Source organism: Mchenga conophoros, linkage group LG3 (assembly GCF_057382185.1).
Source record: "Mchenga conophoros isolate Kocher_MC1m ecotype Shallow Benthic linkage group LG3, M_conophoros_male_GT1.1, whole genome shotgun sequence".
NCBI classification, from domain to species: Eukaryota; Metazoa; Chordata; class Actinopteri; order Cichliformes; family Cichlidae; genus Mchenga; species Mchenga conophoros.
This window is the reverse complement of record NC_140528.1, coordinates 1,692,917-1,765,005: the sequence shown is the minus strand read 5'-3', so window position 1 is coordinate 1,765,005 and position 72,089 is coordinate 1,692,917. Positions and strand designations below refer to the sequence as shown.

Genomic DNA, 72,089 nt, shown 5'->3' with positions numbered 1-72,089 from the left:
TCACCATTCATATATTTACAATGTTATTATATACTAAGCCAGCATTTTAATCGCAGACATTTATCCACATTTGCAAACAATAGTTATAGAGCTGAATAGCACACAAAACCAAAAGCATAGTCCTCTCATGCGCTCTGCATCAACTGCCTCATTTGCATGCACACACACTCTTCATCTAAGAATAGCAGCAGGCAGTCAGTGCATTGCTGACTCGACCCACAGAGATCTTTTTTATTACAGAGACGTCTTATATTTACAACTGCACAGATTTTAAACCTTTTAACACCTATCGAATTTCGACAAATTTAACATAACCGTTTAACCGATAAACTCCCTGAGTTTTTTGCGATCAATTAACCAGTATCAAGACTTTAACTGTTTCTGGCCTCATTTCTAAAATCCCTAACTCAATTTAAAAGCGTCAACCAACCCAAACTTTTTTGAAGTTTTAGGTTAAAGTTACACGCCCGAAGTCCACTTCTGCTGGCCAACAAAGCGCAGATACCGTTTCAAACGGTAAGGAGACTCTAACTCCTAGCTTAATTCCGGGATGCCCTGTACCCCACAGCTAAACCACACTGAACTAACCCTCTTCGCCGAGAGGTCAATGTCGCGCGTCCACGACAAGGAGGGAGCGTAACCTCCGGGCTCTGCGCTTCCTAGCAGACTCGAACTGCCGTTCTAGAATAATTTATAATATTTTGAAACAACAATCAACACCCGAAACAAGTGTATAACTGAAGCAGGTGCAACCTAGTGGTCAAATGGAGACTCCAACTCACAAAATGACCGCTCAGGTCCACTCTTATGACCAAATTTGGACTCTAACCAACACAATAACCAATTCCCTACCAAACTACTTGAGACTCTAACTCAATTTCTTTGGGACTTCAACCCAATATTTAAACTTTTTCCTGGCAGACTCAAACTGCTTTAGCAGACTTTACTGCTTTCATTTCTTCTTAGCAGAACTCTAACTGCTTCAACTCATGAAATTTTCATCAAAATCAAAACAGACATCCACCAGTAACTTCAGTGAGTAGACTTAAATTTTATCATGTCCAATTTGGCACACTTTGGAAATAATTCAACAGGTAGTGCCTTACCTTTTGGATAAGCCGGCTTATGCCCACTCACTTCGGCCACTGGAATTCATGTCTGCCCGTCTGACCACCTCGGACCACCGCTCACACCTCCACTTTTCTCCCTTACTCAACCACCGGACGAAGCCCCCAAATGTTAAGATTCAAGAATTGAGAAAGGGTACAAGAGGTGATCGAAAAATAACCACACTGGTCCGGCCGGGTGAAGTCAAACGAAGATTTTAATTCACATGTGGGAAGATCACTGAACACAGCAATTGATCTTCGACTTACTAAAGCACAAACAATTATTTTATAACATCAGGGTTTATTTACTGACGCCCCTTCATGCGTCACAGATACATTTTATACATAGATCAGATCAACATCATCATGACTTTTCACCTAGAAAATCATCTTCTATTTTCATGGCTAGCCCTTCCTGTCTACCTTTCAGTTCTTGTCTTGTTCCTCTTTCTTGCCGAGACACCAAGAAACGGTTCCTCTTTTACCAAGACAATTTTGCAGTTACAGCCAAACATAACTAACCTCTCCTCTAAATAAATCTAATTTAAAGTGTGTGTGTGTGTGTGTGTGTGTTGACCTCACATGCTCTTTGTGTCACCTCTTCACCTACTGTCTGTGTCTCGTCCTCAAATGCTCTTTCTCAATTCACCTGTTGCACTTCTGACCTTTTACCAGACCAGAAGCTCACTGAGACTATGTGTATATCTTCTACTAAATAAATGTTTTAACCAAGAACCTCTACTAAAAGCTTAATACAAGAATATGAACATATAAAAGATAATAAAATAAACTGATATACGTGTTTTGTAAGCATGTATTGCAATTCCTTCTATGTTCTAGTTTTCCCTCAGCATGTATCACCTGAACAGTCACGTCAGTGAGGCTTACGACCTTTAAAGAACCTGAACATCAACTCAAATAAGCACAGATATGCAATATGTATAAAATAATTATAACTGCCCCTGAAATACAAAGTTAGCATCATCATAAACATCTTAAGGCCATCTTAAAGCTATCTATTACATTGTTAAAGCAATGATCATACTGCAGATTATATTATGCTGGTAAAATACTTTTTGTTCATCCCCACACCAGTTACAGAAATCATAAAGTCCAAACTAAAGTGCTACTGTTGCTATATGCATTTTATATAAATCATGGATGATGGTCCTGACATGAAGGAAGAGAAAGTTACAGGTTGCATCCTTTGACTTTGTCTCCGTGCCTTTGGGCGATTTTCAGAAGGACAGATGTTTCTGTTCAATTCTTAAATCAATTTTTTCAAACACAAACACTATTTTAAAGCTTCTAGAGAGTAAAATATTAATGATAATTATAATAACAATAATAAAAACAAAAGCTCTCAGCTCCATCAAACCAAGCAGCAGAAAGAACAATAACTGAAGAGAAAACTTTAACCTTGTAGACTTCATTATGTTCCAGCTGCTCTACAGACGCTGTGACCTCGAACTTAAGCAGGTCGTAAAGTATGTGCAGCTCAATAACTTCATAATCAGACCCTGTGGTATTTAGGCAGCAGAACAACTAAGAATAACAACTACAAATAATGTTTTTAGGTTTCTGTTGTACTGCAAGGTTCTGTATAGGAGAACCAAACCAAGAGCAAATATTACGTCTCATTTACACCTGAGCACGAAGAGCCATCAACATTTAGCAAATTGAATCATCTTTGTTTAGATGCAAGAAGAATCATATAGAAATGAAAAAGTAGAAATAGAAATCCAGAGCAAAGATATCCTCTAATTCAGCGTAGCACATGTGCAGCTGCTGCGATTCACGTAAGCATTCGGCTCGTTGCTGTTGCAGATTTTTCTCTCGCTGTTCTGGCTCACAGCGCTGCAAACACAAAAATAAATATCCCCAAAGGTGTGAAAGGGAGCTAATTAGTAAGAGTATTGTTACTCTCCGCAGGAGTAGTCCAGCAGTAGAAATCAGTCCAATAACAAGGTGTGTAACATCTAGCAGGGTGACAGAAAAACCCAGGGTAACTTCTAAGGACCTCAACGTCTCTCTCACATTGTGTTTTTTAAACATGCTTCCATTTGTCACTTCAGTCTTTACTCTGAAATACAGGAAGAGAAATCATGGCTGAAACAATTTCTCATGAAACCAGGGGTGTGGTCCAACAGTCAGTTTGGTGAGGAAGGTTCCTAACTGAGAGAAGTGACCCAGAAGTATCTGTGTAGCAGCCACAATGAATCCAGATCATGAGCTTTATTAACTGATCAAAGTCTCTTCTTTCATCTTCTGTATCATTCAGTTTGCATTGGTAATGCCCATTATTGTAATGCTTTTTTAAGACCAGCAAAACTTTATTTCACTTTGGGTTAGCTGGGATAAGTGATGGATGGAGGGAATTTTACTTCAGCCACAGAAATCCTAAACAGGAAGGAGGAGCAGAGTTACAGTGGATCACTATCCAGCAGGGAAACAAGGTTTATTTCAATTTCTTGGCCATGAGTGAGATTTACTGAGTGGGCAAATTAGGGAGACGACACCATTAGATCCCGAGCCCTCCATGTGTTAATCAAGAGACGGCTGCTGTGCTACATCCATAAATAATGAATAAATTAGGAGCTAAAGCTGAAAGGACAGTTTATTTGTACCATCTTCACGTGAACACATTCAAGAACATCACAGATGAAGAAACATTAAAAACTTCCACACTACATAAAGCAAGAAAAATAGTTTTTCTTTCAGGTGGTTTCAGAAAAACAGAAACATCAAACATCTCCAAGACTCTCTTTGAAAGAACTAAAAACCTTTGTTCTCATGGTCCAATCATGAGTGAACTCCCCGATGAAGCCTTGTGTGCTAAAACATGTCAGAGTTTTAAAGGTTAAACATGAGTTTCCAAAACGTTTTGCTGGAGAACAATGAACTGTTTGACTGAGTTTCAATCATTTACAGACGAGCAAAACCAGGACAGAGAAAAAAGGACAAAAACTGACTCAGTAAAACAACAGAAAAGAAGATCCCATGTAGATCTGTATTATGTAGAAGTTCAGCCCAGCAACCAGTTCAGTTCAACACAAGTTTAAATGATTCTATCTGAACTCTGTGGAGCCTGATCTCAAGCTTTTTGAGTCTGACACAGAAACCAGAGGATCTTTCTGTGTCTTCAGATTCACTGTGATCCAGTGATGGGAGTGATTTCAGCCCTGAGTGATGGCGCTGATGTTTGCACAGAGCAGACAATGAGGTGAATGTTTGGGCACATTGGTAACAGTGAAACAGTTTATTAGTAACGTGGGATCGTTTGTGTGCAGAGTATGAACTGAGATTCCTGAAGCTCTTGTCACACTGGTCACAGCTGTAGTTTCCTTCCATGTGTGCACGTTCATGCCTGTTACGAGTACTTGAATGTGAGAAGCTTCTCTCACAGTGTCTGCACTTGTGTGGTTTCTCTCCTGTGTGGACTCGTTTGTGTGTTTTAAGCTCACCTGCAGTGGTGAAGGATGACCCACACTGATCACAGAAGTGCTTTTTAACCCCACTGTGAATCAGTTCATGTTGTTTTAACTCACTTGGTGTGGTGAAGCTTCTCCCACATTCTTTGCAGTATTTCAGTTTGTCTCTAGTGTGTCTACGTTGATGTACTTTTAGGGTCTTTTGCCGACTGAAAGTTTTTCCACAGAGGTCACAATGAAAGTCTTTCCCACCACCACAGTGATGACAGGGTTGAGAACTGGATCCATCTGTGTCGCTCTGCTTCTAAACAAAGACACAAAGACAGTGTAAGTCAGTCCTTCAACATTTGTATCCTGAACGTCGCCTGAAATAAAGAGCATCTCTGCAGACGTCCAACTACATTTGACTGTTTCAGTTAACACACTCAGTTTACTGGGCTGCAATAACTCCAATACTACCACCATAATACTACAGTAATACTAAAATCATAACTGAAAGGAAAATCTGAATAATCACTCAGAGCTGCTTTTCCATGCAGTAGAATTGCTAACATGCTAACACAGTTTAATGAGCAGAGTTGTTCCAAACATCCATCCATCCATCCATCTTCATCCGCTTTATCCGAGGCCGGGTCGCGGGGGCAGCGGCCTAAGCAAAGAGGCCCAGACCTCCCTCTCCCCAGCCACCTCCTCCAGCTTATCCGGGGGAACACCAAGGCGTTCCCAGGCCAGCCGAGAGATATAATCTCTCCAGCGTGTCCTGGGTCTGCCCCGGGGCCTCCTCCCGGTGGGACATGCCTGGAACACCTGACCCAGGAGGCGCCCAGGGGGCATCCTTGTCAGATGCCCGAACCACCTCAGCTGGCTCCTTTCAATGTGGAGCAGCAGCTGCTCTACTCTGAGCCCCTCCCGGATGGCCGAACTTCTCACCCTATCTCTAAGGGAGAGGCCAGCCACCCTTCGGAGGAAGCTCATTTCTGCCGCTTGTATCCGCGATCTCGTTCTTTCGGTCACTACCCACAGCTCGTGGCCATAGGTGAGGGTAGGGACGTAGATCGACCGGTAAATTGAGAGCTTCGCTTTTACACTCAGCTCCCTCTTCACCACGACGGACCGGTGCAGCGTCCGCATTACTGCAGCCGCAGCCCCAATCCGTCTGTCGATCTCCGGCTCCCTTCTCCCATCACTCGCGAACAAGACCCCGAGATACTTGAACTCCTCCACTTGGGGCAGGAACTCATCCCCGACCCGGAGTGGGCACTCCACCCTTTTCCGGCTGAGAACCATGGCCTCAGATTTGGAGGTGCTGATCCTCATTCCCGCTGCTTCACACTCGGCTGCGAACCGTTCCAGTGCGAGCTGGAGGCCCTCACCCGATGGAGCCAACAGAACCACATCATCTGCAAAAATCAGAGATGAGATTCTGAGGCCACCAAAGCGAAAGCCCTCCGCCACTTGGCTGCGCCTAGAAATCCTGTCCATAAAAATTATGAACAGAACCGGAGACAAAGGGCAGCCCTGGCGGAGCCCATCACCCACCGGGAACGAGTCCGACTGATTGCCGGCAATGCGAACCAAGCTCTTGCAACGGTTGTATAGGGATCGAATGGCCCGTAGCAATGGGCCAGACACCCCATACTCCCGCAACACCTCCCACAGGACACCCCGAGGGACACGGTCGAATGCCTTCTCCAAGTCCACAAAACACATGTAGACTGGTTGGGCAAACTCCCATGCACCCTCAAGTATCCTGGAGAGGATAAAGAGCTGGTCCAGTGTTCCGCGACCAGGACGAAAACCGCATTGTTCCTCCTGTATCCGAGGTTCGACTAGCGGACGAACTCTCCTTTCCAGCACCCTGGCATAGACTTTCCCAGGGAGGCTGAGGAGTGTGATCCCCCTGTAGTTGGAACACACCCTCCGGTCCCCCTTCTTAAAGATGGGGACCACCACCCCGGTCTGCCAGTCCACAGGTACTGCCCCTGATCTCCACGCAACATTGCAGAGGCGTGTCAACCAGGACAGCCCTACAACGTCCAGAGCCTTCAGGAACTCGGGGCGGACCTCATCAACACCAGGGGCTCTGCCACCAAGGAGTTGTTTAACTGCCTCAGTGACCTCGCCCCCGGAAATTGGTGGGTCATTCCCCTCATCCCCAGACTCTGCTTCCTCCTCGGAAGACGTGTCAGTAGGATTAAGGAGGTCCTCGAAGTATTCCTTCCACCGCCCGACAATTTTCTCAGTCGACGTCAGCAGCGCTCCGCCAGCACTATACACAGTGCAGGTAGAGCACCGCTTTCCCCTCCTGAGACGCCTGACGGTTTGCCAGAATCTCTTCGAGGCAGTCCGAAAGTCTTTTTCCATGGCCTCTCCGAACTCCTCCCACACCCGAGTTTTTGCTTCAGCCACTGCCCGAGCCGCATTCCGCTTGGCCTGTCGATACCTGTCGGCTGCCTCCGGAGTCCCACAGGCCAACCAAGCCCGATAGGACTCCTTCTTCAGCCTGGTGGCTCCCTTGACCTCTGGTGTCCACCATTTGGTTCGGGGATTACCACCGCGGCAGGCACCAACCACCTTGCGGCCGCAGCTCAATGCAGCAGCTTCGGCAATGGAGACGCTGAACATGGTCCATTCGGACTCAATGTCCCCAGTCTCCCTCGGAATGCTGTTGAAGCTCTGCCGGAGGTGTGCGTTGAAGATCTCGCGGACTGGGGCCTCTGCTAGACGTTCCCAGCACACCCTCACTACGCGTTTAGGTGCACCAGGTCTGTCCAGCGTCCTCCCCCGCCACCTGATCCAACTCACCACCAGGTGGTGATCAGTTGACAGCTCAGCCCCTCTCTTTACCCGAGTGTCCAGAACATATAGTCACAGGTCTGCTGATACGATTACAAAATCGATCATCGACCTACGGCCTAGAGCGTCCTGGTGCCACGTGCACTTATGGACACTCTTATGTTCGAACAGGGTGTTCGTTATGGCCAAACTGTGATTAGCACAGAAGTCCAATAACAAAGCACCGCTCGGGTTCAGATCAGGGAGGCCGTTCCTCCCAATCACGCCCCTCCAGGTCTCGCTGTCGTTACCCACGTGAGCATTGAAGTCTCCCAGCAGGACAACAGAGTCTCCAGGTTGAGCACCCTCCAGCACCCCCCCCCCCCCCCCCCCAGGGACTCTAAGAAGGCTGGGTACTCTGAACTGCCACTCGGCGCATAAGCGCAGATGACAGTCAGGACCCGTTCCCCGACCCTAAGGCGCAGGGAACAAACCCTCTCGTCCACCGGGAAAAACCCCAACGTACCGGCAGCAAGCCGAGGGGATATTAGAATACCCACCCCAGCCCGCCGCCTCTCACCAGGGGCAACTCCAGACTGAGACAGAGTCCAGCCCCTCTCCAGGAGACTGGTTCCAGAGCCCAAGCCATGTGTAGAGGTGAGCCCGACTATATCTAGCCGGTACCTCTCAACCTCACGCACTAACTCAGGCTCCTTCCCCACCAGAGAGGTGACATTCCATGTCCTTATTGCCAGTCTTGGCAGCCGGGGGTCAGTCCGCCAGGGCCTCCGCTCCTGGCCGCCACCCGGCACACAATGCACCCGACCCCTATGGCGCCTCCTGCGGGTGGTGGGCCTGCGGGAGGATGGGCCCATGTCTCCTCTTCGGGCTGTGCCCGGCCGGGCCCCATGGACTAAGGCCCGGCCACCAGACGCTCGCCCTCGGGCACCCTCCCCGGGCCTGGCTCCAGGGCGGGGCCCCGGTAACCCTATCCCGGGCAGGGTAAACTGTTCATAAGGGTCTTTTGAATCGCTCTTTGTCTGGTCCCTCACCCAGGGCCAATTTGCCATGGGAGACCCTACCAGGGGGCAAAAGCCCCCAGACAACATAGCCCCTGGGATCCCTGGGACACACAAACCCCTCCACCACGATAAGGTAGTGATTCAAGGAGGAGTTGTTCCAAACAGTCAGGCTAAAATGACAAGATAACAATATAAATACATACCTCACAGTAGCTGCACTTGTAGAGTCTCTTTCTGGTGTGGATCTGTTGGTGTTGTCTCAGGTGACGTGGAGATTTAAAAGTCTTCTCACACAGGTCACATTGATAAGGTCTCTCCTCAGTGTGGGTAAACATGTGTCGTTGTAAGTCTGCGTCTGTTGTAAAGTATTTGCCACACTGTTCACAGCAGTACACATCATGTCTGGTGTGAATGCGTAGGTGTGTATTTCGGCTCCCTCTCTGGCTGAAAGTTTTTCCACAGATGTCACAGCTGTATGGCTTAATTCCAGAGTGGGTAACTAGATGCCTCTGTAAGTGGCTACTGTGAGTAAAAGCTCTGCCACACTGATCACAGCTGTATGCCTTAATTCCAGAGTGGATAACTAGATGCTTCTGTAAGTTGCTACTGTGAGTAAAAGCTCTGCCACACTGATCACAGCTGTATGCCTTAATTCCAGAGTGGGTAACTAGATGACTCTGTAAGTGGCTACTGTGAGTAAAAGCTCTGCCACACTGATCACAGCTGTATGCCTTAATTCCAGAGTGGGTAACTAGATGCTTCTGTAAGTTGCTACTGTGAGTAAAAGCTCTGCCACACTGATCACAGCTGTACGCTTTAACTCCACTGTGGACGAGTTGGTGTTGTTTTAGGGAACCCTTCAAGGAAAAAGACTTTCCACACAAGTCACAGCTGAACGGTCTCTCTCCAGTGTGGATGACCTGATGCCGTTTTAGTGAAGCTTTCAGAGTAAACTCCATCCCACACTCGTCACAGCTGTATGGCTTAATTCCAGAGTGGGTAACTAGATGCTTCTGTAAGTTGCTACTGTGAGTAAAAGCTCTGCCACACTGATCACAGCTGTACGCTTTAACTCCACTGTGGATGACCTGATGCTGTTTTAGTGAAGCCCTCACAGTAAAACCCATCCCACACTCGTCACAGCTGTATGGCTTAATTCCAGAGTGGGTAACTAGATGACTCTGTAAGTGGCTACTACGAGTAAAAGCTCTGCCACACTGATCACAGCTGTACGCTTTAACTCCACTGTGGATGAGTTGGTGTCTTTTTAGAGCATCCTTGAAGGAAAAAGACTTTCCACACAAGTCACAGCTGAACGGTCTCTCTCCAGTGTGGATGACCTGATGCCGTTTTAGTTTACCCTTCTCAGTAAAACCCTTCCCACACTCGTCACAGGTGTGTTTTTTCTCTCCCTTTCTTCTGTGAGGTTTGTCGGCCTCCTGAGAGCGCTGACTTCTGGCTCCATGTTGGTCCTGCAGTGACAGAGATACAAACAGAGGCAGTGAGTGAAATGCAGTCGTGGAACAAACTCAACCTTCAAACTCCATTAACACTAGTTTTAAACCTGAAGGTGGAGCGTGGCACCAAACACCTTAAAGGTCTCTTATCCCCACCTGCTGGTAGTTCTAACACATTACATCCAACCTGCTGTTAAAGATAATTCATGACTGTTCAAACACTAAAATCATGCCCATCCCTCCTGATTGTGTACACACACACACACACACACACACACACACACACACACACACACACACACACAATTTTATAATTTTGATTATTTTGTTGTTTCCTATTACATATTTCTATAATTTGTATAGATTTATACATAATTATTCAGTGATAATAAATCCTATGTTTGTTTATTCTAAAGGAACTCGATATATGATCCAATGTTGATCTCCACACAGCTGTTGTCACTAACGGCGCACTCGCTTACGTCACTGTCGTGAGACATTCTCGCAAAGAAATCACGGTTTTAGTAACGCAGCGTTCCTACGGGAAAGTAACGGTAATCTAATTACCGTTTTTGCAATAGTAATCCCTTACTTGGGTTACAAGTAACGCGTTACTGCCCATCTCTGGTCCTGAATCAGTCTTATTAGGTAATGTTCAAATAATGTGATCATCCCAGTGTTTTCAGTGTGGGAGAAAGTACTCAGGGCCTTCAAGTTACACACTATGAAAGGCAGCAACAAGTTTAATGTTCAGAAACCTAAAGTCTGTATCAGCAGCAGGATGGAGCTAAAAATAAATGTTGGTTTCAGTTCTATGAAGCTTTGAGTATTTTGGATCAGTAGCTGCTGTGTTTGTTGCATCATATTGCTGTAACTGTTTATATGCTTTATATATTCTGAGCTAAGTTGATCTATAGTGTTACATCATATTCTATAAGGATGTTATGTGTTTGTAGACTTTCTGCCCAGTTTGACCCATTTAGCAGAAGTCAGCCTGTTTAAGGCTCTGATATCTATTCTGTGTGACTTAAAGCAGTTATGACATGGTCTGATTTTCTCACCCAATAAAGGAATATTTCATATATCAGTCTACTCTTCATTCTATCAGACACAGTTATCACAGCTCCTACATTTGCTTTTTACACATATATGTAAGCACTGAGCCACATTTAGTACCAACATATTAAAGGAACAATATTTGTCTCTTATATATGATACATCTGTATACACACTGTCACAGATACTTGTCTGTGAGTGAAGTGATTAAAATAATAACTATAATATTGGCCATATTATATTTACATTACCACAGTGAGATGACTTTAGTCTCATGAACAACATCAGCTAATTGTTATTTACAGCTAATCTTAAACGACTGTTCAGCACAGAAATGAAGCCCAACAATCATGTTTCACAGTCCTGTGGTCTCAGCCTCAGATACTCATCAAATCACACAGAGCTCATGTAGAAACAAATGAACTAAATATGTTCTCCTTCATTTCTGTCAAACAAAGCTGTATGAAACGTTTCCAGCTGTTAGTATCATGGTTGCTAGGCAACCTGGGCAGCGCGACGGAGGCTAGACGTCCCATTTCACGAGCCTACGAGCCTCGCACTTCGGCCTTAGCGGTCTTTGAGTACCCTTGAGGACTTTAAAGCTGCAGAACCTGAATCGGGATACAGCCATGATGATCTCCAGCCTCGTGCTCGCCAACATTCTCACCTGAGTTAAGAAGACGATCACTGAAATGGTCTCAGCAGGTCCTTTGATGACAGCAATGAAATGCAGTGGTAAGGCTTTTTGGGGATTAAGTTCGTTTTCATGGCAAAGAAGGATGATGCAGTTCATCTGATCACTCCTCATAACATTCTGGAGTGCAGGCAAAATGCTATTATAAAAACTTAAGCAGCAACTTCTCCAGGTTCCAATATTTATGCAATTCTCAAACCTTTTGGCCACGACTGTATAACCTCTTCTGAAGTTTAGTGGATATTATACATGGTTATGCTCAGGATGTGTCGGCCAGTTTCCACTGGAAACGCCTTTTGGTTAAACTGTCAGCGAGGAATTTGCATTTGCACGGTTACATTTTTATATAACTTTAATGCACATAAACAACAGCTGCTTGTTTCAGTGAAAATACATTGATGGGTTTTTAATAAAGTTGTGCAGCTGTAAAGTATTTTGTCTGGTGTCAATTCTATCGTCAGCTACATCGTTATGGCAAATGTTCAAATGTATATGGTGATAAATATCTTTGGTCATATGGTCCTGCTCTGTCTGTCACCTTCTGTGTTGAGCTCATTGTTTCCTCTGTAGTGGCTGAGCTGAGTCCAAGTAGCTGAAAATGTTCCTCTGCTGCTCCGTCAGACTCTCCTCCTCCTGCTGATCAGCTGGGACACAAAACAGATCTTTGTTAGGCTCCACACTGCACTGAAGAGTCAAAGTGTCTCATATGTTCATCTGACAAGTAAAAGAACACATTTTTGTTTCCCGAGGTGGGCAACTTGTTGGAAACAAACACAAAAGGTTTGAGCACTGATACCTGCCATTGCTGGCATTGAAAGATGCAACGCCAGCAATGTGGATTGTCAAGACTCAAACCAATCATCAAGCAAAGACAACAGGGATCATTTGTTTCTGTTTATTTAGCATTCACAGCATTTGTAGTTGCCTTCTGTGCAGGGGAAGTCCACGCACACTGTGTGGTACCGCCATCCACAGAAGGTGCATTCAACCTCTGTAAGAGAAACGAGATTGTCTGAGACTGAAATGATATTCACTAAAGAAGTGGTGATTTGTAAAACTTCAAGTGTATGATAAGGTGAAAACAAATACACAACTGCATGTCATGTAGTTGAAGGTTTTTTTTCCTTTGGAAGACCGGAAAACACTGAAAGTTACAAATTAGTCCTTTATTTATCCAGGTAAAAAAAAATCTCATTGAGATTAAAAATCTCATTTCCAAGAGAGACCTGGCGTCATGGCAACACAAGTCACATACCACACAGGTATATAACATTTAAAACAAACACAATATCCCAACATGTGTAACAAATGTATTGTGCTTGAAACAAATTCAGAATAGGTGATAAAGCAGCTGCACATGTGTGTCACGAGTAAATCTGGCTGTATAACAAACAGAAACAAGTGATCCTGCTGTCTTTGCTCAACGGTTGGTTTGAGTCTTGACAATCCACATTGCTGCCATCTTTCAATATGTTTGAATGCACCAGTGTAAGTGCAGCCACTCAGACTCAATGTGTTCATAGAAACAGGTGCAGATGTGTCACGAGTTCATCCAGCAGTAGCTATGGCACTTGGCCACAGGGGGCAGCAGTGGACTGACCTGCATTCGAGACTGCTCCAGCTGCTCTGTGACAGTCAGTAGATCTGCTACAAATTGCAGATCATATGCAAGTTTTGGAAATGACATTATAAATATTCTTAACTTAGCCACGGCAGCATTGTTGATGTATTACCTATATACTACAAATTATTCCACCTGCTGAAAAGTGGATCTAATGTGGGCGGACTCACACTTAGCAAATAAACCTGTGATGTGAGAATGTAATCAAACTGTTGATCAGAGGCAAAGTAATTTAAAGTTTATGATGCTATCGTCTAATGTTAGCTGACATGATGTTAGCTTGTAAACTTATGTTGTTGTCTGGGTCTCATGTCTGATCTGATGATAATAACTGTGACAACACAGAGATTAAATAAAGGACGTTGGTGGGACTTCTTATGTTAGAACTACAACTTCAGTTAAGGAGTGAGACGTAAGGTGACAAGGAGAATGAAGAGAATGAGAAAGAAGTAACTGGGAAGAGAAAATGAAAACAAAAATTTGAAATGATCAAATTTGTGTTGACAGATGATGGTGATTTCAAAAATTCAAGTAATTTAAAGGTTTTATCCTATTTGTTGTTGTTTTTTTCATATTCTTCTATTTGCAAGAGGTTATTAATAAAACAGGTTCTCTTTCTGGTTTCTCTTTTTGGACGCACTCTCTACAGCTTATCACATCCAAAATGGCGGATGTCAAGTACAAAACCTCGACAGAAACAATCAGCAAGAATTTTAGCATCAGTCCAAAATAAAACTGTCCAACTACAGAGTTTTAAAATCCAACTAAACTATGAACAGAGATCTTTTACAAATAGGCTATTGATGAGATGACAGTGGTAACAAAAACGTACACATCCGCGCACACAGACAAAATGGCGGGAGAGCGTTTAACGGTCGACCTCATGAGTCCGTTACCGTGAACTATGGAGCGGCAGATTTGTGCTGGAACTGAGCTGCACACAGCTGATGTTAGCCAGGAAACATTACACACTGCTAACGTTACCTTCACACGGAGCTCCACACGGAGACGATCAGCGTCAGGCACAAACACCAAGTTCAGAAAAGAGGAACTTTGAGCAGGAAGGAAAGAGTCAGAGCGGCGTTTGAGGACACGTTTACAACCACGAACATCAGAATCTGTCTGTGCTGCATTCAAGTGCAAGTTGGAAACTCACTAATCTCTGTCATGTTGTCCAAAGATGATTTATTTCTGCTGGTTTTCTTGTTTGAAACACAAACATGTGTCAGCACTTTGTTGTTCTTCACCCTGCAGCATTTGAATATTTCAGGAGTAAACTGATCATAAATTCATGAAGTCATGACTGAAAGTGCAGACTGAGAGTGGATCACATGATGTTTGAGGTGTGTCATGTGACATGTTCAGTATTGTCACACATGTCTAGATTGTCCCTGATATCATAGCTGCTCAAACACTGATGATTATATTTGAAGAATTATTCCTGATGGCAGCAAAGTTTGAATGGAGCTCTCTGTCTGTGTTGATTTGTCGCCCTCTGGAGGTCAAAGCACAAACTGCATGATGTCACTGTAACCACCACAGAGACAGGAAGTGTTTTTAAATGATGAAATATGTCAGTGATGCTGATAGTGTGTTCATCACAGACGTTCAGGCTTCATGTTGACATGAATCAAAGTTAATGTCATTATGGACCAAGGACAGTACTCTGGGTCTCCTGCAGAACAACTCGAGCTGTGATACCTGAATGAAGAGCCTCTGCTGCTTTAAAGAAGGAGGCTCGAGGCAGCGGTGAGGTGCAGACCAACCAGCTTTTATTCAGCAACTTTAACAGAAGGATCAGAAAAATAAAACTATACAGCACAGTGATGCTGACTGAAGCCACAGCATTAAACTAAACAAACATCGGATCATCTTTAACAACATCTAATAAATAATGACAACTATTTAATCCTGTATTTCCTACAATAAAGCCTGTTCAGATATTTGTTGCTGATGGAAATGTAAAAGGCTCCCAGGAACCAAAGGACAAAAACAGAGGCAACAGTCACAGCTGCAAAGGATCCCCTAACACATAAACTGGTTCGAAGATATTTTCTAGCTCTGCAGAGGAGCTTGATTGCACGGACAGTAAAAAGTGGATTCAATAACAGCAGCGAGCGCTGAGTGATATAACGGTGCTGCGAGCAGCAGTGCAAAGGCTCACACAGAGACAGCAGCTACACTGTGTGTGGATGTGATCCACAGTCACAGCTGTGGGTTTCAGTCAGTGTGTCTCTAACTTCATGGTCACATTTCAAAGCTTATTGGAGCCAGAAGATGTTCAAGTAAAAGATTTATTGCTGTACTCGTCTACCAGGATAACAGGAGGTTCATAAAGCTGTGTAATACTTCAGCTTTCCATCATGGAGTAGTAGTTGTGTCCCTTTGTGTTTATTAGTGTGTTCACACGTCTACTTTAACTTCACTCTGTAATGAAAGGATTCAAATCCCTGATAAATACATACATGCTGACTCTGAGTCTCAGTGAAGGAGGAAAGGATGGATGAAGGCAGCCTAGTGTGGGTCATGTGTGTCCAGCAGTCATCCAGGGCCTGGATCCATCTGTAACAGGAAGACAAAGTCCAGCCTGTAATCATCCTATCAGGCACAGCGTTTCCATCCAGCATCCTGACGACGCTAACAACCCGTCAAACGTCTCCTCTGGTCCACAGAAGTCACACTTCCTGTGTCATGTTTACCTTTTTAAGTGTGCTATTCAAGCCTGTGTGACCAACTCTGACTCTCCAGATTCCATCCTGGTCTCTGCTGCAGCTTCTTCTACACGACTGTTTTCTGTATAATAATATCTGCCTTTCCCGTCTCTGTCCCAGTGTGCCTGCCACTCGTCCTTCATCTTTACCTTCATTATACTCTTCACCTCACTTTCACTGTATTTTATAGTCAAACCTGCACGACTTCTTCTTGCTGCACCTTTTTAAACTCATCGTCCTGTTCATTGCATCAACACCGATATTCACAGGGAGCCATAAGAAATCCACTTCTATCCCTCTGTGTTTGATTCTATACAGTAAATGAAGTATATCAAAAACAATATGTTGCCTAGAGTCTGAAGACATATCACCTGTGCTCACTAGCACGCTGCTAGAGTCCCAGCAAACCACATACCTCCATATTAGTGCGTCCTCCACCCAGTTCAAGCCAGTAACATCACTACCAGCTCCCAGTATAAACTGCCACATCATCTGTAATTCTTTTACTCATCACCAAACTTATTTGTGGGAGAACAAATGCAGATGAGAACAGCTCCACTGTTACTTTGGTCCAACCAAGTTTCAGTTAAAAACATAAAATCAAGGCTGTGCTCAGTGATTAAATCATTAATTAAAAATGTTTTCCCAGCTAAAGATCTAACGTTTAATAAAGCCAACTTAAGTGTTTTAGAGGCATTACTTGTCCCCTCGTGTTTGGGAGCAGTCTGTGGCACACAAGGTATGTTTACTATGTTTAAAGATCTTTTAGAGTGCAGCTCTCTGTGTTTTGACCAGGCCACATGTCTCCTTCTGTCACCTGAAAGTACAGAGATTTTAAAACCTTCTAGTAAACAGGGTCCCAGCTTCTCCTGGGAAAAGTCACCACTGCCATAATCCTCATAGCCCGGACCCTTCACACATCACACATCAGACTGTGGAGACAGAGCGTGAAGGTGGTAAAGAGGAACTAAGGGGGGCGAGGCTGGGCAATGTGACTTCGATTGCTCTGTTGAGGGTGGGGCTCGATGGCGAACCTTTGGCCGCTCTGGTGGGGGGTTTATGGGGGACAAAAAGGGATTGGGACGGGGGGTAGATCTGAGCCCAGCATTGACCCGCTCCATCATCTCCTCAGTGAATTTCAGGTGTGGGGGGGAGGGAGAAAGGGAGGGGGAGGAGGGTGATGGCCTGTCAGGGGTTTGGGGGACAGGGGAAGGTTGTGGTCCCTTGTCCTGGTCGTTGGTGTTGTTGAGAGAGTTGGAGGCAAATAGGGACCCCTCTTCTTGCCTTTCTGAGGCTCTTCCCGGGTGGGGGCAAATGGAGCTCCTCCTCAAGGTTTCTGCTGGGCTTTGTCTGTTCTTGGAGTACTGTTTGTTCCTCTTTATGAGATAACTCCTCGTTTATCTCAGCCTTGGCACCAAGCACAGATGGATAACGTATGGAATAAAACAAGTTGGAGGTTTAATAAACTTAAACCTACACCATCCTTCCTATTCTGGTATTTTAAAGAGTACTTAGCGTAAATATTAAGCAACCTAACTAATAGGGTTCCAACTCCCAGCAACAACAAAAATAAATAAATAAAAAATAGGTAACCACCCCTCACGCGCCACCCCATGATGCTTAATCGACGTAATCAACCTTAATTTGATGCAGTGTGAAAAAAAAATGCACAGAAATCAATTATTTTTCAAGAAATATTAAATAGATTCAACATCTTTCTTCAACAAAATTGCAGACTGCACAGATGGTACCTTCCCAAAGGAAAAAGTACTATAGCTTACTAGGGTATATATATTAGACTTAATAGTCACTATATACAGTAATGGACTTCTATTCATTTTACATCAAATTAAAACTTTGGGTGTCAGATAAGTATTTATTAAAAGCTGGACATTTTAAATGAGAATAAGAAAGAAAAGTCTGTCTTTGTGCCCCCTTTTCCCTGTTAATGCCCTATCGGCCCCCCTGGCTAAACTTTGCTAGATCCGCCCCTGCACAGTTACCAGCGTCAGCTACGTAGAAAAAGATCCTGGAGTAGAAAGTAATATTAAATAAATTGTAACAACAGCTTATCAAGCTTAAACGTGCTGCTGTTGTTCAGCCGCTGGTTTCCTCTTTCTGGTGCAAAGTGGGCCAAAAACAAACAAGAGAGACGGACTCGCGACAGAAAAGCCGATCAGCTGATCATTAAGCGAGAGGCAGTCGCTTGTTAAGCTTAACGTGGGAATGCTTTACAAACATTCAGAGATGGACTTACACACTTGCTTTACTTCTCTCGGGATAACTTTGTCGGAGATGAAATGCTGGGTTGCTAGCGAAGCTCCAAATGCTATCCAGACTACCGACAGGTCCCGCATGCCACAGCCGCTCTATCACGTGATGCATACTGCTCCGACGTGCTAACGTTCTGAGGCGAGTTACGGCGTGTTGCAAGTTTTGTGAGGTGCTTTCGTGATATTTAATGGATCGGATTACATTTTTTATTTTTCTCCGATATCCGATCCAGTAATTTAGGTCAGTATCGGACCGATACCGATACGTAATATCGGATCGGTCCATCTCTACTACAAATTGCAGATCATATGCAAGTTTTGAAATGACATTATAAATATTCCTAACTTAGCCACGGCAGCCATGTTGATGTATTACCTATATTGGTATCACTGTGGGGTTGTATACTGTTGATCTAAGGTGGAATTACCCTGTGGAAATAGGAATTTTCCATTTTAGAGCATTTTGAAATCACTGAAAGTTAGGTCAATTATGGACAATTTGAAAGGGCTTTTATTTTTGAAAGCAAAATCAGAATGACTTGATACTGATATGGTATCACTGTGGGGCTTTATACTGTTGATCTAAAGTGGAATTACCCTGTGGAAACAAGAATTTTTCATTTTAGAGCATTTTGAATCGTTAGAAGATTAAGTCAAATATCCGCAATTTCAAAGGGCCATTACTATGAAAAGCAAAATCAGAATGACTTGATATTGATATGGAATCACTGTGGGGCTGTATACTGTAAATATAGAGTGAAGCTATCCTGTGGAAACAGGAATTTTCCATTTTAGAGCATTTTGAAATCACTGAAAGTTAGGTCAATTATGGACAATTTGAAAAGGCTTTTATTTTGGAAGGCATAATCAGAATGACTTGATATTGATATGGTATCACTGTGGGGCTGTATACTGTTGATCTAAAGTGGAATTACCCTGTGGAAACAAGAATTTTTCATTTTAGAGCATTTTGAATCGTTAGGAGATTAAGTCAAATATCGGCAATTTCAAAGGGCCATTACTATGAAAAGCAAAATCAGAAAGAATTAATTTTGATATGGTATTACTGTGAAAAAGCCTGCGGTTGAAAAGTGTTGATACAAAGTTCAAATAGTATTTGGAAATACGACTTTTGCTTTTAAGAGCATTATGAATTCATTGAAAGAGTACTTCAAAAATGAAGATTCACAGGGCTTTTACTTTGAAATCCAAAATAAGATGGCCTTGATAGTGACAGGGCACAATTAGGGTACAAGGCTGTGTCATATAGATGTAACATTAGAGTTTGCAAAAAAAAAAAAGCCTAAATTATATGTTATTATGTTCTTAACATATCTGTTTATTCACTCGAAGTTGGCTTTTATTTTGAAATCCGGTTTCCACATCCATTCCCGTAATACTTTGAATACACAGGGAACGTAAAACAAACTGGAGGCTGGCTTGACATCAGTGAATGCCTCTGTTAGCTACACAGAGTTGCTCAGAGTGCTTGTGTTACACTAGCTAATCTACTCAGTCACTTTAACAGAACTATTAACATTCACATCTCACAGAACTGATTTGATTGGAGCATTACAACACGTTTGCACAGAGCATAGGAGCGCACTGACTCTGCTTCACGAGCGCTCCACCTAACGAGCGGGCTCGCGGTGCGGTCGCGCGGGACACTCCTCTGGTTTTCTCCCGTGTTTACATATAAATAACTTTGGCGGACCGCCTTAACTCTCCCATTCACATTAACCTGGGTAACCATGGTGACAATAAACAACATTTTCGGTGCGAGCACCGTGTACCGACCTGTAAAAGCAGGTGAAGAGCAGAGTAAGGAAGACACGATGCGTCTCTGCTTTCCTCCAGAACGTGTCTGAGGAAGCAGCGGAAGGTGGGCTCCACTTACTGCTCCCCGAAACCCCGGAGCAAGCACCAAAGTTCCGCCCTCACTGCTTTCTAACATAAAATGAATCCCTGTTACATGGATTTTCTATCCTCTTAAAGAAACTGAAAATAAATACATATAGCAATGAAAAATGTCCCGTTACATGAGTGTTTTACACAAAATAATATTCATGTGGTCATTCCCTCACAGGGGTGCCACAACTACACTGCTGTTTTGACAGAGACACAGTGTGTTTATCTAACTTGGCTGAAGCCAAAGTTCTCCAGACAAATTCAGTCTGTTTCTGCCAAGTGTGAACTCACTGGATGAGCGCCAGATACACAGAATCAAAAAGGGATAAATTACTTTTCTTATGTCATGTTCCCGTCACAAACTGGCTCAAGCAGAGGGGAAGCAGGAGTCCACAGATGAAATGTTCCTATAAATAAAGTGGAATTTATTCAAACTTTACCAAAACTTCAACACATCAAATACAAGCAGCTCAGCAGGGAGTGGATGTGTGTTGCATGTGCCAGGTGGATGCAGAGAGAGGCCAGGGCCACGTTCAAACCTGAACACGCTGCACAGTGTTTTCTTCCATTTGTTAGGGATGAATGAAATGCTTCCTTGAAAGGATGTGTGCAGTCACCAGTGGGCGTGGAAGCATGTGCGCCCTCATTTGGTGGGTGTGCAAGAAAAGTCATTGTTACGCCCCAGTCTAGGGGTACAGGAACGCAACACAAGTTTGGAAGGATTGCCCCGCCCTGGTCCCCAAAACCATACACAAAGGGAAACCAATTTCTTAGTGAATCGTGATTTATTTTTCTACACTGCAAAAAAAAAGCTCCGGGGTGAACAAAGGCCAAAATAACAAACAAAACAAGCTAAGTCAGGAGAAGGTGTTATCTAAAACCCTATGTGAAATCAAACATCAAACAAAAGACAAGCGCTACACCTAACTCCCTAACTGAAATAAACAGGAGAAAACAGTGCAAGGAAAAACAATAAGGCAGCTCACCCCTTCTGTTGCAGTGCTATTTACAATGAAAACTAATGTACACACTATATACAAAACTCCGAAAAGTCGCAAAAAGTCACAGGCACAAATGTCTCAGGTGTTGGAGGCCAGGGTCAGGTCTGCTGCTGCTGTCAGTGGCTGCCCCAGGACAACTGCTGGTGAGGGATTTGAAGAGGATCACATGGCCAGGGGACCAATCAGCAGCCGTCAGCTCATCCACTGCGGGACCTGCAAAACTTAAAGGCACAGACAACAACAGCCACCAAAACAGATTATGGACAGGGCCATAACAGTCATCCTGTCACACAGCAATGCCTACATAAATCACACCACTCTGCTTAAAATAATAATGTTTAGTGAAGCAGGTGAAGCAAAGGGCTGCTTTTAATAGGCTGGGAGACCCAGGTGTGCTGCTTTAGCTGCTGAGCCTCTTATGACAGAACAGCGGAGAGTGGTAAGAAGGGAGGAGGGGGTCTGGCTGTGTTTGTGAACGATAGATGGTGTAACTCTGGGCATTTCTCTATCAAAGAGACGCTATGCTGTAAGGACATTGAGCTGCTAGCGGTTAGCATGAGACCGTACTATCTACCACGAGAGTTTACACACGTGATTATGATAGCTGTGTATGTCCCGCCCTCTGCTAACGCTGCAGCAGCCTGTGAGGTCCTGCACACTGTAACCAGCAGACTCCAAACACAGCACCCTCAGGCCCTTTTCCTGATCTCTGGGGACTAGTGGGCCTAGTGCAGGGGTCAGCAACCTTTAACACCCAAAGAGCCTTTTGGACCCGGTTTCCACGCAAAGGGTCAGGGTTCGGGAAAACACTGGGAGCCGCAAATACTTTGTGACATCTAAAATGAAGATAACACTGTGTATATTGTTTTTACCTTTATGCTTTGTGTGAACAACTACAGTGTGTTGCTTATGAAATCCATGAAGTGCTACAGAGAAAATTACATTTGATTTATGTAATGAACACATTTTGAGCTCTTAAAGAAATATAACAAAGGAAAGCTGAACTCCAATGATCCATGTAGCAAACACAAACTGTTATATCGCCTTTGGGCTTTTGGAGCCTTGACCTGACTTTTAAAAAATAATTGGAAAAAAGCTCTATGCTGCTACAAAATGAAAAATAGATTTATTTTTTTTGAGAAAAAAAAGTAATAGAATATAAATGTATTTTTATATTCCAATATCACAATAATCTTCCAATGTAGAACTACAAGTTAAAAAAGAAGTAACATAAATCAAATCCACTTCAGCTAAATACTTCTCATTTATTTCCATCTTACATGCTGTGACTGCAGCCATTCCCACATCTCTGTGAATGGGACTCATGGACATGGATCAGTGGTTGTTGATCAATGGTCCTGAGAATCTGCATAATTAAGATGAAGGAACGGAGCTCCCAGCCCATCGTTCCTGCAGCTGCTTTCAGTCTTTATGCAAATGTCCTGTTTGTAAGACTGAAACCTGCAGCTGAGACTGAAGACGTCACCTGATGATGACGACACGTTTCTCCCACAAAACGCTGCGTCCAGATGAACAGAAGCAACAGACTCACTTTCCTGGATGATTGAGATGCATCAAGACTTCATTGTGTGTTACTTCTCATTCAGCACAGACACATTATTCCTGTTAGGTCATGTCAGCTGTCACTCAGTACAAGCACAACTGTGAACAACACAAACTTCTCTTCAATGTGTCACAGAAACACTAAGTGTGAGAGCCTGTATGACACACAGGACAGACTGTAAGCTCTGCTGGCTGCACAGCACTTTGTAGCAGTTTTCCAACATGTCCTCCACCCGTGATGTCAGTGGTGGGACCCCAGTCACAGCACTCAGCACCACCTCCTTTAAATGGATTTTATAGCAGTTCCTCCCGTTACTCGGTGCAACGCTTCTTAAATGTGTTTTTGCAGGATAAAACACAGCAGGTGGTGTAGAGAGGACGTCAGCTGACGGAGCAGAGGGAGGCAGACTGTGGATAAATGACAGAGTGAGAGGAGAGCAACCATGACAGAAGCACAGGTGTGGCAGATAGAAGTGGCTTTATAGACACTTATTGTCAGTCCTCGTGCATGCTGTGGAAATAAGTGTCTGTGTCATGAGGTGACATGTGAGCTTATCTTTGGTCAATAAAGCTGAACGACCAGTTTTCACTTTGCTTGTTACGCTTGTTTAGTGACGTCTGGGTTTCTGTGGAGCCCGAATTTTGATGAGTTCTGGTGAAATCATCTGAGATCATCTGAGCATCGGTGAAGAGTCAGCAGAGAAAGTGTGGGACAGAAGTTTGCTTTGGACACATGGACTGAAATCAAAAAGTAACAAACAGGATTTCCAATGGACAGTATGGAGAAGTGAAAGTACACAAAGGCTGTGCTGGAACACGTGTGTTACACTTTTTGACAGCTGAGAACAAAACACAATATTTTGCATCATCTCTGCAGTGTCTCTTCTTTCCTCTGCTGTTGTGCTTTTAGCTCCAAACTGTTTCAAATGGTTTGTCAGCAAGCTGACCTCTGACCTCTGCAGTACTAACTCCTGACCCGTACAAAGAGCGGGCCTTTCTGACCTTTGACCTGCAGCTGTATGTCTCTCAGTCTCAGTTCTTCTCTCCGTCACTGATGGAGCAGGTGTAGTTGCTGCTGACAGTCAGTCGTTTGTTTTCTCAGAGTGAGGCTGAAGTCTGAACTGTTCAGAGCATCAGGTCTCATCAACGTGCGCTGCTGTAACGCCGCTTTGTCCTCTGAGATCACCAGGTATGAAACCTGAGTGCTGACAGAGCAGCATGTTCCCCCTCATTCACCTCCACCACCACAGCCAAGGCATGCTGGGAAACTGAGGACACACAGACGGAGAACTGAAGTGTCTGCTGTGTGTTCATCTCAGAGTCCTCACAGGTGACACATTAGCTCCAGAACACCAAGCCAGGTGTTTGAAGCCTGACAGGGATTCTTCCCATCCAGAGGGAGGATTTAGCTGCACAACAATGAACATTAGTGTGTAGTTTAGAAACACAGACTGTGCCTGCACTGCATCTAGTGAAGAAAAGTGTTACTGCGAGAGAACCAGGCTCCTTTAAAGCAGCTGATATTAAGGTTGAAAAATCAACAATAAGCTGATGTAATCAACGTTTCACAAAATGGTCAGCAGCTAAAATCTGGAGCCGTTCTTTGGTGGTAATTAACAGTTTGTTCTTGTTAGCTAATTATGTCATTAAAGGTAGCAGCAGAAGCCTTGTGTTGAAAGCCCATTCACTCACACATTCACACAGTATGTGTGTGTCTGTGTTACACTGTGGACATCCCTTCTGTTGGAGCGCCATCTTGTGGCAGGTTTAAGAAATGTTCTTCTTGTAAATCCAAACTGATGCACCTCCATAGCAGACTGTGGAGGCTTTCAGTGACATGAAGACTTGATTTATACTGTCATATTCTCCTGTTACACAAAGCACAGCACGCTGAACATGGATGAACTGAAACTCCCAGCATCTGACTGAGGAAAAGCACAAATCATTCTCACACTGACTCCTGCTTGATTTTAGATTTGCTTTCAAATCCTCACACTTTCATATGAAGCACTAAATGGGCTCCAGACTGTTTATCTCAGCTTCCTGTCAAACACACTGCTGCTCACACCGAGGCTCAGTTTACTCCTCCAGCCTGGCTTAACCTGCTGTCTGTTAAAAACAGTCCCACACTCCTCTGTTTAATCCTTCTGATCAGACTCTTTGATTTTGTATTGTTTTTACCTGAAGTTGTGTTTTTGACATGGTTCTGTCTGTGAAATAAAGCTCACACACACACTGCTACAGTCCTTCATACACTTAGAAACGAAGCTGCTCCTTTCCTCAGTGCTGACACATAAAGAAGAGTTGGTTTTATATCCAACACGTCTCTGTTCCAGAAAACAGCTTCAGCAGCCTCTGAGTCTGAACTTGGAGTTGGTTATAAGCCACAGGCCTGTGTGCACAGCAATGAGGAAATATAATGCAGTAAGTGAAACATGGATGTGTGGAACAGATTATCCCAAAGGTTGATTCTGTTCATCTGGACGTTCTCAGTGAAACATTTGGTCTCTCGGTCAGGTGACTCCTTTAGTCTCAGCTGACTGCAGCTTTCCAAACCTTTGTCACTGGATCACTCACTTCATCTCCAACGTGTCCCTGACACAGACAGCTGGAGCCGTTACAGCAAAATCATTGATCATCGTTTTTAGAACATTAGCTGGTGTTGGTGGGCAGGCTAGCAGTGCTAATTGTTAGCACTAGTTCTGCTGCTCTCCCTTTGTCTCTGTTATTGTTGGTCTTTAGTGAACAATAGAAAGTGTCTTCATGAGACTGTTGCCTAATGTTCAAATGTAGATAACACCACCTGCACCAACCTGTTACACAGCACAACCCTCTGGTGTAGCTTTGGCTGGAGCACATATTGGCAGCTCCAGTGACATCACCACTCCATGGTGACATCATCTCTACAGACTGTGGCTGTTACATATCCTCACCTGGTAATAATAAGACTGTCCTCAGCTGCACACAGCTCCAAGATGAACAAACTGAAGTAAATACAAATTAGAGTTACGATAGATTGAAATCTTGTAATCAGAGCTAATTCTTAGTGAAACTCTCACAACATCATATCCTGATCCTGGGTTAGTGTCTCGGTCTCAGATCACAACATCAGCACAGGCTTGGCTTGGGTGAGGTATTGAGTGGTTCTTGTCCATGACAGCTGCAGGTACAGTGCCATCAGCCATGCTGCACCACATGTCTGCCCAGGAACATTAGTGTGGCTGAGTCTCATGTAAACATTGTGCTAAAGTGGTGGGAAAGTGGCTGCAAGCTGGCTGCACTGTGTCCAATACTCTCAGTATGATATCCACAAACCTCTGAGTGTCACAGAGTGGGCCTGTGCTCAGCTCACTGTGCCCCATTCAATTCTACTTGCATAGTTTTACAAGTAAAATTAAAAGTTGCTCAATGATAAGTTATTGTAGTAACAACTAAGTCCATGGTCATTATTTGTTAATAGTAGCTTAAAGCTTCTGCACCAATCATGGAGCAGCAGGTTTAGAGCATGTGGATCTACAAAAGTAAGTCCCAGTAAGATGGGCTGAGCCTTACATACTAGAAGAAACATGTCATTCCCAGCAGATGAAGCGCCCTTTAAAGCAGGATCTCACTTTAAACCTAAAGAACTTGCTATGAGCATGCAGTGCATTCATGGTTATTATTCATACGATTGTGGGGAGCTAATAAAGTGCAACTATCACATTACATTTTATTATTAAATTGTTGTTAACAATCCCTTCACTTCTGCTTATCTAATTCATGGTTGCAGGATGGCTGACAGCTTCCATTAGGCAGGAGGTAATGTCCATTCTGGCCACAGTGCAACCCACAATGTGTAACTGACACTATTATATTGCATTATGTCACATTGTTACATCTTTTTAATAAATGATGACAGTCAGCTGAATTTGCTGCCCCCTTGGTGGAGGACATCAGGATCAGCAGCTCCATCACAAACACCACAGAAGAAGAACAACACTGGATCAGATTATCTGGACGTGTTTGACAGGGACAGTGTTCATGTTCATGGACATCAGGACAAAAACAGACGATGGAAACCTGCCAGATTTGAGCTAAACTGCTCGTTTCCATGTGTAGTCCCTGGGAGGTCACATGACCAACAAAGACACACAAGCTGTGTCCCAAAATGTCGGCTGCATCCTCCGGAGGCCGCATTTGAAGGCCGATGACGTCACAGCCAGGCGACGAAGGCTGTCCCGATTCCTCGACTCCTTCAAATGCGTCCTTCATTCCCCCGAGTTTGAAGGATGGGTCGGGTGTGTCCTTCGTGGCCCACCATATCCCAGAATTCATAGCGCGGCCCAGCCAAATTTCAGCTGCCAACAATGGCGGCCGCTACTAAGTTTTAAAATTTAACGAGGGAGTACTACTTACTTACAATGAATTCCTTACACTATATAATTTTCCCGTCAGTGTTGGGGAATTCTCAATGGTGCTTGGTGCCATACCCTCAGGGACTTTAATGTTATATAAAAACACTGACAGCTCAATATCTGCCTCAGTCACTCTCCCTGATCCAGCTGAGTCAGCAGTGGGAAAAATCTGCTTTTCACAGGAACTTGGTAACAGCAATAAGAGAATACGTAGTTTATTCCAAGAAGATATCATGTCTCTCCCATATATAGAATATCTTACTGGAACCGACATGTTCCAGATATCACCTGGAAGACAGTCTGGATGATCCCATAAATATCTAATTGTGAACAAGGTGAAGGAAATCTCATATAAAATTCTTCATAAATGTGACCCAGCCAGTCACTATATGGTAACATTTAAAAGAGACATAAATGCTAATTGAACTTTCTGTGGGGATCATCCAGAAACTGTGGCACATCTCTTTTGGTTCCTCTACACAGAGATTCTGGAAGAATTTAGCAGTTTTGTTATTGTCCATATTTTAAGGGAGTTTTCTTTACGATGGGAAAATGTTTTATTCTTTTTCTTTAAGTTCCCCAGGAAGAATGATAAATGTTTTTTATAAAAAATTTGTTAATACTTTTAGCTATTTTATATCCATAAATGTAAGTTTATTAATAAAACACCATATTTCTGCCTTTTTATAAGGATATGAATTGTACATACAATCAATTTCAGACTCAACCAACAAAAAGCCTCTCAGAACAATATTTATATGTTGATTTTTTTCGCCTACTCATATCATCATTTTTTTACTCCTGGTTCTGTATGTTCATGTTCTGTTCTTTTGTAAACTTCATCTGTTTGTATGTTGTATACTCATTGTGTTTCAATAAAGTTCGATTTAAAAAAGGTACGTTCTAAACGAAGCTTCAGACGTCACTGATCACGTGACTCTGGCCAAACGAATCAAGCCTCGACACGGTGCTTCTGAAGCAGCGCGTTGATCTTTCTGACACACGCACCGGAGCGTCAGCTTCAAGCGGACCATCACTACGTCTCACATCTAAAGGTGTCAAGGTAACTTTGAACTGAGTTCAGTCAATCTGGAGTTTTTCCAAGTTTTCTGTTGCTCTCTGTGAGAGAAGAGCGTTAAAGGCGGGGCTCTCCAGAGTCCAGCAAAACAGGAAACCACAGCTGGGTGTGTGTAAGTGTGCAAACCAATAGAATGCATCGTGGTGGGGGGGGCATCACGGGCAAGAAAAAAATAAAATAATCGGTCGTACCCATGCTTCCCCGACGTCATGCCAGCGCATATTGGGAAATTCGTAGGCACCGATCGGTTTTCTATCAGCCATTTGCTGGGAGTAAGGGCGCCCTCCGTTTGCGAGGTGCGCCTGCTGCTGGCGGCACAGGGAGGAGAGGGCGGGGCGGCGGGGAGTCTCTGGCTGGCTGGAGCGGCATCTAATAACCAACTCGCAAAACAAAATAAAAACAACAAACAGATATTATGATACAGACTTATAATCTGCACCCATGTTTTTTCTACATTCTATAAAGTGAGCGCGAGAGCCCTCGGTGCGCCTGCGCGCTGCTGAAGTCAAAGTAAACTTTATTGTCATCTCCGCTACAGACAGTCCAGCATATAGAGAGACGAGACGACGAGGCTGCAGTTACAGCGGTGCAAGTAAACAAACAATAAATATAAGAAGAGTAAGAAAATAAATCTACACTTTAGGACTCGAGGTAAAGGATCAATAACAATTTAAATTTATAATTTACAGTTTGATGATTTAAAGTCTCACACAACCCGTCAAAAGGGGCGGGGCCGGCTGCTTCCAAGTAGAGCACATTTCATTTATAATGATGTAAATCCAAGCCCATCATGGATTCACGATCTGAATCCTGGGTTGTGTGAAATCCCAGAAATCAACCTTAGACAAAGTGAATCTGTGAATTAAGGTGTAGGTCTGTTAGGCAGGGCCGTGCAGAGAGGTTTAAAGGGGCGGGTGCTCAAAGTTAAAAAGGGGCACATTGAACTAGAGATGGCACGATACCACTTTTTTATGTCCGATACCGATACCGATATCATAAATTTGGATATCTGCCGATACCGATATGAATCCGATATAGTGTTTTTTAATCAACAAAACTGTTTTTTTAAAAATATCTTGCTGCATTTTGTATAAGTTCATACTCAAGTTTAAAACAACAACTACACTAAAGCTATTCTGTTATACCTATATGCAAAAAAAAAAATATTTATAGTTCAGCAATACTGATCAATCTAATAAACTTAGACCTACACCATCCTCCCTATTCTGGTATTTTAAAGAGTACTTAGCGTAAATATTAAGCAACCTAACTAATAGGGTTCCAACTCCCAGCAACAACAAAAATAAATAAATAAAAAATAGGGAACCACCCCTCACGCTCCACCTCATGATGCTTAATCAACGTAATCAACCTTAATTTGATGCAGTGTGAAAAAAAAATGCACAGAAATCAATTATTTTTCAAGAAATATTAAATAGATTCAACATCTTTCTTCAACAAAATTGCAGACTGCACAGATGGTACCTTCCCAAAGGAAAAAGTACTATAGCTTACTAGGGTATATATTAGACTTAATAGTCACTATATACAGTAATTGACTTCTATTCATTTTACATCAAATTAAAACTTTGGGTGTCAGATAATTATTTATTAAAAGCTAGACATTTTAAATGAGAATAAGAAAGAAAAGTATGTCTTTGTGCCCCCTTTTCCCCGTTAATGCCCTATCGGCCCCCCTGGCTAAACTTTGCTAGATCCGCCCCTGCACAGTTACCAGCGTCAGCTATGTAGAAAAAGATCCTGGTGTAGAAAGTAATATTAAATACATTCTAACAACAGCTGATCAAGCTTAAACGTGCTGCTTTTGTTCAGCCGCTGGTTTCCTCTTTCTGGTGCAAAGTGGGCCAAAAACAAACCAGAGAGACGGACTCGCGACAGAAAAGCCGATCAGCTGATCATTAAGCGAGAGGCAGTCGCTTGTTAAGCTTAACGCAGGAATGCTTTACAAACATTCAGAGATGGACTTACACACTTGCTGTACTTCTCTCGGGGATAACTTTGTCGGAGATGAAATGCTGGGTTGCTAGCGAAGCTCCAAATGCTATCCAGACCACCGACAGGTCCCGCATGCCACAGCTGCTCTATCACGTGATGCCTACTGCTCCGACGTGCTAACTTTCTGAGGTGAGTTACGGCGTGTTGCAAGTTTTGTGAGGTGCTTTCGTGATATTTAATGGATCGGATTACATTTTTTATTTTTCTCCGATATCCGATCCAGTAATTTAGGTCAGTATCGGACCGATACCGATACGTAATATCGGATCGGTCCATCTCTACATTGAACCAGGCTGAATAACAACAACACACTTTCATCAAGAATCTAATATGGGCAACAAGGCAAAGCAAACGTAGCCGATGCTTTACCTGATGGGTACAATGTTGCTGTTGAGGGGTTGCTGTGGATAGTGCTGGAGGGCAGGCAGGGCTGGACTGGGACAAAAAATCGGCCCGGGCATTTTGACTGGAGACCGGCCCACCAAAAATGTGACGTCATTCATGGATAAAACCGCAAAGGATTCTGGGAACTTTTGGCAAGCGGTACTAGCGCATACAGGCTTTCAATTGAACTCAGTTACACAGCGATAAAAAGAAACACAAAAAATGGCAAGAAGCTGCTGTATTATTAACTGCAATAGCCGGTGTTGTGCCAAAAAGTGATTGTCTGCCAAAAACTGATTTCCGGTATTTGCAAAGAAACTGATTGCTCGTATTTAAATTGCTATAAATAACTTGTTGGGCTATAATATGTGAAACATATGTCAAATGCATCCCTCATGGATGACATAAAGTCATACTGAGCTACAAACAACATTAGTGTAACAAGGTAGAAGCCGCAATCAGTCTGTGGCAGTGACTTTTATATAACCTTTATTTATGCCGTAAAAAAAATCGAATTAACATTAAAAATGTATTTTTTAAGAAGTAGTTGGACAGCAGAAATGGCTCAAATATTACAATTATTTTTCAACTACTAATTAATTACCGTTGAGCTCAAAGGTTATATTAATACACGGTTAACGAATGTGTATTTATGAAGACGATTTGTGAGACGAACAAAGGTAAACTTACCTTTGTTCGTACGATGGTCTTTCGGTGCATTTCAAGGTCCTGCACCCATCCGTCGGTAAACTGTACCTGGGCTTGTTGCAGTGAGCTGAAGTTACTAAACTTCATGAGTGTATGCACTCACTCCAAGAAGCGTATAATTATAAATCTGAGCGTGGTGAAAGTTGGGCAGCACGCTAACGTCTTTTGTCCCTCTGTGTGCTCGTAAGGGTCTGACCCTTTCACTCCTTTGATTTTTCCTCGTATCTTTTCTTTGTCTTTTCGTTGAGTCTGTCTTTGTACGGACCGGCATTGTTCTCCGTCGTTTTGTACATACCTTTTTTGTGCGGCAAAGAAAAAACAAGAAGGTATTGGAACCGGAGAATGAACGTTTTGCGGTGCTGCAATTGCAAATGCTTGTATTTGATGCGGTACTTGGATTGTTTTGCCAGGAGTTCCCGGCATGCAATGCGCAAAGTCACGTGGTCTGTCAATCGCTATAGGAAAAACCATAAAGCCTTTGCATGAAAACAACTGCTTTGATGTACACTGCCTTGTTGGTATATATGTATCAATCTAATAAAGTTAAACCTACACCATTCTCCCTATTCGGGATTTTAAACAGTACATAGCGGAAACAAAAAGACTGCTTGGTAGAGTTAACCTCCTGAACTATCTACAACACATGGTAGAAACCTGAAATTAAGACCAAGAACACTAGAGGTGAGACATGATCATTAATTAATATTAAAATTAATAAATGACAGATTTAGGGATATTTTCATAAAGTATTTATTTACCAAAACAATAGAAAACAGCATGGTAGCACAATATATTTTGTTAACACAGCAACCTTTAAATATGAAAGGAGACAGAGAAAGAAAGGTGAGAAAGAAGAATAAGAATAACACTTAATTGAGTTTTTGATGGCATTTTACACACAGTACTAATACAGTATCTAGAAAATATGGGAAAATACTGGCATCATATACAGTACTTACTTCTGAAGAAATTATATGGGACCCTGAAAAACAGGACACAAGTGAAAGGACAAAGAACTGTGAATGGCAATTGATGGACTTGCTCAGATGATCACAGTACTGGCATCTTTATTCCAGAAAGGAATTAGAGAAATCATATACACTAGTACTTACGTTGATGAACTTAAAAAGTTGAATGGTCTCGAACCTCTTAAACAAACAATGTATGATCAGACCCTGACAAACAGGACAGAAAGGAATAAAGATTAGATGAATATTAAAATCTATAAAGGACAGATTATGATTGAATTGTATCACCAAAGACTATTCACTCACCAATAAAAGGTCACCTACAACACTTCCACAGCAGCAACACTGAACATATCTTAAGACATGGAAACCTTTATGAAGTGAAAGGACAGACAGTGAAGGTTGAGAAAGAATTGTACTTAATAGATTTTTTCAGACGATGACAGTACTGGTATGCTTACTCTAGAAAAATGGTTGAATCATATTCCATATAGTACTTACTTAAAATGAACACACTTCAGTCCTCCTAAAATGACTGACAGCATCTGAAATGAAACAATGACAGATTAAGACTGTAAGAATATATGTTTATAAATGCCTAATACTCCAATCTCATATTTATTCTATCTATTAAGATGGACAAATTCTAAGCATTTACCAATCACTTGACTTGTTTGAAGTGAAGGTAGATACTAAACGTATTCGTTTAGGCAATAACAATAAAGCTGAATTTAATATTAACAATAGATAATTAGGAATGTTTTGCTCATTTTTATTTCACCTCACCAGGTTACAAAAGGAGCTTTCTCAGCAGGTCACTCTTCTCAGCTACCCTGTCAATGACCATGTCAGAGTCCAATGACATGAGAATGTCCTTTTCAGTGGCCATCAGCATAAACATCTCCAGCTTGTTTGCAGACAGGCTGCTTCGGAGTCTGCTTTTAATGAACTTGAGTGTAGAGAACGTTCTTTCACAGGCAACCTGAGTGAGGGAGAGGGTCAGCAGGTACTTGTATGCCAGCCCAAGGAGACGATAGGCATCAGACAGCATGTTGAACCGCCTGAGTATTTGATAGCAGCACAGTGGGCAATTTTTGCAAGAACCACAGCTTTCGGTCACAATTTCACTTTCTTCGTCCCATTCTTCAGATCTGTCCTTTGCTGTTCTGGTCGTGTACTCATCTACATGTGATGTCTTAAGCCTTTCCCACTGTTCAGCAAAACGTTTCAGTTCTGACTGAAGGTTATTAACTGTAGCCCTGCTGTCAAATTTAAGTAGACAGGCGCTGAGGTTCTGAAATGCATTACTTGGAAGAGAAACTGTTCTGACCTGGCTAAACTTCCTGGGGTCCAACCATGCCAAATCGGCAAGAAGAGGGCCATGTATGACAAATCGTCTGTGGATTGCTTCAATAACTGTGTCCAGGATGATGTTGTGCACTTTCACCTCATATGATTTCTCAGCATTGATTTGCAACTCATCTTCAGGCATCTCTCCGGCCATGCCTTTTCTCCTTTTGGCTCTCTTTTTAGGTAGTTCAGCCTCCACTTCCATGTCTGTGTTGTTCACCCTCTCCTCTAGTTTTTGATTTGTCTGTTTCACAAATGTGTCTGCAGCTGTCTTCACAGTTGGAAAGTCCCTGGCAATACTTTTGAGGCCATCTTGTGTGGCAGTCACCATATGATGGGCAGAGAGAATGTCCATCCCCTTTGACTGGAGGTACTTTGACAGAGGAGTTGTTTGCTCAAACACTCTAAGAAATATCTGTGCTGTTAACACAGTTTCATGCTTCAAGAGACACTCTTTAAAGCCTCGTGCTTTGGCACGAACAGCTGGCTTTTCTTTTTCCCTCTTTTCAATGGCTTCCATCGTCAGCACTACATCAACGAAGAGGCCATCATCTGGTTTTCCAAAATGTCCAAAGATTTTCTGGAGGGCATCATGCTTGGCCCACCACCGTGTCTCACCTATTGGACTGAGGCATCTGTGTCTTGTGTTTTCGGTTTGTTTCTCCCACAGATTAAGCCTGTGATAGGACTCCTTGATGAACACAGCTATGTCATTAAGTAAATTAAAGAGTGATCCACTTTCAATGACACTTTGTGTTGTGTCAGCAATCACAAGATTAAGTATGTGTGCATAGCACCACACATGCACATGAGTTGGAGACTGGGCAGTCATAAGTGCTGAAAAGCCTTTGTACTGGCCCTGCATATTTGAAGCACCATCTGTTGCATTCCCAATGCACATGGCCTTGTCTAGATTCAGATGCTCTAAAACTCCGGAAAGCAAGTTTACAAAGTACTGCCCCGTGGATGCTTCGCACCTCACTATGGAGACAAGCCTCTCCTGCACAGACTCAGTAACATACCTGATGATTACTGAACACTGATCATAACCTGTGATGTCTTGGGTTGTGTCTAGCTGAACAGAAAACATCCCAGCTTTCTGGACATCACTGGCGATGCTCTCTTGAAGGAGATGGCCAAGTGCATCAATCACTGAGTTGACAGTTGTTTTGGAGAGTAGGGTGATGAGAGATCCTCTACCTCTTGATCCACTGGTCTGATGCAACTTCTTGCTTTTTTCAATGCAGTCATTCAAATGTTCTCCAAGGCACATATCATACTTGCCTAATAACACAATCAGTTCCAGAAAGTTACCATGATCGATGGTGTTATCACCTAAAGTGTATGCAGCCTCATTCTCCACATGCCTATAGCTGAGTCCCCTCTTCCCAAGTACTTTGATCACATCCACTATACGCTCTAAAACTTGCCGTCTCTTTTTCACTTGTGCTCTGTGAGCTGACAACTGACTGCCAGCAAACAAGCTCCTGATGTTGCCTTTTGAGCACCTTAAGAAAAAAGCTTCAGCACAGGTCTGGTGTGTGTTGCTCTTTTCATGCTCCTCTGTGCGCAGATGTATATGTCGCCAGTCACTCATGCCTGTTATAAATGTGCTGGTGTCAGTCAGCCTTGCAAATGCCAGACACACAAAGCAGAACAATAAATGGCGTTCTTTGCAATAAGTAAGCCACTTCCTGTTGGTGCCATCTTTACAGCTGAACACCCTCATCACAACTGCACTGCTACTGTTCTGCTGTGGGTGGTAATCTAAGAAGGCCTGTAATATGGCAGGTTCAGGGCGAGCAAAGTAATCGATGCCCTGGCTCTCTCTCTCTTGCTCTTCCATCTCTCTCTCTTGCTCTTCCATCTCTCTCTCTTGCTCTTCCATCTCTCTCTCCTGCTCTTCCATCTCTCTCTCTTGCTCTTCCATCTCTCTCTCTTGCTCTTCCGTCTCTCTCTCTTGCACTTCCGTCTCTCTCTCTTGCACTTCCATCTCTCTCTCTTGCTCTTCCATCTCTCTCTCTTGCTCTTCCGTCTCTCTCTCTTGCTCTTCTGTCTCTCTCTCTTGCTCTTCCGTCTCTCTCTCTTGCTCTTCCGTCTCTCTCTCTTGCTCTTCCATCTCTCTCTCTTGCTCTTCTGTCTCTCTCTCTTGCTCTTCTGTCTCTCTCTCTTGCTCTTCTGTCTCTCTCTCTTGCTCTTCCATCTCTCTCTCTTGCTCTTCCGTCTCTCTCTCTTGCTCTTCCATCTCTCTCTCTTGCTCTTCCGTCTCTCTCTCTTGCTCTTCCGTCTCTCTCTCTTGCTCTTCTGTCTCTCTCTCTTGCTCTTCCATCTCTCTCTCTTGCTCTTCCGTCTCTCTCTCTTGCTCTTCCGTCTCTCTCTCTTGCTCTTCCATCTCTCTCTCTTGCTCTTCCATCTCTCTCTCTTGCACTTCCATCTCTCTCTCTTGCACTTCCATCTCTCTCTCTTGCTCTTCCATCTCACTCTCTTGCTCTTCCATCTCTCTCTCTTGCACTTCCATCTCTCTCTCTTGCACTTCCATCTCTCTCTCTTGCACTTCCATCTCTCTCTCTTGCTCTTCCATCTCTCTCTCTTGCTCTTCCATCTCTCTCTCTTGCACTTCCATCTCTCTCTCTTGCTCTTCCATCTCTCTCTCTTGCTCTTCCATCTCTCTCTCTTGCACTTCCATCTCTCTCTCTTGCTCTTCCATCTCTCTCTCTCCTGCTCTTCCATCTCTCTCTCTTGCTCTTCCATCTCTCTCTCTTGCACTTCCATCTCTCTCTCTTGCTCTTCCATCTCTCTCTCTTGCACTTCCATCTCTCTCTCTCTTGCTCTTCCATCTCTCTCTCTTGCTCTTCCATCTCTCTCTCTTGCTCTTCCATCTCTCTCTCTTGCACTTCCATCTCTCTCTCTTGCACTTCCATCTCTCTCTCTTGCTCTTCCATCTCACTCTCTTGCTCTTCCATCTCTCTCTCTTGCACTTCCATCTCTCTCTCTTGCACTTCCATCTCTCTCTCTTGCACTTCCATCTCTCTCTCTTGCTCTTCCATCTCTCTCTCTTGCTCTTCCATCTCTCTCTCTTGCACTTCCATCTCTCTCTCTTGCTCTTCCATCTCTCTCTTGCTCTTCCATCTCTCTCTCTTGCACTTCCATCTCTCTCTCTTGCTCTTCCATCTCTCTCTCTTGCACTTCCATCTCTCTCTCTCTTGCTCTTCCATCTCTCTCTCTTGCTCTTCCATCTCTCTCTCTTGCTCTTCCATCTCTCTCTCTTGCACTTCCATCTCTCTCTCTTGCACTTCCATCTCTCTCTCTTGCTCTTCCATCTCACTCTCTTGCTCTTCCATCTCTCTCTCTTGCACTTCCATCTCTCTCTCTTGCACTTCCATCTCTCTCTCTTGCACTTCCATCTCTCTCTCTTGCTCTTCCATCTCTCTCTCTTGCTCTTCCATCTCTCTCTCTTGCACTTCCATCTCTCTCTCTTGCTCTTCCGTCTCTCTCTCTTGCTCTTCCGTCTCTCTCTCTTGCTCTTCCGTCTCTCTCTCTTGCTCTTCCGTCTCTCTCTCTTGCTCTTCCGTCTCTCTCTCTTGCTCTTCCGTCTCTCTCTCTTGCTCTTCCGTCTCTCTCTCTTGCTCTTCCATCTCTCTCTCTTGCTCTTCCATCTCTCTCTCTTGCTCTTCCATCTCTCTCTCTTGCTCTTCCATCTCTCTCTCTTGCACTTCCATCTCTCTCTCTTGCACTTCCATCTCTCTCTCTTGCTCTTCCATCTCACTCTCTTGCTCTTCCATCTCTCTCTCTTGCACTTCCATCTCTCTCTCTTGCACTTCCATCTCTCTCTCTTGCACTTCCATCTCTCTCTCTTGCTCTTCCATCTCTCTCTCTTGCTCTTCCATCTCTCTCTCTTGCTCTTCCATCTCTCTCTCTTGCTCTTCCATCTCTCTCTCTTGCTCTTCCATCTCTCTCTCTTGCACTTCCATCTCTCTCTCTTGCTCTTCCATCTCTCTCTCTTGCTCTTCCATCTCTCTCTCTTGCTCTTCCATCTCTCTCTCTTGCTCTTCCATCTCTCTCTCTCCTGCTCTTCCATCTCTCTCTCTCTTGCTCTTCCATCTCTCTCTCTCTTGCTCTTCCATCTCTCTCTCTTGCTCTTCCATCTCTCGCTCTCTTGCTCTTCCATCTCTCTCTCTCTTGCTCTTCCATCTCTCTCTCTTGCTCTTCCATCTCTCTCTCTCTTGCTCTTCCATCTCTCTCTCTCTTGCTCTTCCATCTCTCTCTCTTGCTCTTCCATCTCTCTCTCTCTTGCTCTTCCATCTCTCTCTCTTGCTCTTCCATCTCTCTCGCTCTCTTGCTCTTCCATCTCTCTCTCTCTCTTGCTCTTCCATCTCTCTCTCTCTCTTGCTCTTCCATCTCTCTCTCTTGCTCTTCCATCTCTCTCTCTTGCTCTTCCATCTCTCTCTCTTGCACTTCCATCTCTCTCTCTTGCACTTCCATCTCTCTCTCTTGCTCTTCCATCTCACTCTCTTGCTCTTCCATCTCTCTCTCTTGCACTTCCATCTCTCTCTCTTGCACTTCCATCTCTCTCTCTTGCACTTCCATCTCTCTCTCTTGCTCTTCCATCTCTCTCTCTTGCTCTTCCATCTCTCTCTCTTGCTCTTCCATCTCTCTCTCTTGCTCTTCCATCTCTCTCTCTTGCTCTTCCATCTCTCTCTCTTGCTCTTCCATCTCTCTCTCTTGCTCTTCCATCTCTCTCTCTCTTGCTCTTCCATCTCTCTCTCTCTTGCTCTTCCATCTCTCTCTCTTGCTCTTCCATCTCTCGCTCTCTTGCTCTTCCATCTCTCTCTCTCTTGCTCTTCCATCTCTCTCTCTTGCTCTTCCATCTCTCTCGCTCTCTTGCTCTTCCATCTCTCTCTCTCTCTTGCTCTTCCATCTCTCTCTCTCTCTTGCTCTTCCATCTCTCTCTGCTGCTCTTCTGTCTCCTCTGTCACAGACTTCTCCACTTTTGATGATAAATCAGCTGGTGCAACATGTAAGGATTGGCACAATTTGTTAAGATTTTGAGAAATTTGAGAAACTAACCTTAAGCATAAAATAAAATTTACTATCAGTAACTTCATAGCACCCGCCCAGCAGTATATAAACTCCGTCATGCTAGTTACGCTGTACTTGTTATTAACCTGTGCAGTTAATAAAAGCACAGGTAATGTTTGTCGCGCTGTTGCACACACAGCACGCTCGTTTGTTTCAGTTCGTCAGTAGCAACAAGACAGCTTACCAACGTGTACGTAATAAGCTAATACTCCTGGGTGCTACACACTACAGTGCACGCTGTGCACCTACTTACTGGTTGTGTGGCATCAGTCTGTGTCTCTGAGTTAACTTGTGTTTCTCCTACAGCTCCGGACCGCAACAAATGCGCGTGCTCTTTGTGAGCTCGTTCCCGGCTCGTAACCAGCGCGTTCTGCTGTCAAGGGCGATCATTGGTTAAATGTGATCATGTGACTGATGCAAGCCAGATCCTTTTATTTAGCAAAACTGTGATTAATAGTTAAATATTATTGTTTTAGGGGCACAGACAGGACTCCGCACCCACACACACATAAAAAAAATAATAATCTTTTTTTTTTAAAGTTGCCTCAACAAAAGGGCACCTTGGGCACCCATCAGGAAAGGGGCGGGTGCTCAAGCCCCTCTAGCCCCGCCCTCTGCACGTGCCTGCTGTTAGGTTAATTGTGCTGATCCTCAGGTTGGGGGATTTGTGTTTGTACTGGAGCGCAAAATTCAATCCAATGGAAGATGGACAACAAAAGTTCAAAGCCATCAGGTGCTCAGGTTAGAAAAAAGAGAAAAGATGCAGGTAAGCAGACGTGTGATTGGATAATGGCAGGTCATCCTGAACCAGTCAGACTAAACTCCAAACAATACATTATGTTACAGATTTTAATATTAATTAGTCATTGTTACTTGTTGATTTGTCCTTTTCTCATTGTGTGACGAATTATGACGACTGTTTGGTAGCTGTTATTGTCTCTCTCTCTCTCTTCATGTGTGTTTCTCTGGTGAAACAATAGTTTTGTGTTAATGTTAGGGCTGCACGATTTTGCATAAAATGAGAATCACGATTTTTTGGCTTAGAATTGAGATCATGATTCTCTCATAACAATAAATAAACATAAAACAACAAATGTCTCACGTTTTGTTGTTGCAGCAAAATGTTGTCCTGCTTGAAATTCCGTCTCCACCGTTGCTCGACGCTGCGTGTACAGAGCAGGTAGTGCAACAATAGAAAAATAGTTGCGGGACGGCACTGTGTAGCGTTTGTCTAGGGTGTTGATCGTTTTCCTAAATCCCTCGTTTTGCACAGTGTTGATGGAGCCATATCTTTGGTCAGGTGATAAGTGATAGCCTCCGTAATGTCTTTGTGCCTGCGGGAGTTCGACGTGTATAGGGAAGCGCTGTATAAGGTTCCCGTTATTGATGTTTGGGTGGTTGACCGGGACGGATTTTCTCCTGTCACTTTCTCGTCATCCCTGACGTGCTCTCCGTGGTTTTTTCCCTGCTAATTTTAGCATCACACGGCACAGCTTCTGTATCACGTGGTATAAGGCTCCGCCCTTGTCATTTGTTGAGCAGGAAGAGTGAGCGCTTGTTTTCATGCAGATTACGTCCCGGATCAAAATGCGGTACATTTGATCTCTGTTGTTTTTGCCTGATGATTGGTTTGAGTCTTGACAATCCACATTGCTGGCGTTGCATCTTTCAATGCCAGCAATGGCAGGTATCAGTGCTCAAACCTTTTGTGTTTGTTTCCAACAAGTTACCCACCTCGGGAAACAAACATGTGTTCTTTTACTTGTCAGATGAACATATGAGACACTTTGACTCTTCAGTGCAGTGTGGAGCCTAACAAAGATCTGTTTTGTGTCCCAGCTGATCAGCAGGAGGAGGAGAGTCTGACGGAGCAGCAGAGGAACATTTTCAGCTACTTGGACTCAGCTCAGCCACTACAGAGGAAACAATGAGCTCAACACAGAAGGTGACAGACAGAGCACGACCATATGACCAAAGATATTTATCACCATATACATCTGAACATTTGCCATAACGATGTAGCTGACGATAGAATTGACACCAGACAAAATACTTTACAGCTGCACAACCTTATTAAAAACCCATCAATGTATTTTCACTGAAACAAGCAGCTGTTGTTTATGTGCATTAAAGTTATATAAAAATGTAACAGTGCAAATGCAAATTCCTCGCTGACAGTTTAACCAAAAGGCGTTTCCAGTGGAAACTGGCCGACACATCCTGAGCATAACCATGTATAATATCCACTAAACTTCAGAAGAGGTTATACAGTCGTGGCCAAAAGGTTTGAGAATTGCATAAATATTGGAACCTGGAGAAGTTGCTGCTTAAGTTTTTATAATAGCATTTTGCCTGCACTCCAGAATGTTATGAGGAGTGATCAGATGAACCGCATCGTCCTTCTTTGCCATGAAAACGAACTTAATCCCCAAAAAGCCTTACCACTGCATTTCATTGCTGTCATCAAAGGACCTGCTGAGACCATTTCAGTGATCGTCTTCTTAACTCAGGTGAGAATGTTGGCGAGCACGAGGCTGGAGATCATCATGGCTGTATCCCGATTCAGGTTCTGCAGCTTTAAAGTCCTCAAGGGCCGCGTACTCAAAGACCGCTAAGGCCGAAGTGCGAGGCTCGTAGGCTCGTGAAATGGGACGTCTAGCCTCCGTCGCGCTGCCCAGGTTGCCTAGCAACCATGATACTAACAGCTGGAAACGTTTCATACAGCTTTGTTTGACAGAAATGAAGGAGAACATATTTAGTTCATTTGTTTCTACATGAGCTCTGTGTGATTTGATGAGTATCTGAGGCTGAGACCACAGGACTGTGAAACATGATTGTTGGGCTTCATTTCTGTGCTGAACAGTCGTTTAAGATTAGCTGTAAATAACAATTAGCTGATGTTGTTCATGAGACTAAAGTCATCTCACTGTGGTAATGTAAATATAATATGGCCAATATTATAGTTATTATATTAATCACTTCACTCACAGACAAGTATCTGTGACAGTGTGTATATAGATGTATCATATATAAGAGACAAATATTGTTCTTTTAATATGTTGGTACTAAATTTGGCTCAGTGCTTACATATATGTGTAAAAAGCAAATGTAGGAGCTGTGATAACTGTGTCTGATAGAATGAAGAGTAGACTGATATATGAAATATTCCTTTATTGGGTGAGAAAATCAGACCATGTCATAACTGCTGTAAGTCACACAGAATAGATATCAGAGCCTTAAACAGGCTGACTTCTGCTAAATGGGTCAAACTGGGCAGAAAGTCTACAAACACATAACATCCTTATAGAATATGATGTAAGATTATAGATCAACTTAGCTCAGAATATATAAAGCATATAAACAGTTACAGCAATATGATGCAACAAACACAGCAGCTACTGATCCAAAATACTCAAAGCTTCATAGAACTGAAACAAACATTTATTTTTAGGTCCATTCTGCTGCTGATACAGACTTTAGGTTTCTGAACATTAAACTTGTTGCTGCCTTTCATAGTGTGTAACTTGAAGGCCCTGAGTACTCTGAGTACTTTCTCCCACACTGGAAACACTGGGATGATCACATTATTTGAACATTACCTAATAAGACTGATTCAGCACAGACAGTTATGTTAAACTTTCCTAGCAGTCCTTCACAAACAGGGAACAGTCTGTCTATTCTCTCCATCTGTCAGCTGCTGCTGGCTCTTCCTCCTCCTCTTCCTCACACACTGCTGAGTTTGTCCTGGTGGATCATCAGGGCTGCAAAGCCTCACAGATGATGTGCAGCAGTGGCTCCCTCAGTCTGTCCTCACTCTGGACACTTGCAGTCGTCACACATGGAAATCAAATGTGTGATAAGCTGCAGGATTCAAACACAAGTGTAACTTATAAACACATGTTCATACTTTTATTCCACAATCAGAGAGAAAGAAACAGAGAGAGAGTGCAGGACAGACAGACAGGTGACAGTCTCAGGTGTACACACTGCTACACAACAGCACCAGAGAAGCAGGATTTAGTGTTTGTGTTATTACGAGTGTAAACAAGAAGAGTTCCAGATGGTGCAGTGGACACATGTGTGACTGCTGTGATTAAAGCATCTTTCTTTCAGCTTAACGAGTGAACCGTCAGCTCGTTCAAATACACGTTAAAGTGCGTTTGGCTTGACACCACCGAACAGAGGCAGCAATATAACACAGCTAACATTAACAGTGCAGTGAATCCTGCTTGTGCCGTGATGTTCAGGACTGCAAACCGAGCAGCATCACTGACTTTCAGCTTGTTGTGTTTGTGGATATATGACTGACTTTAATTATCCACAAAATCATCACATTCTCTGTCAGATGAAGGTCGACTATTGAACGGCGTATATTTTAAAGGCTTTAAAACCAAGTTAACGCTGAAAGTACAAACATCACTAATGTCACATAACTCTGCCGACAAGGCATAGCTATGGCTATGAAATGCTCTTTGTGTATCACTTCTTCATTATGAAAGATGTCATTAATGCACTAGTAATGTCTCATCTGGAGTATTGTTCAATCATTTGGTCAGCAGCTAATAAGACAGATCTTAACAGACTTCAGTTAGTCCAGAATAAGGCGTCCAGATTAGTGTGAAGATGTTCATACTATACTAATATTGATCAAATGCATAATAACCTTTCTTGGCTTCCTGTACAGGCTAAAATATTCTATGGCTTACTTGTAGTTCTAAAGAAAGCAATTCTGTTAAACACACCACATTTATTCTGCTCAGCTGCAGTATCCAGATGAAATACATCATCATATTACACAGTTTTCAACAAGCTGCAATTTAGTAAATGCTCGAGTTAAAAGTAACGTTTTGTTAAACTGTTACATTTAGAGCAACTTTTAAGTGGAATAAGTTGCCTTAAAAAATTAGAGAATTATTCAAAACTTCAATGAACACTTAAAAGCCGATTTACAGAGCTTTTAGTTGTTGTAAATATTGTAAGACATGATTTGTTTTTGAAATTTGTGTAATGTGCCTCAATGTTATTGATATTATTATTATTATTATTATTGATTGCTTATATTTGAACAATTGTGAAACCTCACTGTGGATGTAAGAGTGAAATTATGTGGATATCTTGAATCCACTTTATTGTGTAATATTTTATGTGAGTATTTGACGGAAGACGAGCAACATCTGTTGTGGAAGCTAACGGGGTTCCTTTAGAATAAACAAACATAGGATTTATTATCACTGAATAATTATGTATAAATCTATACAAATTATAGAAATATGTAATAGGAAACAACAAAATAATCTAAATTATAAAATAACGTGTGTGTGTGTGTGTGTGTGTGTGTGTGTGTGTGTGTGCGTGTTTAGTGTTTGAACAGTCATGAATTATCTTTAACAGCAGGTTGGATGTAATGTGTTAGAACTACCAGCAGGTGGGGATAAGAGACCTTTAAGGTGTTTGGTGCCACGCTCCACCTTCAGGTTTAAAACTAGTGTTAATGGAGTTTGAAGGTTGAGTTTGTTCCACGACTGCATTTCACTCACTGCCTCTGTTTGTATCTCTGTCACTGCAGGACCAACATGGAGCCAGAAGTCAGCGCTCTCAGGAGGCCGACAAACCTCACAGAAGAAAGGGAGAGAAAAAACACACCTGTGACGAGTGTGGGAAGGGTTTTACTGTGAGGGCTAAACTAAAACGGCATCAGGTCATCCACACTGGAGAGAGACCGTTCAGCTGTGACTTGTGTGGAAAGTCTTTTTCCTTGAAGGGTCACCTAAAAACACACCAACTCATCCACAGTGGAGTTAAAGCGTACAGCTGTGATCAGTGTGGCAGAGCTTTTACTCAAAGTAGCAACTTACAGAATCATCTAGTTACCCACTCTGGAATTAAGCCATACAGCTGTGACGAGTGTGGGATGGGTTTTACTGTGAGGGCTTCACTAAAACAGCATCAGGTCATCCACACTGGAGAGAGACCGTTCAGCTGTGACTTTTGTGGGAAGTCTTTTTCCTTGAAGGGTTACCTAAAACAACACCAACTCATCCACAGTGGAGTTAAAGCGTACAGCTGTGATCAGTGTGGCAGAGCTTTTACTCACAGTAGCAACTTACAGAAGCATCTAGTTACCCACTCTGGAATTAAGGCATACTGCTGTGACGAGTGTGGGAAGGGTTTTACTGTGAGGGCTAAACTAAAACAGCATCAGGTCATCCACACTGGAGAGAGACCGTTCAGCTGTGACTTGTGTGGAAAGTCTTTTTCCTTGAAGGATTCCCTAAAAAAACACCAACTCATCCACAGTGGAGTTAAAGCGTACAGCTGTGGTCAGTGTGGCAGAGCTTTTACTCACAGTAGCAGCTTACAGAGTCATCTAGTTACCCACTCTGGAATTAAGCCATACAGCTGTGACGAGTGTGGGATGGAGTTTACTCTGAAGGCATCACTAAAACAGCATCAGGTCATCCACACTGGAGAGAGACCGTTCAGCTGTGACTTGTGTGGAAAGTCTTTTTCCTTCAAGCGTTCCCTAAAACAACACCAACTCATCCACAGTGGAGTTAAAGCGTACAGCTGTGATCAGTGTGGCAGAGCTTTTACTCGCAGTAGCAGCTTACAGAGTCATCTAGTTACCCACTCTGGAATTAAGGCATACAGCTGTGACATCTGTGGAAAAACTTTCAGCTGGAGAGGGAGCCGAAATACACACCTACGCATTCACACCAGACATGATGTGTACTGCTGTGAACAGTGTGGCAAATACTTTACAACAGACGCACAGTTACAACGACACATGTTTACCCACACTGAGGAGAGACCTTATCAATGTGACCTGTGTGAGAAGACTTTTAAATCTCCACATCACCTGAGAGAACACAAACAGATCCACACCAGAAAGAGACTCTACAAGTGCAGCTACTGTGAGGTATGTATTTATATTGTTATCTTGTCATTTTAGCCTGACTGTTTGGAACAACTCTGCTCATTAAACTGTGTTAGCATGTTAGCAATTCTACTGCATGGAAAAGCAGCTCTGAGTGATTATTCAGATTTTCCTTTCAGTTATGATTTTAGTATTACTGTAGTATTATGGTGGTAGTATTGTAGTTATTGCAGCCCAGTAAACTGAGTGTGTTAACTGAAACAGTCAAATGTAGTTGGACGTCTGCAGAGATGCTCTTTATTTCAGGCGACGTTCAGGATACAAATGTTGAAGGACTGACTTACACTGTCTTTGTGTCTTTGTTTAGAAGCAGAGCGACACAGATGGATCCAGTTCTCAACCCTGTCATCACTGTGGTGGTGGGAAAGACTTTCATTGTGACCTCTGTGGAAAAACTTTCAGTCAGCAAAAGACCCTAAAAGTACATCAACGTAGACACACTGGAGACAAACTGAAATACTGCAAAGAATGTGGGAGAAGCTTCACCACAACAAGTGAGTTAAAACAACATGAACTGATTCACAGTGGGGTTAAAAAGCACCTCTGTGATCAGTGTGGGTCATCCTTCACCACTGCAAGTCAGCTTAAATCACACAAAGGAGTCCACACAGGAGAGAAACCACACAAGTGCAGACACTGTGAGAGAAGCTTCTCACAGTCAGGTATTCGTAACATTCATGAACGTGCACACATGGAAGGAAACTACAGCTGTGACCAGTGTGACAAGAGCTTCAGGAATCTCAGATCATACTCTGCACACAAACGATCCCACGTTACTAATAAACTGTTTCACTGTTACCAATGTGCCCAAACATTCACCTCATTGTCTGCTCTGTGCAAACATCAGCGCGATCACTCAGGGCTGAAATCACTCCCATCACTGGATCACAGTGAATCTGAAGACACAGAAAGATCCTCTGGTTTCTGTGTCAGACTCAAAAAGCTTGAGATCAGGCTCCACAGAGTTCAGATAGAATCATTTAAACTTGTGTTGAACTGAACTGGTTGCTGGGCTGAACTTCTACATAATACAGATCTACATGGGATCTTCTTTTCTGTATTTACTGAGTCAGTTTTGTCCTTTTTTCTCTGTCCTGGTTTTGCTCGTCTGTAAATGATTGAAACTCAGTCAAATAGTTCATTGTTCTCCAGCAAAACGTTTTGGAAACTCATGTTTAACCTTTAAAACTCTGACATGTTTTAGCACACAAGGCTTCATCGGGGAGTTCACTCATGATTGGACCATGAGAACAAAGGTTTTTAGTTCTTTCAAAGAGAGTCTTGGAGATGTTTGATGTTTCTGTTTTTCTGAAACCACCTGAAAGAAAAACTATTTTTCTTGCTTTATGTAGTGTGGAAGTTTTTAATGTTTCTTCATCTGTGATGTTCTTGAATGTGTTCACGTGAAGATGGTACAAATAAACTGTCCTTTCAGCTTTAGCTCCTAATTTATTCATTATTTATGGATGTAGCACAGCAGCCGTCTCTTGATTAACACATGGAGGGCTCGGGATCTGATGGTGTCGTCTCCCTAATTTGCCCACTCAGTAAATCTCACTCATGGCCAAGAAATTGAAATAAACCTTGTTTCCCTGCTGGATAGTGATCCACTGTAACTCTGCTCCTCCTTCCTGTTTAGGATTTCTGTGGCTGAAGTAAAATTCCCTCCATCCATCACTTATCCCAGCTAACCCAAAGTGAAATAAAGTTTTGCTGGTCTTAAAAAAGCATTACAATAATGGGCATTACCAATGCAAACTGAATGATACAGAAGATGAAAGAAGAGACTTTGATCAGTTAATAAAGCTCATGATCTGGATTCATTGTGGCTGCTACACAGATACTTCTGGGTCACTTCTCTCAGTTAGGAACCTTCCTCACCAAACTGACTGTTGGACCACACCCCTGGTTTCATGAGAAATTGTTTCAGCCATGATTTCTCTTCCTGTATTTCAGAGTAAAGACTGAAGTGACAAATGGAAGCATGTTTAAAAAACACAATGTGAGAGAGACGTTGAGGTCCTTAGAAGTTACCCTGGGTTTTTCTGTCACCCTGCTAGATGTTACTGTTGAGAAATCAGTTTTACCCCGGTTCTTCTTATTCCTCGAGCATCCAGAGATGGCACCGGACTCAGTAGTCATTTTCACAAAATCTTTATTCATCTACATTCATCTTCATTCATCTTTAAGCATGCACTTCTAGAAGGGAAGATGAGGCCGGTGTCCCTCTACAAAAATCTTCACTCCTTTGTTGGTTACAGTCAGCTTTATAGAAGTGACCCCATCATAAAACCCCCTCTACGGTGTGCTGCAAACTCTGTCTGTGTGTATGTGCACGAGCACGTGAATGCCTACATGTGCACGTTCCCACGTGTCTATGTGAGTGCTCGTGAGTGAGTGTGTGCGCATACCTGTGTGTATGTGTGAGTGCACATGAGTGAGTGTGCGTGTGGATGTGTGTGTGTAACAGTTAAAACACTGTGGGGGTAGATGACTCCCTAGAGGTCATAAACCCCTACCTTGCATCCTCTGGGGAATTTCCACTCAGTGGGGGAGAAGCCTTCTAAAATCTACTCCTAACTTCACAAGAGAGTGAGGCCTTTATTACTTTACAAACAGTGTCCCTACAATAATTCTACATTCTATGATAACATATTTCTAAACTCTAAAATAAGCTAAACATTCCTACAAGTCCCCCTTTTTTATCTGCTCCATGGCAGATAAAACTAAACTAAATCTTTCACCATAATGTTTTCATACTGTGACTCCCCATTTCCCAAAAGTGGCATCATGGTGTCGGCCTTTGTATCAGACTCTCCCACAGCACGATTGATGAGTCTTACGAACAAGGCTCTGATACAAGGCACACAACAACACCCACATGTCACTAATACTGCAATGAAAACAGACAAAGAAACCATAATTGACATACGTAATAAAATCTTTCCATTGCCCAAAGACAGAGGTCGTCCACGCTTCCAACAGGTCATCTAATCCCGAATGCTCATACACTGCGGTGGACGTCTTTAGGCCTTCCAGAACTCGGGTCACAGAGCCGTCGGGAACTGTGTTATTTGGAATGAAAGTACAATACATATCCCCAAACGCCCCCTTTTTATCCCAACAACATATCTAACGCCATCCGATTTAGTACTGCCATTAAAGACGTTGGACTCAACTGTTCAGTAAGCCCTTGCATTTAATGACAGCACAAAGATCAAATGCATACGAGATTGTGGACCCTTTAACGTAGTCCAACTCTACACCGCCATAATAATCCAAACACTCATCTGATTTACCTGTTTCACTACGTTTGGTTCGCTCCACCGTGGCCTGTGATGGTGGAGTTGCTGGAATGGATTCAGGTCTGTCTCTGGGCAATTCACTTGCAAGAAAAATCACAGTTACAATCACAACAGTTATCACTCCTAACACTACCATTGCTCTCCACTTTCCCCATAACCCCATTTTAGTTATTTCTCTCATCGCTTTTGTCCAATGTAATCTCACTTGTTCTTTTGTTTTGTTTTGTCTTTGTCTTTTTGTTTTTGTTTTTATTTACTTTTGTTTTTCGTCGTTATTGTTATTATTATTTTTAAACCTTTATCTTCTGAGTCGGGTGATTCTCTCTTACTCTTCTTTCTTCAACTTCCGGGGTAGACTACCCTTCAGTCGTTGCATGGATCAGGGATTTATTCTGTCCCTGGGCTGGGATCCATGTAGGGGGGTCTCAGCCGAGTTCCCCCTCTTTTCCTTTGCAGAAAGCCTTTCCGACCTCTTAGGCTCTTCCGCTACAGCACACTAGCTCCAGTGGTACCAGGTTTCCCCTTTCCCTTTCAGTCGGACCGCGTGTGAGGTCCTGGTCTCCACCTCGAATGGACCCCCCGTCCACCTGGGCTCGTTCCACTTTCGTTTGTAGACCTTCAGCCACACCCACTTTGCCTCTGGCACCTCACGACATCTACAAATTGAAAAAATAACACTCCTCTCGCCACACGGCTTTCGCCATGTGTCAACTCCCCAATGAGACATGCATAAGAATGTTGCACAGTCTCCCTAAAACAATCTAAATCAAACTTCACATTTGCAACCAACTATAGATCATGAAAGTGATAAAGTACTCAGCATAACAGACAAGTATCATGTGCAGGTTTTCTCCAATCATTAAATCACTATTATTACCATAATTTGTCCCAAATCATGAATCATCCCAATTTATTCCACAATTTAATCTGTGACTTCCCTTAAACAATGTCACTCCACCCATTTCATCACTATGAGCTCAATAGCCCATCTTCAAATATTCCATAAAAGCTGCATCCCTTATTTGTTTTTCTCATGTCACTTGTCCACTTCTGCTGAATGCTACATGCACTCTTAAAGAAAACAAAACCTGTAATAAAGAAACAAACATCCACCAATTGTTCTGCTAAAAACCACATCATCAAATCACATAAAAAACTGCAATGCTGTAGAAAAAATGCAAATGTTAGCGCTGCGCAGGTGTGTACACACTTTCTCACAGTAACTTCTGTGAGTACCACAAGCCCATGAATAACACACCTCTGATAGATTCACAAACATAAAAATGGCATTTAAAAGGTTAAACCATCACGCAACCTCAGATGTTGCTGTCATTTTTCTGCTCCTGTAACAGAGACACACACAGAGATACATCCACACCTTTGTCAGGTGGGAGTTGACTTCACGCAATGGTGTTAAGTCAGTCAGTCTTGTCAGCTTTTACCAGTCAGTCAGTTTGTTTTATTTCCATTCATTCATTCATTCATTCATCCATTCTTACTTTCTTTGCTGATAGTGGAACCTGTCGTCGCATTTAGTTTCCACTCTCAGCAAAATGACGTCATTTCAAAAAGAAAAGAAGAACTTTAGATCAGATTACATCGCTGAATCCTTTTTGGACAGGGACTTGTCCCAATAAGTGGCTTTCTCCAGAGCCCATTTTAATGTGGAGAAACCCACCCGCAACGGTTTTCTTCCCGACGTGCAGATCTGCTTAAAGAAAAGAAATTCACAAACAAAAATCAGTGCACTGTTCAAAAAATAAAAATAAAATGAAAAATGACAAATAAACCGAAAAACAAAAGAAAAAATACAAAAGCCCGGTCTTAGGACTTGTCACAAAATGTTCTTTCTCTTATAGGTGAGAAAACACCCGTACTTCAAAAACAAAAACAAAACAAAACAAAAATCTGCCAGTTTCACTCATTTAAACTCTGGCTGCAAGATTCTGATCACCCTGCTCTCATGTTCCCCAAAATAATACTAATTCAGTCGTCTATGTATCAGTTCTCAACCCACTCAATAAACCAGACAGGATGATGGTAACCGTATTGCCTACTTAAAATTGTGTGTGTGTGTGTGTGTGTGTGTGTGTGTGTGTGTGTGTGTGTGTGTGTGTGTGTGCCCTCACAGAAGGAAGGTCACAAACCAATGATTCTAAAGACAGAACAGAAAGATACAGTTGGAAGATGAATGATTGCGTTTTTATGATGCGTAGTAAAACGACCCCTTCTTCTTCTTCTCTTTGTTGGTGTTGTTGTTGTTCGTGTGCGCGCACGTGTGTGTGTGTGCGTGTGTGTGTGTGCCTTAGAAGTCAATTAATACATTAGCCATACTTAAAAAAACATCTGAATTTCATTTAGAACTGAGATTCTAAGTTGTAAGCAGAAATCTTATGCACAGCCAGAAACATGTTTCCCCACTTTCACAATGCTGAGGTGTCAAATCCACAACCCCCAACAAATGGTTTGTTACACGCGGGTGTGAAGGGCAAGCTTTACTTACACAGCCTCACACACACTAGATTTTTAAAGTTTTTGGGTACAGGGGTTTAGCCACAGATGCAACATCCACTTTTGATAAAGATCCCTCCACCTGTTTATTTCTTAAGAAATTAAGCATCTTTATTAAGCTCTTATTTATAAATGTCTACACAATAATAGACACTGTGTGCTCTGTGACATTATAGTCTTCTACTGCTGCTTCCATCGGTTTGCATTTTAAACTCCTGGCCTTTCAGTTTGTTATGAACGACTTTATATGTTGATGATGAACATCAAGTTCACCAGGGAAGACACAAAGGACAACTGTTTGCCCTTCCTGGACTGCACTGTGCACATTAAAGAGAACGGCAACCTCAACATCGAAATTTACCGGAAGCCCACACACACGGACCAGTACCTCCTCTTTGACTCCCATCACCCTCTGGAACACAAACTTGGAGTAATTAGGACCCTACACCACCGGGCAGAACATGTTCCCTCTAAGCCTGAAGGAAAAAAGAAGGAACACACACATGTAAAGGAAGCACTCAAAACGTGCGGCTATCCTAAATGGGCGTTTTTAAAGTCAGCAAAGAGGCACAGAAAAGAAGACCAGACACCAGCGAAGGAGGATAAGAAGGACAGACGCAACAACATTGTCATCCCCTATGTAGCCGGTGTATCAGAGAAACTCAGGAGAGTTTTCTCCAAGCATGACATCCCGGTGCATTTCAGACCCAACAACACGCTCAGACACAAACTGGTTCACCCGAAAGACAAAACGCCAAAACACAAACTTAACAACGTGGTGTATGCTGTACAGTGAAGCGAGGAATGCTCAGACCTCTACATTGGAGAGACCAAACAGCCACTTCACAAGCGCATGGCACAACACAGAAGAGCCACCTCCACAGGACAAGACTCAGCTGTCCATCTGCATCTTAAGGTCAAAGGTCACTCTTTCGAGGATGCCAATGTTCACATTTTGGACAGAGAGGACAGATGGTTTGAAAGAGGAGTGAAAGAAGCCATCTATGTCCACTGTGAGCGACCATCATTGAACAGAGGCGGGGGTTTACGACACCAACTCTCTGCCATCTATAATCCAGTTTTGAGATCCCTCCCAGACGCCTTAACGCCCACTCACACCCTGGGCCATCTGATCTCAGGAATTCGCATGACAAGGTGGGGCCAAGTTTCACAATGAACACACCCGAAACTCTGGCTGATTGGGACCCACACCCAGTTTCACACCTTGGCTCAGGCGATTAGAGGATCATCAGGGGGTCCTTTTGTCCCTCTGTGGGGGGTCACTCCCACTAGGTTTATATCTGGGACTCTCCACCATTTGACCTTAGAACTGAAGAAGCTTCTCGGATGAGAGGTGAAACGTCTTCAAGTAACTTAAAGAAGTCCAGACGCTTTTCTTTGCAAGCTCCTTTGACTACGATGACCTGGATGACTGAGAACCTTCACAGATATATGAATATAAAACAGTGTGAACAACAAAACATCAGCTTTGGAAACTTTGATGTAAAATTCTGCAATTGTTTTCTCAGATATAGCATAAATCAAACTAACATACATCAGTGTATTATTAATGTGCACACACACACACACACACACACACACACACACACACACACACACACACACACACACACACGTGTTACAATAAACAGCTCTTATGCTTCTGTATGATTCTCAGTGCTTTCCATTTGCGTGTCCACAGGTTGCTGTAAGTGGTGCTTGACTGCAGTTTGCTCTAATTTCAAGTGGTTTGCTGTCACAAAGCCAACAGGAAGTCCAGCCATGGTTGAGCCAACTGAAGATGGGTTGAAGGTGGCGTCCTCATTTCCTCTGTGAGTGCGAGAGGACAGACAAAGCAAACACCGTTTGGACAGCATTAAAATATTTACACTGATGATTAATGTTGTGTCTTTGCACCTGTAGCGATACATGTTGGAAAATGGAGACTTTAGCCACCAAGACTGACGTGCCTGGAAACTTCCCTGTGAGTACGCCCACAAAGACAGGAAACAGTTTAGCCACCGCGGTTAATCCTCCATCATCATCATCCAGTATTTTTCACATCTTTTCTTCTGCTGTTTCCCTTGTTGTCAGTCACGGGGTTTGTGACTGAAATGCGTGTGGTCGACGGGAAGCCTGACGAGTACGGCCTGAATCATTCCATCAACACCGGACGGAGTGAAACCTTTGTTGAAAACAGATTATATGGTAACGTTGCATTTAGCTTCAGTAAACTGTGAAGTTACAGCAGCAGATTTACATCACGTGGCTTCACAGGAAGTAGTCTGGACCTCAGCGCTGAGGTTCAAGCAGCTCTGCTTGCAGACGGCATCCTTCCTGAAAATGTTCTTCATCTTCCTAAAACCAGAACTTTTACATTGGTGCTGAAGTTCTATATAAAAACAGCCTGAAATACAAAGTGATGTTGTGCACTGATTACCTCACACTTTCCATGTTTCCTTCTACAGAGGAGTGTCCGCCTGAGTGTTTTGTCTGATCTGTTGTTGATCGTCTCATTGACACTGCATGCAGATCTGACACCAGGGCTGGACTGGGACAAAAAATGGTCCCGGGCATTTTGACTGGAGACCGGCCCACCAGGTATTAAAGGAAAAACCATGAAGCCTTTGAATGAAAACAAACGCAGGGTTGAGTAACCCCGAACTGTCCAACTCGGAATATTCGGTTTCAGAAAGGCTGATAACAATTAGTTCAGTCAACGCGGAGTTGCTTTAACCCCAAGTTAAGCGCGTGGACGAGGATACATAAAGCCCTGATAAGCGGAGCACAGATTAAGCGAGTCACCATGGAGACGGAGGGAAAGAAGGCGCGGTCAATGTATTTCACAGCGCTTGAGGCCGAAATTCTGATGGCAGCATATGCCGATAACATGCAAATTCCGCGGAAAAAAGTAACACAGCCACAGCTGCAAAAGAAAGAGAGCATGCATGGCAAAACATAGCCGACAGAGTCAATGCGTGAGTGTTAATTTAAACATTGATCGAGGGATTTCCACCCATTTAACACGTTATTTTATCATATGTTATTTTATTTGTTATTTTATACATTTTATTTTGTGATGTGATGTGAGCGCAGGTGCAACCCAACAGGCCCCAAACGTGCCTGGCAGCAAGTAAAAATGAAATATAAAAATATAGTCCAAACAGGTGAGGTGTAATTGTATTATGAGCCATAGTGCTTGGTCTGTTTGTCCGATGTAAATCAATTGCAGTTAGAGGCTACATTAATTTTCTTTCTGTAAGCACTTATTGAAATTATCTGAGCACATTACAAGTACATATTTGCTTACTCTGTGTGCTCAAATGTGGCCCGTTATAGCCAACAGAAAAAAAGCGGAGGCCCGAAAAACAGGTGGGGGTCCTCCACCACCACCACTCACAGAGGCTCAGCAGTTGGCCCTCAGCCAAAACAGTGGGCGCCCTGTGGCCGAAGGCATCTCTGCGGGGACATCCTCTGAGTCAATAACCCCGCAAGACACAAGTGCCTACATAAGGGGTAAATTCAAAATAATTCATGATGTGCATACATCCTTTCTTCACAGTCACCTTTGCAGTGCTGCTCATTCATTTGATAAACTCTTTACCATAATGGATTATTTTGTAGTGAAGTTATTTTCCTACTGATTTTGCCTTCCCTCAGTCTTGGTTGTCTTTGAGAGCATAATGACAATGAAGTGTAAGGTGATTGGTATGTTTGTTAATTGCCATTTGGTCCCTTGTAAGTTATAAGTGACCTGTATAGACCTCATATTCTATCAGTTGATGGTGGTGGTGTACTGCATCTGGTGCAGCCTCCTGTTGAGCCAGACCAACATGCAGTTGTGAGTAATACTCCACAGATTATATGAGTTTACAGTAGAACAGCAATGTTGTTTATTTCTTTACTACAGGAAAATAATGAAGAAACATTGACAGCTGTTACAGAGGAGGAAGCAACAGAGACACTTTATGAGGTTTACATCTTTTAATACTTTGTGTACAGGAAATACAGGTGACCAATAAAGCCAGTTGAACAAAAAATCTGTTTATTCTTCTTTCAACATGTTGAGGTGATGGGTCAAAAGAAATGATTGTGACATATGGTGTCTCTGACTGCGCTTCCATCTTGTATGTCCGTGGGAGGGTCAGGATGTTCATGGTTTGGATCACTGCTGCTGTTTGGTTCAGAAGGACAGTGTTCTCCTCTAATTGTGGCAATGTTGTGAAGAATCACACATGCCACAATAATGTCACATGCCCTTTCTGGGGTGACCCTGAGTCTTTGCAGGCACTGGAACCGGGCCTTAAGCATTCCGATAGTCATTTCAATTCTGGCTCTTGTCCTGCAATGAGCCAGATTATATCGCTGCTGTGGGCCCGGTTCAGGGTCAGAGTAAGGGGTAAGCAAATAGGGTAAACATGGATACCCCCTATCACCAAGCAAGTAGCCAGTGAACTCTCCTAAGACAGAAGGATATACTTCAGTTCAAATGTCCCTGAAGCAATTGGTCTTTATATATTTTAAGGTATTCTCAACTCACCATGTCCAAATTTTGTGCTCAGTGTACATTCACGGAATATTTGTGAGTCATGGACAGAGCCTGGCCACTTGGCTTCCACATTTGTGATAATGTTGGCAGCATCACATATGATCTTCACAGTGCAGAGAACACAAATTAGCATCCATTACTATAATGAAATAATTTGTTAGTTTGAAATGCTACAGGGAACTATGTACCTGTACATTAATGCTGTGGAAAGACTTCCTGTTCACATAGTCTCCTTCATTTACTGAAGGAGCAATGATTGGAATGTGAGTGCCATCTGTACAGCCAATCACGCCTGGGAACCGTGAAAATAAATGTAAAATTTAAGTAGTAGTTCAAGTATCACCACATCATGAATTAAGTTTTGGTCATCCTGATACCTGCAATCTTGTGGGTCTATGACCGGGGAACACCACAAACGAGTACAGGAGACGTTTCAGTGCAACTGTAACATTCCTGACTGCCCGACAGATGGTAGCCTTGGAAACGTGCTCAGCGTCACCAATATTATACAGAAAGCTAATTAGTAAGAGTATTGTTACTCTCCGCAGGAGTAGTCCAGCAGTAGAAATCAGTCCAATAACAAGGTGTGTAACATCTAGCAGGGTGACAGAAAAACCCAGGGTAACTTCTAAGGACCTCAACGTCTCTCTCACATTGTGTTTTTAAACATGCTTCCATTTGTCACTTCAGTCTTTACTCTGAAATACAGGAAGAGAAATCATGGCTGAAACAATTTCTCATGAAACCAGGGGTGTGGTCCAACAGTCAGTTTGGTGAGGAAGGTTCCTAACTGAGAGAAGTGACCCAGAAGTATCTGTGTAGCAGCCACAATGAATCCAGATCATGAGCTTTATTAACTGATCAAAGTCTCTTCTTTCATCTTCTGTATCATTCAGTTTGCATTGGTAATGCCCATTATTGTAATGCTTTTTTAAGACCAGCAAAACTTTATTTCACTTTGGGTTAGCTGGGATAAGTGATGGATGGAGGGAATTTTACTTCAGCCACAGAAATCCTAAACAGGAAGGAGGAGCAGAGTTACAGTGGATCACTATCCAGCAGGGAAACAAGGTTTATTTCAATTTCTTGGCCATGAGTGAGATTTACTGAGTGGGCAAATTAGGGAGACGACACCATCAGATCCCGAGCCCTCCATGTGTTAATCAAGAGACGGCTGCTGTGCTACATCCATAAATAATGAATAAATTAGGAGCTAAAGCTGAAAGGACAGTTTATTTAAACCATCAGTGAAGATATTTAACATTTGAATTTTTTATTTAACATTTGCAAGATTCAATAACATAAAGAACCTGAACAAGAAAACATTTATGTGCATCAAAATACATTAAAACAAAAACTTTATAATAGGAAACAGTTTTCAACCAACTGATGAAAAGAAATCTAACCACTTGACATGAACTCTACAGTAGGACAGTTTTGAAAGCTTAAAATGGAACTAGGGGAAGAGTTTGATTCACAGCTGCCTCATCAGATTTTTACAGGAGATTCTATCTGAACTCTGTGGAGCCTGATCTCAAGCTTTTTGAGTCTGACACAGAAACCAGAGGATCTTTCTGTGTCTTCAGATTCACTGTGATCCAGTGATGGGAGTGATTTCAGCCCTGAGTGATCGCGCTGATGTTTGCACAGAGCAGACAATGAGGTGAATGTTTGGGCACATTGGTAACAGTGAAACAGTTTATTAGTAACGTGGGATCGTTTGTGTGCAGAGTATGAACTGAGATTCCTGAAGCTCTTGTCACACTGGTCACAGCTGTAGTTTCCTTCCATGTGTGCACGTTCATGAATGTTACGATTATCTGACCGTGAGAAGCTTCTCTCACAGTGTCTGCACTTGTGTGGTTTCTCTCCTGTGTGGACTCCTTTGTGTGATTTAAGCTGACCTGCAGTGGTGAAGGATGACCCACACTGATCACAGAGGTGCTTTTTAACCCCACTGTGAATCAGTTCATGTCGTTTTAAGTCAGTTGATGTGGTGAAGCTTCTCCCACATTCTTTGCAGTATTTCAGTTTGTCTCCAGTGTGTCTACGTTGATGTACTTTTAGGGTCTTTTGCCGACTGAAAGTTTTTCCACAGAGGTCACAATGAAAGTCTTTCCCACCACCACAGTGATGACAGGGTTGAGAACTGGATCCATCTGTGTCGCTCTGCTTCTAAACAAAGACACAAAGACAGTGTAAGTCAGTCCTTCAACATTTGTATCCTGAACGTCGCCTGAAATAAAGAGCATCTCTGCAGACGTCCAACTACATTTGACTGTTTCAGTTAACACACTCAGTTTACTGGGCTGCAATAACTACAATACTACCACCATAATACTACAGTAATACTAAAATCATAACTGAAAGGAAAATCTGAATAATCACTCAGAGCTGCTTTTCCATGCAGTAGAATTGCTAACATGCTAACACAGTTTAATGAGCAGAGTTGTTCCAAACAGTCAGGCTAAAATGACAAGATAACAATATAAATACATACCTCACAGTAGCTGCACTTGTAGAGTCTCTTTCTGGTGTGGATCTGTTGGTGTTCTCTCAGGTCATGTGGAGCTTTAAAAGTCTTCTCACACAGGTCACATTCATAAGGTCTCTCCTCAGTGTGGGTAAACATGTGTCGTTGTAACTGTGCGTCTGTTGTAAAGTATTTGCCACACTGTTCACAGCAGTACACATCATGTCTGGTGTGAATGCGTAGGTGTGTATTTCGGCTCCCTCTCTGGCTGAAAGTTTTTCCACAGATGTCACAGCTGTATGGCTTAATTCCAGAGTGGGTAACTAGATGCTTCTGTAAGCTGCTACTGTGAGTAAAAGCTCTGCCACACTGATCACAGCTGTACGCTTTAACTCCACTGTGGATGAGTTGGTGATTTTTTAGGGAACGCTTCAAGGAAAAAGACTTTCCACACAAGTCACAGCTGAACGGTCTCTCTCCAGTGTGGATGACCTGATGCTGTTTTAGTGAAGCCTTCAGAGTAAACTCCATCCCACACTCATCACAGCTGTATGGCTTAATTCCAGAGTGGGTAACTAGATGACTCTGTAATCTGCTACTGTGAGTAAAAGCTCTGCCACACTGATCACAGCTGTACGCTTTAACTCCACTGTGGATGAGTTGGTGTGTTTTTAGGGAACGCATCCAGGAAAAAGACTTTCCACACAAGTCACAGCTGAACGGTCTCTCTCCAGTGTGGATGACCTGATGCTGTTTTAGTGAAGCCTTCAGAGTAAACTCCATCCCACACTCATCACAGCTGTATGGCTTAATTCCAGAGTGGGTAACTAGATGCTTCTGTAAGCTGCTACTTTGAGTAAAAGCTCTGCCACACTGATCACAGCTGTACGCTTTAACTCCACTGTGGATGAGTTGGTGTTGTTTTAGGTAACCCTTCCTGGAAAAAGAATTTCCACACAAGTCACAGCTGAACGGTCTCTCTCCAGTGTGGATGACCTGATGCTGTTTGAGTTTAGCCTTCTCAGTAAAAGCCTTCCCACACTCGTCACAGGTGTGTTTTTTCTCTCCCTTTCTTCTGTGAGGTTTGTCGGCCTCCTGAGAGCGCTGACTTCTGGCTCCATGTTGGTCCTGCAGTGACAGAGATACAAACAGAGGCAGTGAGTGAAATGCAGTCGTGGAACAAACTCAACCTTCAAACTCCATTAACACTAGTTTTAAACCTGAAGGTGGAGCGTGGCACCAAACACCTTAAAGGTCTCTTATCCCCACCTGCTGGTAGTTCTAACACATTACATCCAACCTGCTGTTAAAGATAATTCATGACTGTTCAAACACTAAAATCATGCACACACACACACACACACACACACACACACACACACACACACACACACACACACACACACACACACACACATTATTTTATAATTTAGATTATTTTGTTGTTTCCTATTACATATTTCTATAATTTGTATAGATTTATACAGAATTATTCAGTGATAATAAATCCTATGTTTGTTTATTCTAAAGGAACCCCGTTAGCTTCCACAACAGATGTGGCTCGTCTTCCGTCAAATACTCACATAAAATATTACACAATAAAGTGGATTCAAGATATCCACATAATTTCACTCTTACATCCACAGTGAGGTTTCACAATTGTTCAAATATAAGCAATCAATAATAATAATAATAATATCAATAACATTGAGGCACATTACACAAATTTCAAAAACAAATCATGTCTTACAATATTTACAACAACTAAAAGCTCTGTAAATCGGCTTTTAAGTGTTCATTGAAGTTTTGAATAATTCTCTAATTTTTTAAGGCAACTTATTCCACTTAAAAGTTGCTCTAAATGTAACAGTTTTACAAAACGTTACTTTTAACTCGAGCATTTACTAAATTGCAGCTTGTTGAAAACTGTGTAATATGATGATGTATTTCATCTGGATACTGCAGCTGAGCAGAATAAATGTGGTGTGTTTAACAGAATTGCTTTCTTTAGAACTACAAGTAAGCCATAGAATATTTTAGCCTGTACAGGAAGCCAAGAAAGGTTATTATGCATTTTATCAATATTAGTATAGTATGAACATCTTCACACTAATCTGGACGCCTTATTCTGGACTAACTGAAGTCTGTTAAGATCTGTCTTATTAGCTGCTGACCAAATGATTGAACAATACTCCAGATGAGACATTACTAGTGCATTAATGACATCTTTCATAATGAAGAAGTGATACACAAAGAGCATTTCATAGCCATAGCTATGCCTTGTCGGCAGAGTTATGTGACATTAGTGATGTTTGTACTTTCAGCGTTAACTTGGTTTTAAAGCCTTTAAAATATACGCCGTTCAATAGTCGACCTTAATCTGACAGAGAATGTGATGATTTTGTGGATAATTAAAGTCAGTCATATATCCACAAACACAACAAGCTGAAAGTCAGTGATGCTGCTCGGTTTGCAGTCCTGAACATCACGGCACAAGCAGGATTCACTGCACTGTTAATGTTAGCTGTGTTATATTGCTGCCTCTGTTCGGTGGTGTCGAGCCAAACGCACTTTAACGTGTGTTTGAACGAGCTGACGGTTCACTCGTTAAGCTGAAAGAAAGATGCTTTAATCACAGCAGTCACACATGTGTCCACTGCACCATCTGGAACTCTTCTTGTTTACACTCGTAATAACACAAACACTAAATCCTGCTTCTCTGGTGCTGTTGTGTAGCAGTGTGTACACCTGAGACTGTCACCTGTCTGTCTGTCCTGCACTCTCTCTCTGTTTCTTTCTCTCTGATTGTGGAATAAAAGTATGAACATGTGTTTATAAGTTACACTTGTGTTTGAATCCTGCAGCTTATCACACATTTGATTTCCATGTGTGACGACTGCAAGTGTCCAGAGTGAGGACAGACTGAGGGAGCCACTGCTGCACATCATCTGTGAGGCTTTGCAGCCCTGATGATCCACCAGGACAAACTCAGCAGTGTGTGAGGAAGAGGAGGAGGAAGAGCCAGCAGCAGCTGACAGATGGAGAGAATAGACAGACTGTTCCCTGTTTGTGAAGGACGGCTAGGAAAGTTTAACATAACTGTCTGTGCTGAATCAGTCTTATTAGGTAATGTTCAAATAATGTGATCATCCCAGTGTTTCCAGTGTGGGAGAAAGTACTCAGGGCCTTCAAGTTACACACTATGAAAGGCAGCAACAAGTTTAATGTTCAGAAACCTAAAGTCTGTATCAGCAGCAGAATGGAGCTAAAAATAAATGTTGGTTTCAGTTCTATGAAGCTTTGAGTATTTTGGATCAGTAGCTGCTGTGTTTGTTGCATCATATTGCTGTAACTGTTTATATGCTTTATATATTCTGAGCTAAGCTGATCTATAGTGTTACATGATACACTCTCAGAAATACGAGAGAGAACAAGGAGAGAGAAGAGAAGAGAGAAGAACATTTTTGGTCTTTAAATATTTGGTCTATAGGAACATACTGGTGTTTAAAAGTCCAGAAATGCCCCTTTAAAGGTTCAATCTGAAATAATGTACAAATCTGTATTATAAAATCTTAAGCAGCAACTTCTCCAGGTTCCAATATTTATGCAATTCTCAAACCTTTTGGCCACGACTGTATAACCTCTTCTGAAGTTTAGTGGATATTATACATGGTTATGCTCAGGATGTGTCGGCCAGTTTCCACTGGAAACGCCTTTTGGTTAAACTGTCAGCGAGGAATTTGCATTTGCACTGTTACATTTTTATATAACTTTAATGCACATAAACAACAGCTGCTTGTTTCAGTGAAAATACATTGATGGGTTTTTAATAAAGTTGTGCAGCTGTAAAGTATTTTGTCTGGTGTCAATTCTATCGTCAGCTACATCGTTATGGCAAATGTTCAAATGTATATGGTGATAAATATCTTTGGTCATATGGTCCTGCTCTGTCTGTCACCTTCTGTGTTGAGCTCATTGTTTCCTCTGTAGTGGCTGAGCTGAGTCCAAGTAGCTGAAAATGTTCCTCTGCTGCTCCGTCAGACTCTCCTCCTCCTGCTGATCAGCTGGGACACAAAACAGATCTTTGTTAGGCTCCACACTGCACTGAAGAGTCAAAGTGTCTCATATGTTCATCTGACAAGTAAAAGAACACATTTTTGTTTCCCGAGGTGGGCAACTTGTTGGAAACAAACACAAAAGCTTTGAGCACTGATACCTGCCATTGCTGCCATTGAAAGATGCAACGCCAGCAATGTGGATTGGTTTGAGTCTTGACAATCCACATTGCTGCCATCTTTCAATATGTTTGAATGCACCAGTGTAAGTGCAGCCACTCAGACTCAATGTGTTCATAGAAACAGGTGCACATGTGTCACGAGTTCATCCAGCAGTAGCTATGGCACTTGGCCACAGGGGGCAGCAGTGGACTGACCTCCATTTGAGACTGCTCCAGCTGCTCTGTGACAGTCAGTAGATCTGCTACAAATTGCAGATCATATGCAAGTTTTGGAAATGACATTATAAATATTCCTAACTTAGCCACGGCAGCCATGTTGATGTATTACCTATATTGGCTGAAAATGTTCATTTGCAGAGAAAAGACACAGGCAGACTGTGCTTACAGGACAACAACAACAACATCTTTATTTATAGAGCACATTTAAAAACCAACGGCATGCCAAAGTGCTTAACATAGAACAAATTAACACAAGTATAATCAGAGTCATAAAAATAAAAGTGTAGAATTATGTTCACAGGAAAAAGCCACCAATAGAAAAAATATAACTACAGCACATAGCTATAGCACAATATAACTGTGCCATCAACACACAATGGGGATAAGACATACACAGCGCAAATAAAAAGCAAGATAGGAAAATTAGTAAAATAAATCACTGCAGACAAGGCCAGCATTTAACCAGTAGAAAACGCAAGATTAAACAAATACGTTTTAAGCCGTGATTTAAAAGATTGAATAGAGTCAGACGCCCGAATGCCAATGGGAAGGTTGTTCCACAACTCTGGTGCAGCCAGGGCAAACGCTCGATCACCTCTAGACTTCAGCCGAGATCTAGGCTGCACCAACAGTAACTGTGAGGATGATCTTAAAGCCCTAGCAGGAACATATAAGCTTAAGAGTTCCTTAAGATAGCTCGGTGCTGTGTTATTAGTGATTTTAAAAGTAAACAGCAGAATTTTAAATTGGATACGATATTTCACAGGCAACCAGTGCAAATCAGCTAGGACGGGAGTAATGTGGGCAAACTTCTTAGTTTTGGTTAGAATGCCTGCAGCAGCATTTTGGACTGTCTGTAAACTATGGAGGAGGGAGAGTGGAGTCCAAAATAGAGTGAATTGCAGTAATCCAGCCTCGAAGTTACAAAGGCATGGATGAGTTTTTCCAGGTCTTTATGCGGGATATACTGCCTGGCCTTAGAAATAAGGCGGAGTTGGTATAAACTCGATCTAACAACAGCAGACACTTGTCTATCAAGTTTAAATGAGCTGTCAAGTAACACGCCCAAATTCCTAACAGTGTCGGAAAAGGAGCTAGTGAGAAAACCAAAAGCATCACGAAGTTTGGCACGAAGGACGTCACTGCCAAAGACCACAATTTCAGTTTTCTTATCATTAAGGATAAGAGTATTTGCCAGGAGCCATTGCCTGACCTCACACATGCACTCTCGAAAACTATTCAAGGACAAAGCTAGGTCATCATTTAACTCAAAGTAGATCTGAATGTCATCAGCATAATAATGAAAAGCGATGTGATATTTCTCAAAGATAGCGCTTAGTGGAAGCATGTACAATGAGAACAGAGTAGGGCCTAACACAGATCCCTGAGGGACACCACAACAGACAGGTACAGCGGAGGAAGAGGAAGTGGCCAAGTGAACCGAGGAGAGCCGATTGGACACGTATGATTTAAACCAATCCAAGGCAACACCCTTGATGCCTACAGCGTGCTCAAGTCTCGCCAATAGGATTTTATGATCAACCATATCGAAAGCCGACGATAAATCCAATAGCACTAGGACCGAGGAGCGTCCATTGTCAGCCATTAGTAGAAGGTCATTGAGAACTCGGAGCAGCGCTGACTCAGTGCTATGATGTGGTTTGAAGGCCGATTGGAATTTATCATTAATGCTATTCTCATCCAGGTAGGCCTGGAGTTGAAGCAACACTATCTTCTCAAGAATTTTGGCCAAGAACGGAAGCTTGGAAATCGGCCTATAGTTCGCATAATCATTATAATCGAGGTTCCTTTTTTTAAGAACAGGCTGAATTATAGCATGTTTAAAGGCTGATGGTACGCAACCAGAGAGCAAAGAAGAGTTCAAAAGGGACAATATACTAGGTCCAATTGCACTAAAACAGTCCTTAACTATACGAGATGGAAGAACATCATATACGAGATTAGTATTGTTCAGTTGTTCAACCAGACGCTTAAGAGTAGGGAGTGAAACGGGTTCAAACTGATAGAAGGAAGAGGAACAGTCAGGGGTAAACGCAGGGCCTGTCATTAAAGGAAGAGCAGATTTAAGAGATGAGACTTTATCTAAAAAATAATTTAAAAATTGTTCGCAAAGAACCGTGGAGCACGGCAGCGGCATAGTGGGGCAGGGGTTGACCACAGAGTTAAAAATTGTAAATAAAATTCGAGGATTGTTACCATTGGTAGAGATAATTTTTGAAAGAAAAGCTGCTTTAGCCATTTTGGCAGCAGTTTGAAACTTCAAGCGACTAGTACGTAGGATGTCGTAAGATGCCTGGAGTTTATCTTTCCTCCACCTTCTCTCATCCCGCCGACACGCACGTCGTAGAGCGCGAACAGAGTCACTTAACCAACATTGTGAGTAAGTTCTGGGGCGCTTCATTTTAATAGGTGCCACAGTGTCGAGGATGGAGGAACATGTAGTTAACAGGGTATTGGCAAAATTCTCAACCATATGAGGGGTAAGACAATCTGACGTAATAGATGCAGAATACACAAAAGAAGCAGAGAATTTCACCACAGTATCAGCATTAACAGTACGCACATCACATAATAACGCTACATGTTATTATGTGATGTTACTGAAATCATCATGAATAACAGGAGTGGTGATTCCTGTAACTTTGTGTATATAATTTGGCATTTCTTACTGATGTAGGCCAAAAATAAATACATAAACTGAGCACCTGATGGCTTTGAACTTTTGTTGTCCATCTTCCATTGGTTTGAATTTTGCGATCCAGTACAAACACAAATCCCCCAACCCGAGGATCAGCACAATTAACCTAACAGACCTACACCTTAGTTCACAGATTCACTTTGTCTAAGGTTGATTTCTGGGATTTCACACAACCCAGGATTCAGATCGTGAATCCATGATGGGCTTGGATTTACATCATTATAAATGAAATGCGCTCTACTTGGAAGCAGCCGGCCCCGCCCCTTTTGACGGGTTGTGTGAGACTTTAAATCATCAAACTGTAAATTATAAATTTAAATTGTTATTGATCCTTTACCCCGAGTCCTAAAGTGTAGATTTATTTTCTTACTCTTCTTATATTTATTGTTTGTTTACTTGCACCGCTGTAACTGCAGCCTCGTCGTCTCGTCTCTCTATATGCTGGACTGTCTGTAGCGGAGATGACAATAAAGTTTACTTTGACTTCAGCAGCGCGCAGGCGCACCGAGGGCTCTCGCGCTCACTTTATAGAATTTAGAAAAAACATTGGTGCAGATTATAAGTCTGTATCATAATATCTGTTTGTTGTGTTGTTTTTATTTTGTTTTGCGAGTTGGTTATTAGATGCCGCTCCAGCCAGCCAGAGACTCCCCGCCGTAATAAACTACGTATTCTCTTATTGCTGTTACCAAGTTCCTGTGAAAAGCAGATTTTTCCCACTGCTGACTCAGCTGGATCAGGGAGAGTGACTGAGGCAGATATTGAGCTGTCAGTGTTTTTATATAACATTAAAGTCCCTGAGGGTATGGCACCAAGCACCACTGAGAATTCCCCAACACTGTTTGACAAGTTTGACGAGCATCTTGACTTTTGGTCTTTGGATGTTAACAGTCCTGGATATGTGACTTCTTGTTTAACAGAAATGTTACAGAGAGCATTTGCAGTGCAGCCTTTAATTGCTAGTAATTCACATTTTTTTTAGATTTCGACATAAAGCAGATGCCTCAGAGAAATCACTAATAACACTAAGGGCTGGACGGATTTGATTTGCATTCTTCAAGAAGAGTGTGGTGTCATCAGCTAGCTGGCTGATGATGAGCTCCTTATCAGCTGTGCTGATTCCTTGTATAACAGGTCAAATCTCGGGGTGGAGTCTTAATCATTTTAATTGAGCTATTGCCATTCGTGTACAAGGTTTTGATAGCTTTACAGAAAAATGCCAAATTTTTCCAAAGAGTGGAAAATAAATTGATGTTCAATTGTATCAAAAGCCTTTTAAAAATCCAGGAAGAGAATGAAGCTATAGTCAGATACCAAATCAGAGTAATCAAGTAGATCTAAAACCAGTCTCATGTTCTTAGAAAGGTGTCTGTTTCTCATAAAGCCTGATTGTGTCTCATCCATAATTGTGTCCAAGAACTCTTTCATTCTGTTAGCAAGTACTAAAGCCATAATCTCATAGTCATCATTGAGCAGACAGATGGGTCTCCAATTATCAATAAGAAGTAAGTCTTTGTTTGGCTTTGGAATAAGTGTTATGAGACCCTGAGTAAGAGTAGGAGGGAGGATGTTATTCTCTACACTTCCTATGAAAAGCTGCAGTAAGAACGGAGCCAGGAGATTAGAAAATGATTCATAAAACTCTGCAGTAGAGCTGGGCGATATGAGATTTTTTCACATCACGATATGTTTTTTTCATTTCAGGCGATAACGATATCTATCACGATATAAGCCAAATAACTATATTTGTAAGATTTAAATGTGCCGTTGCTCACAAGTAAAATGTGAAATAATCAGCAGCTTGTTTTTAAATATTTATTTCCCATAATAAGTTCAACAGGGTAGATGTACTTAAGGAACATGAGACTTTTTCAGATAAATAAAGGCAAATATTGCAAACTACACAAAAGGCAGCCGCTAAAGCGTTTAAGTTTCAAAATAGAACAAACGAAACAGACTAAATTGTCAATTCCACTTAGAAACAAAATATTAATTCTAAAAATAAATCTTAGTTTGTTTTACAGAAGAACAGACAAAACTGACTAACTTTTGTCAATATCAAATAAACTGAGAACTAAAAGGAAATTCTCAATCTCTCCTTGTTGTATAGCTGAGCTTTTCAAACAGTTTTAACAGTTACTTTAGTCTGACAAAAGCCGAATGACGAATTAGCGCTTCCAGTCAGAGACTGAGGCTACGTCCACACGTACACGGGTATTTTTGAAAACTGAGATTTTCCGTTTTCGTTTTAAAAAATAATCCCGTCCACACGTAAAGGCAGAAATGAAGGAAAACGCTGCTATGAACATGCCAAAGCAGCAGGTGGCGCTAGATTCCTAACCGTGCAGAAATGTTGGCCAATCAGAAGTCTAGAAGCCTCGGTGGGAAAAAGTAAACAAAGCTGGGGCATAGAAGCAGAACCGAGTCGTATGTGTGGAGGGACAGTAACTGTGTGTATATGTAAGCATTTAAACACTGCAGAGAGTAGAATTAACAGTATTGTAGAAATTCATTTCACCGAAACAATAACGTGGCGCACAGTGTGACGCATGCACCAGTTTATTGTATTTCCAGACTTGCTTTCGGCACAATTTACAGTGAACGCTACTCTGTTTTTTGTCAGACTTGAAATACCTTCACACTACGGAACTTCTATGGCTCTTCCGTTCGACAATCTCTCCGGCATTGGAACCATCATCTGTTTTCTCTTCGGTCACGCTCGGTTGATTTTTCTAGTCGGCACACTCATTTCCTCCATTACCCGCTGGCTGCTTCCCAAACAAACACACGTGCGGCTTGGCACTTGTGCTGTATATAACAAGTCACGCGACGTGACGCTGCGGCTGTGATTGGTTCGGCTCTGCGCTACTGAATTTGGATCGGCTGACCTTTTTTTTTTTTTTTTTTTTTAAGAGAACAAGAGCGGCGAGGTCTATCGCGATAGCTTAATTTCTCTATCAGTAAAAGTTATATCGCGATACATATCGTTATCGTTCTATCGCCCAGCTCTACTCTGCAGTTAAACCATCTGTGCCGGGAGATTTGTTGGCCTTAAGTGCAGAAATAGGATTACAAACGTCCTCCACAGTCAGAGGGCTGTCACAGTGACTTCTATCTTCCACAACAATAGTTTTTAGGTTTTTAATATTATTGAGAAACAGCGTTGAGACATATATATATATATATATATATTCTACTTTTCTAAATGATTGACTATTTCAATGGAGAACCTAAATGACACGGACCCGTGTTTGTTATTACATATCTCTATTTTGAATGTGACAAGTCTATCATTGCCTGTTATTCATAGGTATTAACAGAGTTTTTGGCCTTTTTTTCCTCTATAACAGTTAATTGACTCTTTACAGTGGCCTGCTATGGTTAATAATAACATGTTCAGTCATGAGTGAAATCAAAGCTTTTCTTCACTTTAGCATTTAACATTCCCAACAATATAATGTGATACCTTAATTAAAACACAGCTAATAAAACACAATTTTCTTAATGCAAACATCAGTGACTCAACATTAGCAACCAAAGGGTTCAGTCTGCAGCTCACACTCATGTGAAGCTACAGCCTCCCCCTTTAGTCTCTGTCATCCTTCTGCTCCTGCAACAACAGCCTGGGAAATAACCCTGAAGTGATAGGTTACCAGGCAGGGTACACCCTGGACAGCTCACCAGTCTATCAGATAGAAACACACAGCCGTTTACATTCATGGATAATTTAGCCCAGGACCTTCTTACTGTGGAGCAACAGCACTAACCAGCATGCCAACAATGGAGGAAATACAGGAAAGCTATGATTTCCTGTATTTGAGGCAGAATTCTTTTGTTCTTGCCCTTGACAGGTTAATCCACAATAAATAGCAACAGCATGCATGTGGTGTGTGTGTCGTTGTCTGCCTCTTATAACTCCAGTGATTTTCCTGTAGTTTGAAATCTTATGCGGTGTTGACACAATAATTTGTTGTAAACCAGGAAATTCCCAACTGTGGTAGAAAGCACAGCTTAGCCTTAGCAAATGTTCAAAGAAAAGTCGTCACTTCCTGATTTCTGCTTCACTGATAAATATTGTCACACTGGGGTTTTTGCAAATGATATCAGTGAGCACTGTGTGGCAGCTGGAGTCAGACAACTGAAGCTCCCACAATCAAGACCACAAACAGCTTTCAAAGGAGATTTGAAGCTTTTCTGGCAGCAAGCTTCATGATTTATGGGACTGGAACTGGAACAGAAACTACCTGATCACCAATGGTGAGCTGGCATGGAATTATTTTTATGACATTTTATCAAAGTTATAAATAAGCATGCCCATTAACACATAGTGAGTGAGCATGTTGTCTTCCCACGCAGTGAACAGCGGACGCTAATGTTTTTGTCACTTTTTACAGAGTCAAACTCAAAGTAAGGTCAGTGCTTCCACGCTTTAAACGCTGCACGCTCACACTCTCTCCACACTCGATAGATTATCCATTGTTCATCTGCACACAGCTGCGGTTTTAGTAACGCAGTAACGCAGCGTGCTTACGGGAAAGTAACAGTAATCTAATTACCTTTTTTGCAATAGTAATCCCTCACTTTACTCGTTTCTTGAAAAAAGTAATCGGATTACTGCCCATCTCTGGTCGGAGCTGTGCACTTGTGGGTTCCACCTTGTGTACACGTTTATCTTTGCTGTGTGTACTTGTACCTCTGAGTGGAAGCTGAACTCTTGAGTTCGAGTATCGAAGCATCAGCTGTGACGTTAAAGTCCAAACAGCTCGTTCATTTGACGTGCAAATGAACGAAGGTAACGCCGTTTTCATGTGGATGTGTCACTGAGACACTTTCCACATCCACAGCTCACAAAATGGGAAAACTATAGAAGTATAACAATGAAGAAGTTACTATGTTACGGGTCCCAAGGATGAAGACCTCGATGACAAATATGTTACCTGTAAAAGCAGGTGAAGAGCAGAGTAAGGAAGACACGATGCGTCTCTGCTTTCCTCCAGAACGTGTCTGAGTCTGATTTATTTCACACAAATAAATGCTATAAAACACTAAACATGAGCTTTCAATATACTGTTCAGCTGGTTCCTCATTCACATCAATGACATTTACTTATTTCACAACATCAGTGAAATATACTCTTTTTAACTGGTTCAGTTTCTCAAGTTCACACTTCTTTCCATAACAGCTACATCCTTTTATCATATCAATAAACACATCACATTGTCTTCTGCAGTGTCTTACTGGCTAAACAGTTCTATTCAATAACAGCATTGGTAAATACATTACATTTGTTCCCTCCAGTAATTTACTGGCAAAATCACTATTTAGTGCATCATGAAACACAGCTTGTTGAATCAACCCATGAATGCCTCTGTTAGCTACACAGAGTTGCTCAGAGTGCTTGTGTTACACTAGCTAATCTACTCAGTCACTTTAACAGAACTATTAACATTCACATCTCACAGAACTGATTTGATTGGAGCATTACAACACGTTTGCACAGAGCATAGGAGCGCACTGACTCTGCTTCACGAGCGCTCCACCTAACGAGCGGGCTCGCGGTGCGGTCGCGCGGGACACTCCTCTGGTTTTCTCCCGTGTTTACATATAAATAACTTTGGCGGACCGCCTTAACTCTCCCATTCACATTAACGTGGGTAACCATGGTGACAATAAACAACATTTTCGGTGCGAGCACCGTGTACCGACCTGTAAAAGCAGGTGAAGAGCAGAGTAAGGAAGACACGATGCGTCTCTGCTTTCCTCCAGAACGTGTCTGAGGAAGCAGCGGAAGGTGGGCTCCACTTACTGCACCCCGAAACCCCGGAGCAAGCACCAAAGTTCCGCCCTCACTGCTTTCTAACATAAAATGAATCCCTGTTACATGGATTTTCTATCCTCTTAAAGAAACTGAAAATAAATACATATAGCAATGAAAAATGTCCCGTTACATGAGTGTTTTACACAAAATAATATTCATGTGGTCATTCCCTCACAGGGGTGCCACAACTACACTGCTGTTTTGACAGAGACACAGTGTGTTTATCTAACTTGGCTGAAGCCAAAGTTCTCCAGACAAATTCAGTCTGTTTCTGCCAAGTGTGAACTCACTGGATGAGCGCCAGATACACAGAATCAAAAAGGGATAAATTACTTTTCTTATGTCATGTTCCCGTCACAAACTGGCTCAAGGAGAGGGGAAGCAGGAGTCCACAGATGAAATGTTCCTATAAATAAAGTGGAATTTATTCAAACTTTACCAAAACTTCAACACATCAAATACAAGCAGTTCAGCAGGGAGTGGATGTGTGTTGCATGTGCCAGGTGGATGCAGAGAGAGGCCAGGGCCACGTTCAAACCTGAACACGCTGCACAGTGTTTTGTTCCATTTGTTAGGGATGAATGAAATGCTTCCTTGAAAGGATGTGTGCAGTCACCAGTGGGCGTGGAAGCATGTGCGCCCTCATTTGGTGGGTGTGCAAGAAAAGTCATCCTGTCACACAGCAATGCCTACATAAATCACACCACTCTGCTTAAAATAATA

At 42.6% G+C, this 72,089-nt stretch overlaps 2 protein-coding genes and 1 long non-coding RNA gene across 3 annotated transcripts; 2 read left to right on the top strand and 1 right to left on the bottom strand.

The window, feature by feature from the left end:
• Window positions 1-3,355: 3,355 nt before the first annotated feature.
• On the bottom strand, window positions 3,356-16,908 carry LOC146576953 (uncharacterized). Its single transcript, XM_085268165.1, has 5 exons — window positions 14,322-16,908; window positions 14,150-14,216; window positions 12,083-12,188; window positions 8,541-9,809; window positions 3,356-4,844 (listed from the first exon to the last, which is right to left on the bottom strand). The coding sequence occupies exons 3-5, from the start codon at window positions 12,098-12,100 to the stop codon at window positions 4,152-4,154; spliced, it is 1,980 nt and encodes a 659-aa protein (XP_085124291.1). The 5' UTR covers window positions 12,101-12,188; window positions 14,150-14,216; window positions 14,322-16,908; the 3' UTR covers window positions 3,356-4,151.
• A 10,955-nt stretch (window positions 16,909-27,863) lies between these two features.
• On the top strand, window positions 27,864-44,277 carry LOC146576952 (uncharacterized). The gene is made up of 3 exons (XR_014891383.1): window positions 27,864-28,078; window positions 40,438-40,543; window positions 44,165-44,277. It is a non-coding gene; the product is annotated as an uncharacterized LOC146576952 (long non-coding RNA).
• A 13-nt stretch (window positions 44,278-44,290) lies between these two features.
• Window positions 44,291-62,104, top strand: LOC146576951 (uncharacterized; the record flags this gene model as incomplete). The annotated part of the gene is made up of 7 exons (XM_085267603.1): window positions 44,291-45,517; window positions 45,843-46,029; window positions 53,054-53,183; window positions 53,275-53,335; window positions 53,446-53,559; window positions 53,820-53,952; window positions 61,238-62,104. Coding segments are annotated over 5 exons (1,620 nt in total), but the record flags the coding sequence as incomplete, so codon positions are not given.
• Window positions 62,105-72,089: the final 9,985 nt, after the last annotated feature.

Excerpts from the sequence above, each read along its gene's own strand:
- LOC146576953 (XM_085268165.1), bottom strand. Across the intron at positions 4,845-8,540 it reads ACAAGTGCAGCTACTGTGAG|AAGCAGAGCGACACAGATGG; the intron begins GTATGTATTTAT and ends GTCTTTGTTTAG.